Below are 72,089 nucleotides of genomic sequence, written 5' to 3'. Positions count from 1 at the left end.
ACAAGCAACAAGAGAATATTACAGTCAATTATTGGACCAGAACAAAAACAATACAATAGCAATATGGGGTATCCTAACTAGCATTATTAAAAATGGTGCTAAAAAAGATTGCCCTAATCTGTTGTTTTGTCTCTCATAATGATTGTGAAATATAGGCAAAATTCCCCCCCAAAAGTGCAGTTCCCCTTTAGATTATGCTCAATTAGATAAATAAAGGGTTTGAGTGTTCTCTATATCCAACATGATGTATCATCCTAAATGATCTTTTTTGTTACACTACTAGAGAATGAACTGTACTTTTGTAATTATTTCCCCATATTCTTACAAAATGGGCAGCACGGTGACACAGGGGTTAGTACGTGTGCTGTTTGGTAATGTTCAAGGGTGGACCCCGGGATGCAGAGAATGAAGGCAAGGTTGTAGCAAAAAATGAAAATATTTAATAAGTCCAAAATCGTAAGTAAGGGTGTGGGGCAAAAGTGCACACAGTAGGATAATTAACAAATGTTGTATCTTCAGTCGTCGGCGGAGGACAAATGGCCAGGACGAACTGAGCGCAGCAACAGGAGTCCTCTTAAAACATGGAGACTAGGAAACAAAATACAACGAGGTCAAGGTTAACATGAATAAGAAAAGGCACATAGCAGGGCAGCAGAATTGGAGTAGGCACATGTAAGTGCGGGGTACAGGAAACAATAACCGGCAGGGACTAGCTGGCGGTGACGAGCTGATATGCTACCGGGAAGTGATAAGTAGCAGGTGTGCCTCGTTGGGGACAATTCGACTGAGGAAAGAAACTGAAAAACAAAGAAAACAGGGAGAACACAAAAAACACCACATGTGCCTCACACTATGAAAGTCCTGGGTTAAAACCCCGGGCTCGGGTCTCTCTGTGTGGAGTGTGCATGTCCTCCCCATGACTGTGTGGGTTACCTCCAGACACTCCGGCTTCCTCCCACCTCCAAAGACATGCACCTGGGAAAAGTATGATTGACAACACTAAATTGGCCCGAGTGTGTGAATGTTGTCTGTCCATCTGTGTAGGCCCTGTGATAAGGTGGTGACTTGTCCAGGGTGTACCCCGCCTTCCGCCTGATTGTAGCTGAGATAGGCGCCAGCACCCCCCGCCACCCCAAAAAGGGAATAAGCGGTAGAAAATGGATGGATGGATATATATATATATATATACACACATATATATAGAAGGCCGTAAGTGTTAAACGTGTGTACAATTGTTCTAAATTACATTTTCCTCTAAGATTATTTTTCTCCTCTTTTGTTTAGAAGAATTGTTGTGTATTCTTGGGTAGCAGATTGTAGTGTGCTTTTTGCATAATTTAGTACAATTTTAGCGGTTTGTTAATTCCCTATGTCGTGGAATTTCAGTGTTTTCAATTCACTGAAGTCTTATTGATAACAACCTAAATTAATCTATTTTAAATGAATGTTCACATTATAATCTAGATAAAATGTATACAATTAAAATGAATCATGAAAACTAATTAAACACAAACACATTTTTCAAATATGTCAATGTATTTCTGTAGTTTTTTTCCCCCACTCATTTAATTTTGAAATGACGTGTACAGACTCAACAGGCCTTTTTTCTACGTTTCCATAAAAAAATATCTAGGTCAAACACCAGTAATGCATAACTTACTTGTACCAGTAGATGTCAGCACTGCGAAAGATTGGATTGTTGGAGGAGTTAAAAAAAAAAAAAAAAAAAGACAGAGGACGTGTGAGGTGTTACTTCCCCAGTCTACAGACAGATGGCGCTCACTACACATGTACAGTATGGGGAGACTCCCCCACGTAGACAGTAATTAGCATGAGACCTCATTGTTCAAATGGAGGAGAGGATTAGTGTCCCATGTTAACACCAGCGTCCTTGAATCCCCCACTACTTTGTATTGATATGCACATGCTGGTGCTTTGTTTTGACCACCATGAATTATATTATTATATTTTAATAATGGCTTATTGTTATTGCTTGGGCTTGGATGCCATATTGTCACTGGACTGGGATTGGAAAATAAGTAGAATGCTTTGGATTTGTTTGCAAATAAAATGTCAACAGTCGGTAGAAAATGGATGAATGGATGGACAAACACATATGTGGTAGAAGAGCATCTGTGGTGTTAACACACACTGAGCTTGGGGCAATACTGTACATTTCTGTATTGACTTGACACCAATTAGGTTAATACAGGGCAAGTATTGATTATACCGATACTTTTAACTGGAAACTTTTCAAGATGATTATGTCATTTTTTAATTTGTTGATTATGATTATAATCCGAAACAAAAAACATAGCCAACACATTTTTTCACAACAAACATACAATAGGAAGACGACTCATATAGAATAGAATAGAATAGAATAGAAAGTATTATTTATCCCTGTGGGAAATTCATCACCACAGTTCGCTCCGAATAGGCGACTTGTCCAATTTTAGCTGAGATAAGCACCAGCGCCCCCCACGACCCCAAAAAGGGAATAAGCGGTAGAAAATGGATGGATGGAGTTCGCTCACAATAGACAATCATAATAATAAATAACATAATTTATATCATATATTATGTATCTGATATAAATTATGTTATTTATTATTATGATTGTCCATTGTGAGCGAACTCCATCCATCCATTTTCTACCGCTTATATCATATATTATGTATCTCTCCTCTCTGAGCTGCTACCTTATCGTGGTAGAGGAGTTTGCGTGTCCCAATGATCCTAGGAGCTATGTTGTCTGGGGGCTTTCATGCCCCCTGGTAGGGTCTCCCAAGACAAACAGGTCCTAGGTGAGTGATCAGACAAAGAGCAGCTCAAAGACTTCTATGGAATTACAACAAAATGAACCCAGATTTCCCTCGCCCGGACGTGGGTCACCGGGGCCCCGCTCTGGAGCCAGGCCCGGAGTTGGGGCACGATGGCGAGCGCCTGGTGGTCGGGCCTGTCCCCATGGGGCCCGGCCGGACACAGCCCGAAGAGGCAACGTGGGTCATCCCTCCAATGGGCTCACCACTCATAGGAGGGGCCATAGAGGTCGGGTGCATTGTGAGCTGGGCGGCAGCCGAAGGCAGGGCACTTGGCGGTCCGATCCTTGGCTACAGAAGCTAGCTCTTGGGACGTGGAACGTCACCTCACTGGGGGGGAAGGAGCCTGAGCTAGTGCGCGAGGTAGAGAAGTTCCGGCTGGATATAGTCGGACTCACCTCGAAGCACAGCAAAGGCTCTGGAACCAGTTCTCTCGAGAGGGACTGGACCCTCTTCCACTCTGGCGTTGCCGGCAGTGAGAGGCGACGGGCTGGGGTGGCAATTCTCGTTGCCCCCCGGCTCAAAGCCTGCACGTTGGAGTTCAACCCAGTGGACGAGAGGGTAGCTTCCCTTCGCCTTCGGGTGGGGGGACGGGTCCTGACTGTTGTTTGTGCTTATGCACCAAACAGCAGTTCAGAATACCCACCCTTTTTGGGTACACTCGAGGGAGCACTGGAAAGTGCTCCTCCGGGTGATTCCCTTGTCCTACTGGGAGACTTCAACGCTCATGTTGGCAACGACAGTGAAACCTGGAGAGGCGTGATTGGGAAGAATGGTCGCCCGGATCTAAACCCGAGTGGTGTTTTGTTATTGGACTTTTGTGCTCGTCACGGATTGTCCATAACAAACACCATGTTCAAACATAAGGGTGTCCATATGTGCACTTGGCACCAGGACACCCTAGGCCGCAGTTCCATGATCGACTTTGTAGTTGTGTCATCGGATTTGCGGCCTTATGTTTTGGACACTCGGGTGAAGAGAGGGGCGGAGCTTTCTACCGATCACCACCTGGTGGTGAGTTGGCTGCGATGGTGGGGGAGGATGCCGGACAGACCTGGGAGGCCCAAACGCATTGTGAGGGTCTGCTGGGAACGTCTGGCAGAGTCTCCTGTCAGAGAGAGTTTCAATTCACACCTCCGGGAGAACTTTGAACATGTCACGAGGGAGGTGCGGGACATTGAGTCCGAGTGGACCATGTTCCGAACCTCTATTGTCGAGGCGGCTGATTGGAGCTGTGGCCGCAAGGTTGTTGGTGCCTGTCGTGGCGGTAATCCCAGAACCCGTTGGTGGACACCAGCAGTGAGGGATGCCGTCAAGCTGAAGAAGGAGTCCTATCGGGTTCTTTTGGCTCATAGGACTCCGGAGGCAGTGGACGGGTACCGACGGGCCAAGCGGTGTGCAGCTTTAGCGGTCGCGGAGGCAAAAACTCGGACATGGGAAGAGTTCGGGGAAGCCATGGAAAACGACTTCCGGGCGGCTTCGAAGCGATTCTGGACCACCATACGGCGCCTCAGGAAGGGGAAGCAGTGCACTATCAACACCGTATATGGTGCGGATGGTGTTCTGCTGACTTCGACTGCGGATGTTGTGGATCGGTGGAGGGAATACTTCGAAGACCTCCTCAATCCCACCAACACGTCTTTCTTTGAGGAAGCGGTGCCTGGGGAATCTGTAGTGGACTCTCCTATTTCTGGGGCTGAGGTCGCTGAGGTAGTTAAAAAGCTCCTCGGCGGCAAGGCCCCAGGGGTGGACGAGATCCGCCCGGAGTTCCTTAAGGCTCTGGATGCTGTGGGGCTGTCTTGGTTGACAAGACTCTGCAGCATCGCGTGGACATCGGGGGCGGTACCTCTGGATTGGCAGACCGGGGTGGTGGTCCCTCTCTTTAAGAAGGGGGACCGGAGGGTGTGTTCCAACTATCGTGGGATCACACTCCTCAGCCTCCCCGGTAAGGTTTATTCAGGTGTACTGGAGAGGAGGCTTCGCCGGATAATCGAACCTCGGATTCAGGAGGAACAGTGTGGTTTTCGTCCTGGTCGTGGAACTGTGGACCAGCTCTATACTCTCGGCAGGGTTCTTGAGGGTGCATGGGAGTTTGCCCAACCAGTCTACATGTGCTTTGTGGACTTGGAGAAGGCATTCGACCGTGTCCCTCGGGAAGTCCTGTGGGGAGTGCTCAGAGAGTATGGGGTACCGAACTGTCTTATTGTGGCAGTCCGCTCCTTGTATGATCAGTGCCAGAGCTTGGTCCGCATTGCTGGCAGTAAGTCGGACACGTTTCCAGTGAGGGTTGGACTCCGCCAAGGCTGTCCTTTGTCACCGATTCTGTTCATAACTTTTATGGACAGAATTTCTAGGCGCAGCCAAGGCGTTGAGGGGTTCCGGTTTGGTGGCCACGGGATTAGGTCTCTGCTTTTTGCAGATGATGTAGTCCTGATGGCTTCATCTGGCCGGGATCTTCAGCTCTCACTGGATCGGTTCGCAGCCGAGTGTGAAGCGACCGGAATGAGAATCAGCACCTCCAAGTCCGAGTCCATGGTTCTCGCCCGGAAAAGGGTGGAGTGCCATCTCCGGGTTGGGGAGGAGACCCTGCCCCAAGTGGAGGAGTTCAAGTACCTAGGAGTCTTGTTCACGAGTGGGGGAAGAGTGGATGGTGAGATCGACAGGCGGATCGGTGCGGCGTCTTCAGTAATGCGGACGTTGTATCGATCCGTTGTGGTGAAGAAGGAGCTGAGCCGGAAGGCAAAACTCTCAATTTACCGGTCGATCTACGTTCCCATCCTCACCTATGGTCATGAGCTTTGGGTCATGACCGAAAGGATGAGATCACGGGTACAAGCGGCCGAAATGAGTTTCCTCCGCCGTGTGGCGGGGCTCTCCCTTAGAGATAGGGTGAGAAGCTCTGCCATCCGGGAGGAGCTCAACGTAAAGCCGCTGCTCCTCCACATCGAGAGGAGCCAGATGAGGTGGTTCGGGCATCTGGTCAGGATGCCACCCGAACGCCTCCCTAGGGAGGTGTTTAGGGCACGTCCAGCTGGTAGGAGGCCACGGGGAAGACCCAGGAAACGTTGGGAAGACTATGTCTCCCGGCTGGCCTGGGAACGCCTCGGGATCCCCCGGGAAGAGCTAGACGAAGTGGCTGGAGATAGGGAAGTCTGGGCTTCCCTGCTTAGGCTGCTGCCCCCGCGACCCGACCTCGGATAAGCGGAAGATGATGGATGGATGGATGGATGGATATTATGTATCTATTCTATGTATGGTATAAAATATATGTGTAATATAAATATATTCTACATATATTCTATATATGTTTGTATAGAATATATTCTATATTGACACATATGTTATATGTGTCACGATGTGTTGGTGACTAACCCCAAGATGCAGAGACAGCAGGCTTGGTGCAGGAAAACATAATTTAATGTCCAAAATAAGAATAAAAAAAGCAACCAGAAACCAGGAACAGTAAAACTGAAAACAGGAACCAGCAAACAGAAAAACTGGAAAGAGCTAACTGCTAACAGGATACAGCTAACTCGAAAACAAGAAACAAGGAGCTTGGAGTCAGCAAACTGCAAATAGCATCAATCAACCGAAAGCAATGGATGTCGAACGGGTCTAACATGATATTGTGAAAGTCCAATCCATAGTGGATCTAACATAACGGTGAGAGTCCAATCCAAAGTGGATCTAATATAGCAGCGAGAGTCCCGTTCATAGTTGAGCCAGCAGGAAACCATCCCAAATGGAGGGGGATGAGCAGCGCAGAGATGTCCCCAACCAAAACACAGGCGAGCGGTCCATCCTGGGTCCCGACTCTGGACGAGCAGTCCCCCCTTCCACAAGGGAGAGGGGGGACAGATGAGAAAAAGAAAAGAAACGGCAGATCAACTGGTCTAAAAAGGGGGTCTATTTAAAGGCTAGAGTATACAAATGAGTTTTAAGACGAGATTAAATGCTTCTACTGAGGTAGCATTTCGAACTGTTACCGGGAGGGCATTCCAGAGTACTGGAGCCCGAATGGAAAACGCTCTATAGCCCGCAGACTTTTTTGGGCTCCGGGAATCACTAATAAGCCGGAGTCCTTTGAAAGTAGATTTCTTGCCGGGACATATGGTACAATACAATCGGCAAGATAGGATGGAGCTAGACCGTGGAGTATTTTATAAAAGTAAGTAGTAAAACCTTAAAGTCACATCTTAAGTGCACAGGAAGCCAGTGCAGGTGAGCCAGTATAGGCGTAATATGATCAAACTTTCTTGTTCTTGTCAAAAGTCTAGCAGCCGCATTTTGTACCACCTGTAATCGTTTAATGCTAGACATGGGGAGACCCGAAAATAATACGTTACAGTAATCGAGACGTAACAAACGCATGGATAATGATCTCAGCGTCGTTAGTGGACAAAATGGAGCAAATTTGAGCGATATTACGGAGATGAAAGAAGGCCGTTTTAGTAACGCTCTTAATGTGTGACTCCAACGAGAGAGTTGGGTCAAAGATAATACCCAGATTCTTTACCGAGTCGCCTTGTTTAATTGTTTGGTTGTCAAATGTTAAAGTTGTATTATTAAATAGAGGTCGGTGTCTAGCAAGACCGATAATCAGCATTTCCGTTTTTTTGGCATTGAGTTGCAAAAAGTTAGAGGACATCCATTGTTCAATTTCATTAAGACACGCCTCCAGCTGACTACAGTCCGGCGTGTTGGTCAGCTTTAGGGGCATGTAGAGTTGGGTGTCATCAGCATAACAGTGAAAGCTAACACCGTATTTGCGTATGATGTCAATTAGCGGCACCATATAGATGCTTAAGAGTTCAGGACCGATTCCTGGGGAACTCCACACGTTACCTTAACATAGTCCGAGATCACATTGTTATGGGAGACGCACTGCATCATGTCAGTAAGGCAAGAAGTAAACCAAGACAAGGCTAAGTCTGACATACCAATTCGTGTTTTGATACGCTCTAATAAAATATTATGATCGACGGTATCGAAAGCAGCGCTAAGATCGAGGAGCAGCAACATAGGCGACGCATCAGAATCCATCGTTAGCAATAGATCATTAGTCATTTTTGCGAAGGCTGTCTCCGTAGAGTGATTTGCCCTGAAACCGGATTGAAAGGTTTCACAGAGATTGTTAGACGCTAAGTGTTCATTTAGCTCCTCTGCAACAATTTTTTCGAGGATTTTCGAAATAAAGGTAGTTTACCATGAGGTCAGAATCGAGGTTAGGTCTTTTAAGGAGAGGATGAATAACTGCTTTTTTGAATGCTAGGGGAACAGTGCCAGAGGAAAGACATAAGTTTAGAATATTTAGCACTGATGGACCTAATAATACAAAGAGTTCCTTGATAAGTTTCCCAGGAAGTGGGTCAAGTAAACATGTTTGTTTTATTCCATTTACACGTAACAATTCTTCAAATGTTTTTTCCTTCCAAAAGAGAGAAACTATTTTGTAGGGCAGTATCCGCCGTACATACAGTCGTATCTGTGTTAGTAGAACCCAGTTGTAGCTGGGAAGTATTGTCTTTAATCTCCTTTCTAATGAGTTGAATTTTCTTGTTAAAGAAATTCATAAAGTCATCTGCCGAGTGGAAGGAGCTGCTGGAAGGAGTCCCTTGTTGGGTTAGAGATGCTACCGTACTAAACAAAAATTTAGAATCGTTTTTATTAAGGCGGATGAGATTTGAGTAATGTTTAGCTTTAGCTAAGGTAAGCATGCGTTTCTAAGTTATTAAACTATCCCTCCATGCTTGATGGAAAACCTCAAGTTTAGTCGCGCGCCATTTGCGTTCCAGCTTTCTACATGAAAACAGGAACCAGCAAACAGAAAAACTGGAAAGAGCTAACAGCTAACAGGATATAGCTAACAGGAAAACAAGAAACAAAGAGATCGGAGTCAGCAAACTGCAAATAGCAGACAGCGACAGCGACAATGACAATACTCTGGCAGTGACTGGAAGACAAAACAGGTGTAAATAGCAGCCGGCTGATTGACACCAGGTGGACAGGTGCCAATCAGCCGCAGCTGAGGGGAAACAACGCTCAGGGAGAAATGCAGGAAATAACCAAAATAAGAGCGCTGACACAAAATAAAGACAGAGGAAAAACTAAAACATAACTAAACTGTCAGTAACAAACCTGACAATATGGCCCCTTTTGTTTACCTGACGCATGAAACGTGACAAATTTGAGGCTTGCGCTATCCACTTTAGCTGCCAGATGGCAGTAGTATTTATTATTATTGTATTATTTATTAGTTTATTATTATTAGTAGTGTTTTGTAGCAGTCCCCCCCCAAATTATAACTCTGGTTTAAACTCAACTCGCCGTGTTTGGAGGAAGAAGAATACTGTGTTGCATCCCAAGAACACCATACCTAAAGTGAAGCATGGGGGTGGAAACATCATGCTTTGGGGCTGTTTTTCTGCTAAGGGGACAGGACGATTGATCCGTGTTAAGGAAAGAATGAATGGGGCCATGTATCGTGAGATTTTGAGCCAAAACCTCCTTCCATCAGTGAGAGCTTTGAATGGTTGACCAAATACTTATTTTCCACCATAATTTACAAATAAATTATTTAAAATTCCTACAATGTGAATTCCTGGATTTTTTTTCACATTCTGTCTCTCACAGTTGAAGTGTACCTATGATGAAAATTACAGACCTCTGTCATCATTTTAAGTGGGAGAACTTGCACAATCGGTGGCTGATTAAATACTTTTTTGCCCCACTGTATATTTATTGTATTATATATATAAATAAAATAAATAGTTGAATTTCAGACGGTACCTATCAAATACACAGTAATAAAAACACAGTTGTTTACTAACTGTACTGTGCTTGCTGGTTACTAAAAAAAACAACAACACTTACCTTTCACTATTTGAGTAACCTTTGTTCTGCCATTTGCATACTGGCGAGCGATCTTTGAATCCGGGAACATATCCTTCACGGATTTGTTGTAGACATCCGCAAAGGAGAACGGGATATTGCTTCCAGCTATCAGCATAGACATTTTTGTCTCAGCATAAGTTACACCATTAGGTCTTCATTTTGCGAGGTGGCCCATAATACTGGGTTGTGATCGATGCTGCGCTGCGGACGCTTTTTGCTTCGCTGACCGTTCATGACTGAGTATATTCGTTCGGCAACCGTGTTCAATGGAGACGTCTGTTCTAAAAAATTTACAGGCAACACACTCCTTCCCCTTCCAACTCTCCTGGATAAACTGAAATTCTTGTTTCCATTTGTTTTGGAACTTGCAAGCGTATTTCTTCATTTTGCTCGTCGACGGTGTATTATATTGGGTTGGAGTCAATAACCAGGCGAGGTGATGAAGTTACGTCTCTTTACTGTGGGCTTCAGAACAGACTGCCTCACTTGCCGTCAGGTGCGCGAGCGCAACACCAGGTGAATCGTTGGCCAATCAAAAAACAACCCCATAACGCTATAGCCAACATTCACCAGGAGATGGCAACAGACAACATAGATCACTCTATTACAGACGGCGTCGCCATGGCTGTAACTTCCTTGTTCTTCTGCTTCGTCTCCTTGTGTGTGCAGTTTTTTATTGAAATCCGTAGATGTTGTATTGTGATTGGGCAGGCAAGCTGTTTATATAGTGGGAAAGCGAACGTGAAAACAGGCTGTCCCCACTCATGTCCGCATGGAGATAGAGGGAACGTGGCCTCCAGCTCCGGCTGAATTTCGGGAGAAAATTTCTTCCGGGAGGTTTTCAGGAGAGTCGCTGAATTTTGGGAGTCTCCCGGAAAATCCGGGAGGGTTGGCAAGTATACCCAGACTGGCATGTCTTAAAGAACAAATTTTTGCACTTGTTACCATGGAAACCCCCGATGACCAACTTTATTGGTCTACACAAATGGTACACACACCAGTATGTAACTTTCATATTGTGTTGCTGCTAATGTTACTATTCAGACTTGTATATAGGAGTGCTTGCACAAACTTTGCCATTAGTTATTGGTGTCTGTCATACATTTTGCTTGTGGCTATGGGAGTACACATTATTCTTAAATACAAATTCAGTGTAATTTAGTGCTATTTTTGCAGCATAATGTCAGTGGTCTACCAAGAGGTAATTTTGGAATTACAGTAAGGTACATCCATCCATCTTCTTCCGCTTATCCGAGGTCGGGTCCCGGGGGCAGCAGCCTAAGTAGGGAAGCCCAGACTTCCCTATCCCCAGCCACTTCGTCTAGATCTTCCTGGGGGATCCCGAGGCGTTCCCAGGCCAGTCGGAAAACATAGTCTTCCCAACGTGTCCTGGGTCTTCCCCGTGTTACTGTAAGGTAATAATTAGTAATGGTGAAGTTGAATTACATCTTTTAAACAAAGTCTAAAACAAGAAATCCCTATTTAATAAGACATGTCATTTGATAGCTGTTTAATATCCTGCACCTATTTATAACTGCACAATGTTTCTGTCAACCTGTATTCCTTTATTTAAGTAAGTCATATTTCTCTTTATCTTTTATTTAATGCATTTAATGTTTAAATATTAAACAAGATATATTCACAAACTCTATGTATTTTACAATTACATTGCTTGTGTTTTTTTTTATTTTGCTGTTAAAATATGTAAAATGTAAAGAAAATAAAAAAAACATATATATTTATCATTAATTGCTGAGCCCCGGCTCACTAGGGAATACATGAAGAATAATCTCTGCCTTTCTATTAAGTAAAAACTACATAATATTAGATTGTTTTTTTATTCAACTCAAGCGGTTTTTCATTTTTTCTTTCCCTCTTTGATGCAGCAAAACTCTGGGATAGCAATCATGACTATTATGTTACTATATCTTTTTAATTGTTTTTTTTGGCAGAATACATACAACTTTTTATTTAGTGCACATCTGATAATGCACAATTCCACCCTCCTCCCGTGCACCATTGTTCCCTGTCTTATGCTCTATTCGTAGTGCTGTAGGCGCCCACTCACTTCTGCAAATATGCACTTCATTGAAATAAAGTTCAAATAAGAATTAAAGCTGCAAGCAGCGTTGGTCGGGTCCGCCTTTGGCTGCTGCCCCCGCGACCCAAACTCGGATCTGTGTTAGAAGATGGATGGATAGTAGCTACTATTATTATAAGGTATTGTGTGTAGAATTTTGAGGACAAAAAAGATTTAAATCCATTTCACATTGTCATTGTCTAATGTTATCCTAAGTGTCCCAATACTTTTGCCTAGTGTATGTCGTACGTGTCCCAATACTTTTGCCTAGTGTTAGTCCTAAGTGTCCCAATACTATTTTCCAGTGGTAGTCCTAAGTGTCCCAATACGTTTGCCCAGTGTTAGTCCTAAGTGTCCCAATACTTTTGTCTAGTGTACCTACCTTCTCTGCATTGTGTGGGCATGTTAGTGCTTCCTGCTTTTAAGCAGCCATCTTGAGACAACAGCAGCGCAGCAGCATCAGCGCAGTGGTTCTTTGAAGGGTCATAAAATCAAAACCGGAGCAGTAATCAAAACTTTACTGGATAGTTTTAATCAAAAGGGTTCAATCTCTCCTGTGCGAGTTTGAAGCCGAAACGACAAACGCACTCGGAGGAGTTTACGTTTGAAAAAAGGTGACGGGTTTTCACAAAACTTTTATTTTGAAGGGGTAATTGCCAACTTCCTGTTGATTTTTTCTGCAGGTTGTCAATTATTAAAATGTAGGTCTAAGTGAGACCTACAAAGAAGTTTTTGTTTCATGTCTTTCCGGCATTCCTACTGGAAGTTGCAAGCAATTTTGTTTGTGTTTTCTTCCTAGGAGCAGTTTTTGCTGTGTTTTATTCAAAAATTGCAATAGGGCGCAATTTTGAGTATTGGGATTTGTTTTTTTCATTAAATCGCAATTTTCGCCAGTCCTGATGTGTGTGCCAAGTTTGGTGAGTTTTGAAGCATTTTAAGGGGGTCAAATTACAGCTCAAAGAGGCAAAAATAGCATTTTTTGCGAACATTTTGCTTTGAATGGGTTTTTGCAAAATTTTTGACCTAGAAAGTAAAATTAAGAAATCTAGGTCTAAGTCAGTCTTACATAGAAGTTTTTGTTTCATGTCTCTACGACTTTCCTAACGGAAGTTACAAGCAGTCTGTTTTTTTTTTCTTCCGAGGGGGCGCTAGCACGCAATTTTCAATTTTGGGGTTTGGTTGCTTAATACGTTGGGAAGGCATGCCAGACCGACGTGTGTGTCAAATTTGGTGAGTTGTGAAGCATGTTAAGGGGGTCAAATTACAGCGCATAGGTGCGGAATAATAATAAAACGCACCAGTTTCAATAGGGTCCTTGGCCCATTGCAAAGGACTCCTTTGGAGTCCTTTGCAATGGCCCTGGCGGACCCTAATAATAGTAATTGCTGAGCCATGGAGGATGGTGTTGGATTAAGTAATCTCAACTTCCTCCTGCTCCTTTTCACACATATTGAATTTTGCGAGTGTAAATGTGTTTTTTGTAATGTTCCAAATACATTAAAAAGTTATCGAGTTGAAGCACAAGTGGATGGGACTGAGAAGTGAGAATCAACAAGGCCAAACAAAGCCAGAGATATTTAAGAAAAAACTTTATTTGTGACTTAACAAAACACATTTACCAGGTTGATGAACTCTTTAGAAGCACTATTATCACCTCAACAATAAGCAGGTGTACAAAAGAAGTTTATGAACATTTCTGCACTGTCACAGTCGACTAGCATGTGCCAACCATTGCCACACCCAGTGACCGACAAACATTCACTATACACAAGCAGAGAAAACATCAACTTTGTTTATTTTTTTTACTTTTTATGTATTTTGAGTTTTTGGTTTTTTATCATCTTTTTTCTTACGTTTTTGTCTCTATTAAGCATGGAATAGATATGGGGGGAAGAGGGTGTACATGAGTTCACAATAGTGTTTGTTTGATCATCATTTCAATGCGTAACACAAGTTTAAGGGTTGATTTTCTTATTTATGAAAATCATATGCGCAAATAAAAACCCCAAAAGGCAATTCATAACATTACACAAAAGCATTATTGGAATTTACAGAAGTAGAATAATGTGATACTTTTAGGTTTTTGCCACAATTTGCAGTACTGTTGGAGTTCACAGTATGCGTGGATGGAAGTGTGTCACAGGTTTGTGGTTTCAGTACACATTTACTGGTGAAATAAAACATATTTAGTTGTATATAGTATTTATATAATATCTGTTTCCTTTGCTTATAACATGCAAACAGCCACTTGGTGATCTAACAGCACAGGAGAACACATGACGGACGGACGGGGACAAAGACGTGTGAGCATGGTTGGGTTTGAGCCAGATAGGCTAGAAATAGGACGGCTCTAGAAAAAGGAACACTAACATGAGATGACAAATGTCCAGTTCCAATGCCTGCAGCTCAATATATGCTCCAACATGATTTTCTCAAATATTTGGGCAAAATAAAGTATTTGACTGTACAGTTCACAATGAGCTATATTGATTTCTTTATGGACGTCTCAAACAGTTTATAAAAACTACTGCTTGTTTGCCAAAATTCAGCAAAAGTAATGCTAGAGCAGTGCTTCTTAAACTTTTCCCACCGAGTACCACCTCAGAAGACACCTGGCTCTCCAAGTACCACCATCATGACCAACAATAAAATATTCACTAAAAACAAGGCAGAGGTTTTATTTAACAAGCGTTTTAAATATTTGTGTCCACCGTAACATTACACACAGTTCGAACAGTAACACTGTGTTTAAAGATTTAATTAAGTGATTCTTTGGCATACCGCGAGATGGAGCCCACGTACCAGTTTGAGAATCACTGTGCTAGAGAATTCTTCCAGCGCCTTAAACCAGTGTTGGTACAATTAATAAAGGCCTTCCGTCAAAAACTGCATCATCAACTACATTTGACATCATGCAATTCTTTCTATTTGTTATCATTTTCCTGATTAAGAGCCTCAGCTTGGCCAAAAACCAAACATGGATCCCGTAAATTGAAGCAACACAAACCCCCGTTTAGCGTTGTATCAAAAAAAAAAAGTACAATATCAAAGAAATCTTAGGAATTATCACAAAGGTGTGTACAGTGGTACCTCAACTCAAAAGTGTTTTTAGTTAAGCGCTCTTATACAAGCAAAAACTTGAGTTACAGTCATCCCTAATTCGTTGGCGTAGAAAATGCCTTCGTTAACCCGCCCAAAACATCTGGTCTTACCCACCAGCATTTTCCAAGCATGGGAAGGAAGAAAGGTAATTTGAAGGACAAAGCTGGGAAAAAATGGATGATATTAATTGAATTAAAGAAAGAAATCATCAAAAATATTATTAAGCACTTTGAGCATATCACTGCTTCACCATACTGAAGCAGAATGGCAGCGAAAAGTGCCATCCATCCATCCATCCATTTTCTACCGCTTATTCCCTTTTGGGGTTGCGGGGGGCGCTGGCAGTTACAATCGGGTGGAAGGCGGGGTACACCCTGGACAAGTCGCCACCTCAGCCATCGAAAAGTGATATAATAATATTTAAACAGCAGGCATTTATCCATGAAAATATAGAAAAGCTGCAGATGACGTATTTGACCTAGAAGCAGCTGGAAGGAGATGCATGTACCATCAAAGTCCACTCTCCAAGGAACTGTAAATGCTGTACATTATTATTACGATGGCCGGTATAGCTCGGTTGGTAGAGCGGCCGTGCCAGCAACTTGAGGGTTGCAGGTTCGATCCCTGCTTCCACCATCATAGTCAATGCCGTTGTGTCCTTGGGCAAGACACTTTACCCAACTGTTCCCAGTGCCACCCACACTGGTTTGAATGTAACTTAGATATTGGGTTTCACTATGTAAAGCGCTTTGAGTCACTTGAGGAAAAAGCGCTATTTAAATTTCACTTCATTTCATTTCATTACACTACTTCATAAAACTACTGTAGTTGTTTGTACTACATTCAATTGTTTTGTTGCTATACAATATTTCCTATCTATAAGTTTGTTTTTCTTTTTAAAATGTGTTTTGGGGGAGAGGGCATAGCACAGATAAATTCCATTGAATTCATTTCAATGCTAGATTTGAGATAAAAGTGTTTTGTGTTAAGAGCACCGTCACAGACCCAACTAAGATCATAAATTGAGGTACCACTGTATGTTTGATGTGTGTCCTATGTTTAGGGGTATGTTTATGTGCTATTCTTGCACAGTCCATAAGGGGAGCGACTTTCAAGTAGTAATAATATTCCCGACAGTCAATTAGCGGGAGGAGCCAAGCACGTCCTACAAGTGGTGATGGGCTAGAGAGGAACATCTACTCAACATTCAAAAAATGAAGTAGAGGTACCAGGCTTGACGTTGCCGCTATACAGCCGCGTGACGCAATCTCATCATCAAGAATGCTGTATCGTCCATCAGTACCTTTTACAGAGGGTATGGAGAGGGAAAATAGTTTGTTCATAGTTATGTGCATCTCAGATTGGGGTGGAGACGCCGTACTGCGCTATATTCCAAGAAAAGAGGCAATGGTCAGGTGGCGATTGCATCAGCTGCACATGACGTATGCTCCCCAGTTAACACTGCATCACTAGAGTACAAGCGGCGACTATAAAATAGTTAAGCGAACAACAAAGCCAGTGCAAATGATACGAAGTCACATAATTGTACTCACTTATATTAAAGTGTGTTCATCCTATTGTTTTCCCCCCATTTACAATGATTTCCTAAAGGATATTTTGAATGTTTCTACAAATCACATGTACTTTTCAAGTTCTCATTCAATTTGTTCCATGTAAAGTTTCATACCAAAAATGTCCACCATCATTCTGGCCAGAATAACCATCTCAAATTATTTTTTTCAATATATTTCTTTCAAAATGGTTTGACTTAATTAACAATTAAATTAAATGTCACATTGACTTTTATGGGGTGGACACGATTTTAAGATTTCATCATTGCCCACACCCTCCTGAGAACCAGCGCCCTCTGCAATGTACATTTATATATGCTAATCGTTTTGCCTAAAGAAGCGCACATAAAATGTCAATTAATGATTGACAGGGCGCTTCATATGACATTTTCCTGCAAACCTGCTTAGCTTAGTCACTTCCTGTTCCTTCATTGATAATAATATGATGGCAAATGACCCCTTATACTGCCTTAGTGCTAGTCTTGAAAGACTGGGTTTGAATGTTGATCGGGGTTGATTTAGGATGGCTTACGAATGTATGTTTTAATGATCACCAAAACAAATTACTATTTGTTTTAGTACATAACATGCATCAAATTCAATGTTCGATTTAAAAAAAGTATAGAAATCATTTCACATAAGTAAAAAAGTGTGAAAACCATAACAGAACCAGGTGCCCATTGCAGAGGATGCCCGCTCTCCGGACGGTGTACAATGGTGTACTTTAAAATGCGCTACCGAGTTGCAGAGGATGGAATTACAAAAATACAAAAACTCATATTAAACCTCATGGTCTCATCCTTTGAGGATCAATATTGTCAAACCAATATCCGCACAGTGGCTGGTGACCATTTCTCATTCCATATTTATCTATCGTCTTAATGCTGAACCTAACTCTAGCCATGGAATGTCCCTTAACAATTACAATACAATCAAATGTTGTAATTTTCTAACAAGCCACTAATTTAACCTGGGATCTAACCTTCACAGAGTTGGTGCAACCCAGCGTAGGCCCTTGACTAGTGTGGCTGACGGGGACAGCAACATCCAAAACACATGCAACATGGGGAAAACACTACCCATTACGTAACTTTTCAACCTTCATAAAATATCTTAATAACTTTTTCGGGTGATACATGGACTTCCAACTGGTTGAATTACACCTCTGTCATGTCCTGAGGGGGTCTGTTTCGCTTTCATTGGAATTAAGCAACTTTGAGGGGGGTGGCAGGAACCCTGCCACACAAAAAACTACAAATGTGCTGATTTGTTTTACGGCATACTTCACTCCTCTCTTCCCTATTTGTTACAAAGAGCTAAGTCGATGCGAACGCCTATGTGCAAGTACACCTATCATCGCAGAAACTGCAAAAAAAACAAATAAACAAAAAGTTTTAAGCTCAGAGACGGGGAGGGATTTCCGACCAATGCTGCCTTGGCTCTGTTACTACTTTACTAATAAATACCTTTTGTTGCTCAAGTCAAAACGATAATGCCAACATTAACCATCGGAAATTTGCATGGTAGCAATAAATAGCCATCGACATGATAGTTCATAGTTCCACACTGACACGAGCAGCCACGCAACAATCTCAAAAGTACATTATCAAGAAAAAACAATGCGATGTAAGCAAACTGCAATATAAAATTTGAGTAAAATATGTAGGTTCCTACTGTGCAAAGATCGGTCATACTGATTGACTAACCCTATCTGCTGGTCTTCATGGGAAATGTGCTATTTCTTCAGGCAAAACACTACCTCTTTGTTTCCAAAACGGAAAGTTCTTAAGTGGGGCTTTAAATTGGTAGCTCCATGGTATTGTTTAAAACAATCTAATAGAAATACATTTTCACACCAACAGCAACCTTTTTCAGGACATTCGGCTCATGTATTTGTATATCGCTCTCCTTAGGGCTAATAGATATGAAAATGTGGATGCCGCCTTTATCTTGTAAGGGAAAGGCAACACGGCCGCTATCTTGAGCAGGGGTTTTGTCAGACTGCTTAGACCGATGTGGATCTGACTGGCGCCAACATTTTACTTGAAACACTATATTGCCAAAAGTACTTGGCCAACCATACAAATGATGAGAAACAGGTGTCCTAATCACTTGGCCCACAGGTGTAGAAAATCAAGCACTTAGGCATGGAGACTGTTTCTACAAACATTTGTGAAAGAATGGGCCGCTCTCAGGAGCTCAGGGATTTCCAGCGTGGAACTGTCAGAGGCTGCCACCTGTGTAACAAATCTAGTCGTGAAATTTCCTCTCGTCTAAATATTCAAAAATCAATTGTCGGCTTTATTATAAAAAAATGGAAGAGTTTGGGAACATCAGTAACTCGGCTACCAAGTGGTAGGAGTTTGTAATTTGGAGGAGGAAATAAGGTGTGGGGTTGTTTTTCAGGAGTTGGGCTTAGCCCCTTATTTCCAGTGAAAGGAACTTTGAATGCTCCACGATACCAAAACATTTTGGACAATTCCATGCTCCCAACCTTGTGGGAACAGTTTGGACCGGGCCCCTTCCTCTTCCAACACGACTGTGCACCAGTGCACAAAGCAAGGCCCATAAAGACATGGATGACAGAGTCGGGTGCGAATTAACTTGACTGGCCTGCACAGAGTCTGACCTGAACCTGATAGAACATCTTTGGGATTAATTAGAACGGAGACTGAGAGCCAGGCCTTTTCGACCAACATCAGTGCGTGACCTCACCAATGCGCTCTTGGAAGAATGGTCAAGATTCCTAGAAACACACTCCGCAACCTTGTGGACAGTCTTCCCAGAAGAGTTGAAGCTGTAATAGCTGCAAAAGGTGGACAGACATCATATTGAACCCTATGGGTTAGGAAGGGGATGGCACTTCAAGTTCATATGAGTCAAGGCAGGTGGCCAAATACTTTTGGCAATATAGTCTATACCTCTGTCTAAGTTGGCTAATATGGTAAACAGCTCTGACCTCCCCCTGTTCGAGATGGCGGTCGCGTTGACGCTTTGTTCCAATAGACAGCATCTATAGCGCTTACTTCCTAGTAGGATGCTAACTTCTGGTTTAATCGTACTTCTGTTGTGTTTTCCCAATATTGCACGTGTTTTGGGGGGTTTGCGTGTTTTGGACGCCGCTGCGCGTTTATGTGCTGTTACACCGAAAGAAAGCTGTACGGTCAACTTGCGTGCCTCAGCCACCTTATTCTGTATAAGGTGCTCATTTTACGGTCCACATATCACGTGTTTCTTGTTCGTTTTTTTTCCCTTTTATACAAAATACTACATTTGCAGAATTTGTATGTGTTACTGAAGACAAAAAAAAAAAAAGGTCACATTTTTCAGTTTGTCTTTCACTTAGCACCCAGCATGATGTGCTAGCAATAATCAAATACAAACTGCTCTTTTTTTTGGCTGTTTTGGTTTTCATTATACAAACTCGGGGGTTGAATAAATTCACAGCGTATACTGATCGCATAAAATGCATTTGAATAGAATGAACTTCTACTGTTTAAAGTCGAAGGCCGAATGAGCCAAACGAGAGAAAAAGCATTTGATTCGCAGTTTTGCTTTCCGCAGAGAGCCTAAAGCCTGAATGGCAACAATACTGTGTAAATATGGTATTTAATGCATATTCTGCAATTATACGATATCGATTTGGCTTTTTTTCTGGCTCTGTAATCAGGTTGGCTTCAATTCAACTCTCCTTATTCTTCTTCATCTTTTCCTTTCTCTTTCTTTTCCTTCTTATCCTTCTTTTTCTTTTTCTTCTTCTTGGCTTCGTCCTTCTTGCCGAAGCTTATGAAGTCACCTTTATCGTCAACAGGGCCGGGGTCATGGCGGATAGAAATGATGGCGGGGGATCCGGGAATGATGAAGGCTTCTGGAGGGATCTCGCCGGGCTTCAGCGCCTGCGGTGGGCCGTAGCTTTGTCCCGCTCCGTAACGGAAGTGCCAGCTGTTGCTGTTGACACCGGCGCCTACTGGTGGTGAAAGCTCGCCGCCACCCTCTCCATCTGGTCAAAAAAAGACAAGTCAAATGTCAAAACTGCACTTGCGTTTGTCACATTGCTTCCTGTTGTGTAAAAAAAAAAAAAATCATGACTTAGAATCTCTTTCATTGCCTCTATCACGTACTGTAATCTTAGTGGATCTGCCCACTTAACACTAACCTTTTTAACCTTTGCATCCATTCTAACAGGATCCTATATTAAATAGGATATCTGCACAATGTTTTAAAATCGAAGATTAATATTGATGTTTATCAGGTGACTTGTGAAAACCTTAAGACACTTGTGATTAACGGCTATATTAAAAAACTTTGATTGCTTGATTGATTGAGTTTGCATTGTAACGTTGATCAATAATCAAGTAAGTAAGTAAGTACATTTTATTTATAAAGTGTTTTTCACGGATAAACTCACAAAGTGCTGTACAAAACACAGGTGAAGTAAGACAACAATTCAATTAAAACAACAGGGGCAATATCATAAAAATGATACAAAGTGGTTTAAAAATGATTGTTAAAAGGTGCATTAACTAAAAGCTTTACTAAAAAAAGAAGTTTTTAAATGTTTCTTAAAAGTTTCAATCAGATTATTATATGTGAGTTTTGGGGCTTTGCTTCGTCATACTTCTTTTTGGACATACAATACATTTTTTTTTTAATATATATATATAAATGATGATATTGTATTGAAGAAGCTATTTTTCTTCTTTGAGTTTTGTAGATCACGCCAGATCATTTTAGATCGCGCCAGATCATTTTAGATCGCCTGCGGAAGGACGGTAATAATAAGTGTCTATAAAGTACCTTATTTTTCTCACCAAATGATTTTTTTCCCCCATTTTGACATAAAAAATATATAGTGTAACCTGCCTTACGCCCGAATGCAGCTGAAATAGGCTCAAGCAACCCCCGCAAAGAGACAAGCGGTACAAAATGGATAGACACAGATAGACAGACAACATTCACACTCACATTCACACACTAGGGAGAAAAATAAAATTAAAATTAAATTGCATACCTTGTAAACTTTAATGTATTCAATATCGCAACAAATATATAGCGTTGGAAAATGGATGGATGGATTGACTTAAATATCTGTATGACTTATGATTTCAAAACAAGTTTTCCATCAAATTGTACACTGTATAAATTACAATAAAGTTTTTACGGTAAAATTCATGGTGGTTTTTTTACTGTACAATTGAAAAACTATTCTGTCATTTGAGCTGCCAGTGTTTTACCGTCAAATCTACAGTTGATGTTATTACAGGGTTTTACTGTAAATGGAAAAACAGTACCACTGTTTTTAATGGTAAAAAAATGGCTTTTGCGGGACTAAAAAAAACAGTGGTCCGGTTTTTCATTTAAAGTAATATGTTGTAGAGACTACCATACATTTTTCAGAAAAATTCTGGCATCTAAGCTGTCAATTTTTTTCCATACAAAAACATGTGTACTCTTTTTCCATTTACCGTAAAATTTTATAAAAGAAAACAAACAAAAAAAAAAACACTGTACATATGACAGTAAAATTATGGTGACTGAGTCGCCAATTTTTATTGTAAAATCTACAGATTTTTATTTTACATTGTACGTAGGAAAGTTAATATAGTGTCTGCTGATACAAGGGGGGCCCTCTGATGGCAGTCGTACCTGTAATTTGGCTCTCACTAAAAAAACAGTTTTACACCACTAGTGTAGATGAAAAGTATTTTTGGTTTGTTGCGTCCAAACCCCAACGACCCGCCCCCCCCTCCAAAAAAACCCCAAACAAACAAAAAAATAAACATTTCATATTTTTTTAAGACCTCTAAATGGAAAAAAAGGGAGACTACATGTCAGCAGAAAAAGAACAAATATGGCAAGTTACTGTAAAATTGAGGTGTAACTTCAAGGATTTAAGGAACTTAGTAAAATGCACAGACTGTAATTTCACAACATCAAAATGTAAATATCAAAGTATTAAAACGAACAAAACAAAATAGGGCAAATGTTTTTTGACAGCACAAACAAATGCAGCGCAAACATTTTGGGACATGTTCGGTGAGATTTGTACAAGCTGGAGAGGCTGAGTGTCAATTATAAAATGTCACTTGACAGAAAATGTATTTATTTTAGAAAAAATGGCAGTGTTGTGTAAATATTTGCAATGACAAAGTGGGACAGACTCTCACAGGTGAAGAAACCTACAAACAAAATATTTGAAATGCTAATATAAGGGAAATACGGCTTTGATTGGTCGAGGCAAATTCAAAGTTGTTAACTAATTAGCCAAATACTTGTTTATTTTCTAGTGGAGGTAACTTTGATTGATGTATGACATGATTGTGATAATAAAGTTAAGAAGTGGCTAAATTTAGCTCATTAATATGTGTTTTGTGGCAGTAAAATCCATGTCAGTCAGCCTCATCGCAAATAATAGTGGACAGACATTCCTATTTTTTAGTCTAGCTTTTTTTATATTTTATATTGCACCTTTAATTTTATATTTATTTTAAAAAGTGTGTGTGAAGGACAGTGTTGAGAGGAAGAAGTGGAGGATCCATCCATCCATCTTCTTCTGCTTATCTGAAGTCTGGGCTCGCAGGGGCAGCAGCCTAAGCAGGGAAGCCAAGACTTCCATCTCCCCAGTTACTTCGTCCAGCTCTAAGCTCCATGGCGTTCCCAGGCCAGCCGAGAGACATAGTGTCTCTTCCGTATGCTGGGTCTTCCCATTTGTCTCCTAAGGGTCGGACGTGCCCTTAACATCTCTCCAGGGAAGAGTTTGCGAGGCATTCTGACCAGATGTTCGAACCACCTCATCTGGCTCCTCTCTCTAGGCTGAGTTTCTGCCAAATGACAGAAATTCTTACCCTATCCCTAAGGGAGAGTTCTCCAACTGACAGAGAAAACTCATTTTGGCCGCTTGTACCCGTGATAACCCGAAGCTCATGACCATAAGTGAAGATAGAGACGTAGACTGACCGGTAAATTAAGAGCTTTGCCTTCCGGCTTAGCTTAATTTCAATTATTTATAGTCAAAACCATGACAGTGTGTTGGCAAATTGGCGAAGCAATTTGAACATATCACTGCAAGTCTGCACCACACTGAAGCAGAATGAGTCTAATGCCCGCCAAGAATGCTAAAATAATATCTAAACGGCAGACAGTAATCCATGAAAATATAGAAAGGCTGTTGATGGGGTGTTTGACTGATTGCATCGAAGTTCACTCTCCAAGGTAAACACTGCACATTATTACTACATTACTTCATACAACTACTGCAGTTGTTCATAGTACATTCTGTTGTTCTACCACATTTGTTATATAACAACTTGTTTTTATATATACAACAAATTTTACATGTCAACATTTTCACGTTTTAGCACTGATTGATTTCAATTAATTTCAATCGTTGACAAAGTGTTTAGAGCAAGGGTGCCAAACTCATTTTCATTGAGGGCCACATCGCAGTCATGGCTGCTTTCAGAGGGCCGATTTTATACAGCTAATTTACATTATGCATGCGGCTAATAACCTGTGATTAATCATGATTAATCAAAATGCATATGCATTTGATTGTTAAATAAATGTGACAAGGAGATATTTAATTATTTGTTTTTATCTCACAAAAATGGTTTTGCAATACAGTACATATTATAATCGGCATGATAAGATAATAATAAAGTTTAAAATACGCATTTTTTTATGTCAAGATTGAAAGAATTAATGCATTTAGTAAAAAAAATAAAAAATAAGCATTTCATTGAAATACATTTTTTCCAGGCTTTCACAGAAAAACATAAACTGATGTAGCGGGCTAGAACTGGCCCCCGGGACTTGAGTTTGACAACTGTGGTAAATTGATGATTTACTGTACTTTTATTCAGAGAAGCGAAAACTAAGGAAGCAGTAAAAAATGGGTGTATATTTACAAATATGCCTGACATTTTAATCTTGGAGTTTGGGTATAGATGATTTCAGCAATCTGATCTTGCTCGTACTAACTACTCAGCTGGAATAGAAACACATAGCAAAACTAAATAAGAAATTGTCAGGAAATGATCTGATATAGGATAATGTACAAGCAACAACAGATAGTGAGGTGAAAAGGTTAGAGAGGCACACATGAAATAGGAAAGAGAATGTTAGATGAGATCCAGAGAGAAGTAGACAGCGAGAGGCGTAGCAGTAAGGAAGATGGGGGTGGGGGGCGGGCTCTGCAGACACGGTGCTCTCAGGCCCACACCAGCTCTCTCTCTGTGCTGACCTACTTTCAGACAGGATTTTATTTAGATCAAACACAGCCTTGCCAAAAGATTCTTTTTGATTTTTCTTTGTAGGCTATTTATGACATTACTGGAATGCTGAAATGGTTTCAACTACAGTCCCTCTGGGATGTACGCTGTTACACTCGGTCTGGTACAAATCTCCTTTTTAACGAGTTCATCAAGTCAATTACATGCATGGACATGTACCGGCGGCCAAAACAATGGCTAGCACGGCATTGTTGGCATGGCAAAACATTCTTACGAAAAGCATTCTAACAACACTGGACACCAATTTGGTTATTTGAGCCAGAACTCACTACGCTTGTAAACATGTTGGTCCACTTGATAAATGTATTGAAACAGGATATGACCATCATAGTGACTTTGTGACAGGGGCATAAGAACACAGATGTAAATAAAAGTTGTGATGTTATCAAAAATATAAGTACAGTGGCACCTACCGTGGGGCAAAAAGTATTTAGTCAGCCACCGATTGTGCAAGTTCTCCCACCTAAAATGATGACAGAGATCTGTAATTTTCATCATAGGTACACTTCAACTGTGAGAGACAGAAAGTGAAAAAAAATCCAGGAATTCACATTGTAGGAATTTTAAAGAATTTGTTTGTAAATTATGGTGGAAAGTATTTGGTCAACCATTCAAAGCTCTCACTGATGGAAGGAAGTTTTGGCTCAAAATCTCACGATACATGGCCCCATTCATTCTTTCCTTAACACGGATCAATCGTCCTGTCCCCTTAGCAGAAAAACAGCCCCAAAGCATGATGTTCCCACCCCAATGCTTCACAGTAGGTGTGGTGTTCTTGGGATGCAACTCAGTATTCTTCTTCTTCCAAACACGACAAGTTGAGTTTATACCAAAAAGTTATATTTTGGTTTCATCTGACCACATGACATCCTCCCAATCCCCTGCTGTATCATCCGTGTATCCATTTTGGTATAAACTCAATTTGTCGTGTTTGGAGGAAGAAGAATACTGAGTTGCATCCAAGGAACACCATACCTACTAGGGGGCATGGGGGTGGAAACACCATGCTTTGGGGCTGTTTTTCTGCTAAGGGGACAGGACGATTGATCCGTGTTAAGGAAAGAATGAATGGGGCCATGTACAGTATCGTGAGATTTTGAGCCAAAACCTCCTTCCATCAGTGAGAGCTTTGAATGGTTGACTAAATACTTGTTTTCCACCATAATTTACAAATAAATTATTTAAAATTCCTACAATGTGAATTCCTAGATTTTTTTTTCACATTCTGTCTTTCACAGTTGAAGTGTACCTATGATGAAAATTACAGACCTCTGTCATCATTTTAAGTGGGAGAACTTATACAACCGGTGGCTGACTAAATACTTTTTTGCCCCACTGTATTTGGTTTGTGTTATTGATCTGTTACAATGGGTCAGTCAAAAACCGAATCAGATGGAACCTGAAACAATTTTTTGGATAAGTAACAAAGTAAATACAATAGAATAAATCCACTCCAGACACCCAAAAGTGTTAACCAAAACACTTTTTATGGAGAAATTTCACAATTTTACACACAGAAACCAATGTAAAACTTGACTCGTGATCCAAGAATGCGTGGACACCAACTGATACAATCACACAGGTGCGCGACAGCTTTAAGGCACAACACGTCACACTGTCGTGACTTCAGAGACTTACGTGCTAACGTACATGTTTGAGTTATAAGGCAAACTGCCTGGTTGCCCCTCATCCCTTTTAGTCTGCAGAAAATACAAGGTGGAACTAATCAATATTAGCACCACATTGCCCTTTTTTGTTAGGGTGGACCACACATATCAAACTCAAAGCCTGGGGACCACATCTGGCCCGACATATCCATCCATCCATCCATCCATTTTCTACAGCTTATTCCTTTTTGGGTCGCGGGGGGCACTGGTGCCTATCTCAACAACAAATGGGCGGAAGGCGGCGTACACCCTGGACAAGGCACCACCTCATCGCAGGGCCAACACAGATAGACAGACAACATTCACACACTAGGGCCAATCTAGTGTTGCCAATCAACCTATCCCCAGGTGCATGTCTTTGGGAGTGGGAGGAAGCCGAAGTACCCGGAGGGAACCCACACAGTCACAGGGAGGACATGCAAACTCCAAACAGAAAGATCCCGAGCCCGGGATTGAACCCAGGAATACTCAGGACCTTCGTATTGCGAAGGCAGACGCACTAACCCCTCTCCCATTGTGCTGCCCGGCCCGCCATATCATTTCATGTAAAAGCTTGGACTGTAGTCAAATTTTTGAGTGAAAAAAAATACATTTACTACATGCAATTTCATATCTTTTCAACTTCATCTAATATTGCAACACATATTATCCATCCGCTTGTCCCTTTCAGGGTTGCGGGGGGTGCAGGAGCCTAAAAAGTCCAAAGTTCAATCTCGGGCTTGGGATCTTTCTGTGTGGAGTTTGCATGTTCTCCCCTTGACTGCGTGGTTTCCCTCCGGGTACTCCGGCTTCCTCCCACCTCCAAAGACATGCACCTGGGGATAGGTTGATTGGCAACACTAAATTGGCCCTAGTGTGTGAATGTGAGTGTGAATGTTGTCTGTCTATCTGTATTGGCCCTGCGATGAGTTGGCGACTTGTCCAGGGTGTACACCGCCTTCCGCCCGAATGCAGCTGAGATAGGCAAAAAAAAAAAAAATACATCATTTTAAAAAAGTTAAAAAAAAAAAAAGTAAAAAATTGAAATACCACTACATGAATCAACCTGTTACACAAAAATGGATAATAAATTGTAACAAATAATCAGGTAGACCACAAATAATATTATCATATATTCCAAACATTTGTTGGGGTCAAAATAAAAATAAATACTTGAAATAACGGCTTGACTCATGATTTCTAATCAATTTATCCATCAATGTGTGCCGTAAAAAGAAAACAGCCGCTCGGTCACCAAAATGTTCAATAAAAAAATAAAAAAGCTGGGGTCATGTTTCCATTTACAGTAATACACCGTAAAAACAACAGCTGTAAATTTTACAGCAAAACAATCTGAAAACCAGGGGTTTCCAAATTGTTACCATATTTTTTTACATTAATGTAAAAAATATATTCATCCATCCATCCATTTCCTACCGCTTGTCCCTTTTAGGGTGGTGGGGGGTGCTGGAGCCTATCTCAGCTGCATTCGGGCGGGAGGCGCCATACACCCTGGACAAGTCGCCACCTCCTCGCAGGGCCAACACAGATAGACAGACATCACATTCATCCATCCATCCATCCATTTTCTACCGCTAAATCCCTTTGGGGTCGCGGGGGGCGATGGTGCCTATCTCAGCTACAATCAGGCGGAAGGCGGTGTACACCCTGGACAAGTCGCCACCTCATCGCAGACATCACATTCAAATATATATAATTAATAAATTCTAATTAATAATTGCGTAATAATATAATGAGGCAATTTGTATCTATATATATTAATCAATGTTATAAGCGGTCCTCTGACGGCAGCTATAACTGCAATGTGGCCCTCAATAAAAAAGAAGCTTGACAGCCCTTACTGTAGCAGTATGGTGCGTTCAGTGACACTTGGGAAACACAGAGTCAAAGGTTCTTATTGACTAAAGGCTGGGATATACGCTCTGGATTTATAGTTCTTCCGTGCGGGTTAGTGCCAGACTTGTAATTATCTTTCAAAACACTAGGAAGGCGGTATGCCCTGAAGGAGCAACCCGAGTTGTTGTTGACTAGATATTTCCCTTCTTGTGAAGAGTGATGACCATAGACATCTTATAAGTAGACGCAGAATCGACCACTGTTGCCTACTGGTGCTGACGAGACGCGGGGTCGCCATTTTGGAGTGGTGATCCGCTCCACTCAATGAACTGTGCATATAATTCATCTTACCTCACTAAATATACCACAGATTTTCACGCATTTTTTTGTCATATGTGTAGCTATGATAAAGAACACATGATTTGGCATGTTTTATTATTCATAGTTTTCTTAACCGTAATAGAATATTCTTATATTCTAGAACCAACCTCGTCACGTCCGTTGTGTCCTGAGCAAGACACTTCACCCATGCTCCTGATGGGTGCTGGTTGGCGCCTTGCATGGCAGCTCCCTCCATCAGTGTGTGAATGTGTGTGTGAATGGGTAAATGTGGAAGTAGTGTCAAAGCGCTTTGAGTACCTTGAAGGTAGAAAAGCGCTATACAAGTACAACCCATTTATCATTTATTATTTTATATGCTATAAGTGACCAGACGTCAGAGATCAAAACTTGAAATATAATCCCAGAGAAGGGGGAAAAAAAGGTCAGCTATTTTTACGTTGAAGAAACGATATGATGGTTATATATACACATGCGTATATCCTACACAAACATTATGTGAATACATTAGATATCTATACATCTTAGGGACCTATAGACTGTATCTCTGTTGCTGCAGCAGCAGAGAGTTTATTCTGTCTTGACACTTTATATTGATATTTTCTATTACATTATTCCCTTAAATGATTATGTTTACAGTGATTGTTTTATATGTATGTTTTTATGTATGTTGCTTTGGATAAAAGTGTCTGCCAAATACTTAAACATAAACATTTATAAACACCTGAAAGTCTATATATCAGCTAAAACCACCAATCTGTTTCACTGGATTCAGAATGAAACCAAGTTCTGTCTTACCCAACAACGATAGTATTTGTATATTTTTACTTGAAGCTACACTAAATTACTGTAAAGCCACTGCACTCCCCCCCTCCCACACACCCCCCCACCCCACACACACACAAAAACATACACAACCTGGACTGTGGTCCAAACCTTTAACCCTATTGAGTTTTAAAATCTTTATCTTCATCATTTATTTTAACTTAATGTTATTCAAGTGTGACATTATTAAATTTCATTAATATCATTGACAAGCAATTCTATTATGGCCATACACTTGTTTGCTAGCGGCTACGATTTCAGCACTATTGAATATCTTTGCTCCTTCTCAACTCTGAGGTAATATTCTGTGGAAGAGGTATGTGATTGGTGCGCTGCTGGAGGAAAGGTCAGCTCCTTTGTCCAGGGTGCTGATAACAGAACGCCATCAGACAGAGGCGTGGCGTATGCTGATGGAGAGACACAGCTGACAAATGATTAGTTTGCGCAGGTGCTACATGTTAAACTAATCATCAGTTGTCATTAACAGTGAGCGGCCGGGTGCAGGAGGAGCAGGAAAGATCGGATAGACTGAAAAGTAAACAAAAGTACCTATTTTGAAACTACACAAAAACATATTAAACCCTGTCAACTCTGTGAAACTGGCTTCCAGTGTGAATCTGTGGGACTAAGTAAAACAAGCTTACATATTCTTTTCACAAAATACAACCAATAGTAAGTTAATGTTAAATCTTGAAGTTGTATTTATTAATTTAAAACATTTAACATCAAACATGTAAAGCTTGGTGTGACATGACGAACCAATTTGTGCTAAAATACGAGACTTCGACAATCGTAATTTTGAGCGACATTGAGTTTTTCTTCCTCTTGTTCCCCGAGAGGGAGCCTCATATCCATGCACGGAACTTTTTTCAATGTTTGGAAGTAAAACTTACATCTATCGGATCTATCTTTTTCTTTCAACATTAACTCCTGAATAGGTGGACTCATGTCTTATTCTATTGTCAAGTGTGACTTACTTGTATACACAATGTGCTGAAAATACCGCTATTGTGATTAATTTCCTGCCTTAATTGCAAATGATACATCCATCCCATCCATTTTCTACCGCTTATTCCCTTTGGGGTCGCGGGGGGCGCCGGTGCCTATCTGAACTACAATCGGGTGGAAGGCGGGCTACACCCTGGACAAGTCAACAACCTCATTGAGGGGGGCAAATAAAAGATAAGACAGACAACATTCACACTCACATTCACACACTAGGGCCAATTTAGTGATGACAATCAACCTATCCCCAGGTGCATGCCTTTGGAGGTGGGAGGAAGCCGGAGTACCGGGAGGGGACCCACACAGTCACGGGGAGGACATGCAAACTCCACACAGAAAGATCCCGAGCACGGGATTGAACCCAGGACTACTCAGAACCTTTGTATTGTGAGGCAGACACACTAACCCCTCTTCCACCGTGAAACCCGCAAATAAATACAAATTAGGGAAATGCATTCAGATTACCTAAATGATATTCCACATAATATTTATATGTACATTTGTAAGTACAAACTATAACATGTTTAAATCATCAACTGCTATAATGTTCAGCTGAGGGATTATTAAATTAATAAAAAAAATAGGCAGGGCTTTTAAAGATGACATTTCTATTGACAATTACATTAAAACATCAAAGTTCTACGCAGATATTATTTTTAAAGATGTTACTGTATTTAATTCACCAAGAAAGACAAAGATCTCTGCTTTGGTGGCTAATCAGTACTTCCTTCAGGTGTGTTTCTGAGAGGATATCCAACTACAGAACATCAAGTGAGCAAAGCTGATGCTTGACTGTGATTTGATTTTATTTAAAAAATAAAGCAATCATATAATAAATCCTCCATAAACTGTATCATAACTAATTAATGAGTACATGCTTTAAAGTTATTGTATTTGTTTTGTAAAGAGAATGTATGCATATTAATAAATCAAACATTTAATAAATAACATAAATATATCCTAATAACACGTCTGAAATTAACTGCTGATACAAAACCAATTGTGAAAGTAAAGAAGTTGACCAGAGTGCTTTACAAAGTAGTCAAAGAATAATAAAGTAGGTCACTGTATCATGTTTACAAATACAAGATTTCTGCCGACAGCAACACATGCAGGCTTACTCGAGATAAATGTAAAAAAATACTTTTGCTTCATAATCTAATGTTAAGAAGCTTTTTTAAACTTAAGTCAGACGCCCTCGGTCCTCCTTTCTTCTACGATGATTTACTTGCATGCCCAAGTCTAGTAAGACTGCTTCTGGGTAAACGTGCTGTAAGCCCCGCTCCTCACGCTAAAACATGCCCTTTAGTTTGAAACTGTACAAAAAAAAATCCAAAAAGAAACAAAACCGTAAAAAGAGAAGCCAATTTAAAAAAAAAGTTGATCATATTTGTGTACACTTTTGTTTGTGTGTTTTTAAAAGATTTTTATGAATACTGGCATCGGAATCATGTCATGATTTAAAAAAAATATCCATCAAAACATTTTTATTTCAGTGTTTGTATTTATTTGTTGCCAAAACTTGTTTCGGTGCCAATACAACATTTGCTACAATGTCTTTTCTTTTTCTATACAAAATCTTGCTGGCAGTGTTCTGGCACCGTAGCGATCATGTAATTGTAAATAAACAAAACTGTTAGGTAACAATTTTAATGACTGGTGTTAATGTGCATGGTTATGCGTCATTGATGTTTGGCATAAAAGTTAAAGAGTCTTGTACTTTGTGACTTTCTTCTGGACGCAACAACACAATAGCTGGTAAACAACACTTTCAGTGATTAGTATGGCCCACCGAGATATTGAGTGCACAATATCCGTTTTCATGTAAATGTTTAATCATTGTTGCTTTAATTCTTACAATAATGTGTGCATTTCGAACTCAAAGTCTGCTCTCCTGGGGCCGGGCACCCTCCTCTGCAAAAACTGACCAATCACAGCTCTGCGATCTGTGCTGCCGCGAACCTAGGAATTTTGGGAGGTGCACGCAACGCAATGAGAAAGTACGCAAGTTACGTGACGCGAGAGTATACACCAAGTTTTAGATTGGACTATTACTGTACGGTGGATTAGTTTGTACTTATTAATAAAAGCACGCAGACTGAGTCACCGTTGTGTGTTTAGTCGTACTAAAACCTTGCAGTTGTATGAAAACCGAGATATGTATCGTGTGAGAACGAACCATATAAAACCGGGGCATACCGTACAACATGACATGGTTATAGGACTTAGACATCCTGAACGTCTAACCGGAAAAGTATATCGCATTCTTTTACATAATTTAGAAAATCTGCAAAAAAAAAAGAGGGCAGGGAAGTTAATTACCCGCATGTAAATGAGCTGGTGTAACGAAGCATCAGTGTCAGATTAGATGATTTTATCTCAACATAAATCGAGTAAATCCTGTAATGCAGTAATGATGGTCTTTTTTTGAGGATTATGATATTTGACGGTATGTATTTAATCCAGTTTTTAATCCGTGGAAAGAGTTCCAGCTTTTAAACTAGGTCTTGTTTTTTGGCCCAATAGTCAGTGGAGGATCTTACTTTGCTTGTGAAGAGAACGACAAGGACAGGAAGTAAGTTAAATATAAAGGAGAAGACAATTTTTTCTTAAGCACAGGTTGTAATAAAAATAAGAAATACACATTTTTTAATCATCCCAAAAACATGTCAAATGTAACTTTATTTTTTTTTCTCCTACAAGTTGTAGGGTTACGTGATATAGACAATATACGTTATAAGTGATATAAAATGGAGCTTTTAATATTATCACGATAATGCATGTTGTTGACACATCTAGCTGTGCCGGGCAAATTTAACAGCGACAAGCAAATGAGTTCAACACAATGTAGCGGATAACAGGTAACTAATCCTCGCCTCCATGGCAGCAAATAAACTGTTTCTTACACGTAACATTATCACTAGAGGACAATTAATAGCTAAACATGGGGGATAATAAACGTTAAAAGCATATCAAACAAACACTTAACCGAGTGACCACTGCAAACTCGTGCATTCTTCGACTTTGCTTCCTTGGACTGGAGTGTGAGCTGTTTTTCTCGTTGCTGTTTCGTTAAATCTTGTACTTTTCCGCCTTTTTTAATTATCTCTCGAGGAACTCTGAAGAAAAGTTGATCCTCATTGTGATTTGAATGGTTCGTACAGCCGAAAACAACGCAAGCATAGGGCATTTTTTCTTCGAGAAAAGCCTAATGGCGCCTTGTACCCATTAGGAACAGAGTTAGCTTGACCACCATGCATATTTAAAGGACGGGACGCAAATCATACACGACGTCAGTAAAATGTTTTGAATCTCCGCTAAGGAAGTAAGGGCGAGAGCGAGGGCTAACGAAGCTCATGGGGGCCAAAAGAATGCTGGAGCAACAAGAGAAAAAAATATACATTACTTTTTTAGATCGTCTGCAAGAAACAACTCATATTTATCGATAGAATTGATACATTACCCAGTTACAACAGAAAGTAATCAAATATTACAAGTAAATTAATAAGTAAATTAAAAATAGTTTTGAAAAAAATAGCGGAAATGACCCAATATGAAACTGCAAACGTCAGCAGCTAAATGAAGAACCTTTGTAACTCGTTATTAAGGGTTTTTGGTATTTATTTTCATTTCCTATCCAGCGTTTTTATTTTTGTTCCATTTCCTATTTGTATCATTTTACTACCACTTCTGTCTGAGAGCTAGGTCCCTCACCGGCCCCTGATTGGCAATCAGGAAACACTTGTGCTGAGTGGCAATCAGTGTAGAGGACAGCGCTAGCATAATAAAAAACACTTGCATTACTTTTTGTAAGGACTTAAAGGAACAATAACTTTTTTGCCCAAAAAAAAAAAAAAAAATCCCAATGTTAATTTTACTCAAACAATGTTATATAGTCAAAACCATTGATTCATGTGTTTTAGAGTTCTTGAAAGAATTTTTGTAGGATTTTTGTAACCCTTTCCACAGCATAACACTGCAGTTATTTAGCAACTTTAATGCAATATTCATAGGTGCATTTGATGATGTTGCAGCAACTTCTTAGTCAAATAAGGCAAATTATCAGTCCAATGGCGACTTTAATAACGTGCATATTTTCTAAGTGTAGGTATGCAAAAGATATGTTACTGTGTGTGTGTGTGTATGTGTATGTGCTTAGCTTGTGAAACTGGGTAGCCTAATTGTGATTCAGCGACTGCCTCACTCTAGCCTATATTTCACAGTAAAAACATGCATCAGAAATGGATTATAGGAGTAGCTGCAGCTAAACCGGGCTGGATGGCTCCTTGAGGTGGTTGCAATGACACCTGCTGTAGATAAGGGGCTGTATAGTAACCTGTTGAAGCACATTTCATGTTATCTCCCTCCTCATTTCTGATGGTTTCCGTAATAATTATATAAAGCTTGCATAATATATGTGTCGTTTTTTTTTCCTTTTCTCCAGGTTATTTTCCACCTGTCCTTGACACGGTTCCGTCCTCCTTTCGGTGTCTAATTCTTCCATTGAGAGATATGACCGGTTGCCATGGGAACTGCCTTCGCCCACTCCCCGCTGATGGAGGGTGCGGCTGCTGCAGCAATCGCTCAGTTAGACAGTGTTGCCAGGCAACAAGTCACATGGTGTTCCCTAGCAACAACACCACTGCAGAAACTTGCCAATCCTCTTAACCTTTTCTCATTGTCCAACCCCCTCCCACCTTGCTCCCCCACCACCCCCGCCATCACCCCTCTTTTGTACCCTCTTCCAAATGACTTTCAGTGTTAAGGAGTTTGCTACTTTTTCTTATTACTGATAAGAGCTTCTGCCACTCTCTGGCATTAGATAAATAGCGATAACACTTCACTGCAGACTTTTCTCCAAAAAAAAAAAAGGGAAGAGAAAAAAAGCTTCTCCTCTTCATGCATATTAAAAAGGATGAACCTGCAACTGCGTGTCCGCACTGATCCACGTCCAACAAAATATTATCCTCATGCAACGATGCACTTCTGATAGCGCAAATGCACGCTTCTTGAAGACAGTATTTGAAGACATGCATGGCCAAGGAGGCAGATTTCCATCTGCTCTAACAACTGTCAACAAGTACAGATTGTATGTCTAACCCACCATTCAGGAATGAAATTATATATACATAAATATGCCTCCAGTGCCAGACAGCAGCACATATTTTACCACTGAGTGAATGTGATAAAATGTCTCACAGAGGAGTCTGTACCTACGCTCTAATTTCTAATGCCCTGGCAAAAAAAAAAAAAAAATCAATGATAGGATAAAGGAAGGAGGGAAGGGATGAAGAAGTGCACCGAAAATGCTCTTTGGAAGCAACCACTGTGAAGCTATTTCTCAGTCATTAGTCAGTGTGTGTAAATAATGAAGCGAGGGGTCATGTTTGAGGTCGGCAGTATTTACACTGCTTGTGTTGCCACAGATGTTCAACTTTGCCACCCACACTGCGCAAATCATTCCCTGTTTGGATTTAAAAAAGTGAACAAAAACATCTGTTTCAGTTTGCAAATCTCAGCACAGCAGTTGTTTATCTGTGTTTCAGTACTCATCCCTCAGGATTGTAAGTTGCTCAGCTTAGCTCTGAACACAATTTACTGCCAAATGTAATATAATGAAGCTAATCAGTGGCTCTTTTTTTTCCCTAATTCACACCATTTTTGCATATTTCTGAGACATAAGAAAATAGGTCAACATTGTTCTTTCTGGTAAAAGTAGTATTCAAATATGTCGGAGCACTCAGGAATGAAATTACTTGCCCTGTTGCACAACTAAATACAACATTCCTGTTAACAGAATGCATGAAGGTAGCTATTGTGGAAATGTGTGTTTTTTGTTTAAAAACTTACATTGGTTTTTCTTTAACTGTTTATGACATTTGTGTGCCATATGTAGATGTGCATTCTGAGCTACGTATCATGATCTTGCATGACAGTTTGGACTGTATTATTCGGTTCCTTTAGTTTCTGTATTTATTTTCTGTCCAGTGCTTTTCTTTTCTTTTCCACTTCCTGTTTGCCTCCATCACTTCTGTTGTTTGAACACTGGCTCCCTCATCCATCCCTGATTGGCAATCAAGACACACGTGTCCCTGGTTGCCAAACAGGATGCTTTTTATGCCCGGATTACTTTCTTTGATTGATTGATTGATTGATTGATTGATTGATTGAAACTTTTATTAGTAGATTGCACAGTTCAGTACATATTCTGTACAATTGACCACTAAATGGTAACACCCGAATACGTTTTTCAACTTGTTTAAGTCGGGGTCCACGTTAATCAATTCATGGTTTGTTTGTTTGCTTTTATCTGCATTGCTTTTACTATGCTTCCTGTGAACTTCCCGATGCACTATTTAGGTGTGTTAATGAGTTAATTTTACCTGGACTTCCCTGCCGTCTCTGCATCTAGGGGTCCAGACAAGCAACAACCAAGCCAGATCGTATTGTCCTTGTTGTTGTCTTAAATATGTAAGAAATCCAATGTGTTGCAATATGCATAAATTAACTTAATGGGGGTGGTGCTCATGTTATTATTTGATAATCTGTGAGAAATATGTTTGTTATTATAGATTAACTTTGTTTAACAGTCACACAACTGCAAAAACAACAACACACAATTGTGATCCTTTAAACCAGGGGTGTCCATTTTCAGCCCACAGCTGGTTTATTATTAGCTATTGACCTATTGTAAATATACAATTAATTGATTGTCATTGAAAAAGTGTTTTTAAAGCGTACATTTTTTTAAATCAGATGATTCCAACTTAACATTAGGTATTACTCGCTTGCAAGATTTCAATTAACCCTTATGTGGTGTTAAAAAAACACCTCAATATTTGGAAACAAACACAAGATTATTGTTGGAATAGATAAGAAGTTACAAAAACACAATAAATTATGTGATTAACATGTACATATCCATGATTAATGCAATATTGTTTGTCATTAATAGCATGCATAAAGTTGTTATTTATGACAGCCTTAATTATTAGCTATCTCACTATATATATATATAATCTCCTGATGATTGAGGGAACCCCTCATGAAACAGTTCTGTAGAGATGAAGTAGTCTTGTGATTTTTCCCCACACATACATATATACATATATATATATATATATATATATATATATATATATATATATATATATCTCCACCGTCTACCGTTTGTCCCTTTCAGGGTCGCTGGAGCCTACATTGTATAACAAAAAGTAGTGAGTATTCTAATAACAACTTTATGCAAAATAATAATTAAAATATATACATGTATATTTTTTTATGTATATATGTATATATATATATATTTTTTTTGTTTTGTTTTGTTTTGTTTATATTTGTTTGTTTTTTGACAGCCTTAGTTATGAGACTTTCCACTAGTTTTATGTATACATATAAACACGCTTACTGCGATTTAACAAAAACATAATGCTAACATGTTCTAACTTTTAATCATATTTTTTTTTTTTTACTACAAACAAGTATTCTTAAGTGCAAATACTTGTGCAGAATAATCGACTGTTTGAAGAATATACTGTATATAAAACAATAACTTACAGTTGATGTCTTTAAAGTAACAATGCAAATGCAATTCAGTGTAAAACAATAATGTACAGTTAAGTGCCTTTCAACTTTTACATGGGAACCAGTGTCCTCAGTGACCAGTGGTCATTTTTTATATTATTTTGGAAATTGTTGTTTCTCAGAAAAGTAAACTAAGAATTTAACTTTTAATAATGTAAATACCTCACACCCCCTGTTAGACATACAGTATTATCACTCACCTGCAGCACTAGACACAGTGGGCCAATTCTGGACCAGCATTCCTTGGGCACCCTGCATCACAGAGGCCTCCTCCATGTGGACCGAACTAAAAAGGAGAAAACATTAAGTTAGAGACAATTCAAATTAACTGAGATTTAACCTCTGAATAGTCTTATTAATATTTTTCAGTTATATTTGGGGGGTTAGACAGGCTGCCATATGCAAATAACGTGCACGATATTTTGTTATAGCCCGGTATATATTCAACAGTCATAAAACAAGGCAGAGCTACACAATCGATCGAAAACCAATACAAGAGCTTTAATAAAAAATGGTTGCATATGTAAAGATCAATTAAAATTGAGCAGTTTTGACTGACAATGTCAGAGAAGAGTTAAGAATATTTAAAAAAAATTGTTAAACTGTATTGATAGTTTAACAATTCCTAAACTAGTTCCTTTTTCTATTTTATTAAATACAATTGTTCATAGTCGATACTAAACAATACCTAAACAAACGCAAAAACAACTATTTACTACTCCCTTTAAATCCTTAGATTTTCCCCCTCAAAGTCCTCCTATGTCGAAGGCATGATTCCGAGTTTGTAAACGTTAACAAAAACAAAGAGAAAAAGAGATTTTGATAAATTCAAAATATCGACTTAATCCCCCTGATATCGGTCATACACTGATGCTAACCTTGGTATTGACATCACCAATTTATGGATCGATCCGTCCTCCTCTTAAGTGTTGTGTACTGACAATGTTGATACACAAACAGTTGATACATCAACAAAATCTATTCCCACGAGGGCCGGACGGGTAAAATCATGGCATAATAACTTAAAAATATCCAACTGCAACAACTTCGGATTGATATAGAACAAGCCCGTTCTGAAAATAGTCCTTTTGACAAAACGCTTTTGTCAAAAGTATTAAGTTTCGGTGGAAAAAAACGGTGCCGTTTCAAAAACACCATGAAGAACACAATGAACATAGACTTTGTATCAGTGTACAGTATATAGAAAGCAAATTAACTTTAAGTCACAGCCCATCTAGGATTGAACAAAAAACTAAATAAAGCATAAATAAAAGCTATTCCATGTATGAAATGTATTTTGTAATTTCCACATAGTTTACAAACTGAGGTACAAACTATTCAAGAGGGTTGAGTTACTCCTTGCCTTCCAGGCATCACTGTGTATTGATAGAAAAATAACAGCTGTGGATTTCAACAAACCAAAAATAAAAACTTAAAAGACTGACAGTATTGGAGTAAATCACACACTGTTAAATTTCTTTCAATTTGCACAAAAAAAAAAAAATTCACAGAACTGATAGGTTAATTGGCAACACTAAATTGGCCCTAGTGTGTGAATGTGAGTGTGAATGTTGTCTGTCTATCTGTGTTGGCCCTGCGATGAGGTGGCGACTTGTCCCTGCCTTCCGCCCGATTGTAGCTGAGATAGGCGCCAGCGCCCCCCGCAACCCCGAAAGGGAATAAGCGGTAGAAAATGGATGGATGGATATATCAATCCAATCCAATACACTTTATTTATATAGCACATTTGAACAACAAAATATTCCAAAGTGCTGCACAACAATATTAAAAACAATATTCAAATACTATCCTGAGCTCCACCAATGCCCGAATAAAATCAAAAAATAAAAATATATATATATAAAACCCATAAAAAACAACATAAAATAAATATGATTAAAAACGATTTTAAGGGTGGAACCAATTAAAACAGTAAATAAAAAAACACATTTTAAAACACAGAGGGCAACAGAGGACCAGTAGAAGCATTTAAGTCTCATCTTAAAACTCATCTGTATACTCTAGCCTTTAAATAGACCTCCTTTTTAGACCAGTTGATCTGCCGCTTCTTTTCTTTCTCCTATGTCCCCCCCTCCCTTGTGGAGGGGGTCCGGTCCGATGACCATGGATGAAGTACTGACTGTCCAGAGTCGAGACCCAGGATGGACCGCTCGTCGGGACCCAGGATGGACCGCTCGCCTGTATCGGTTGGGGACATCTCTACGCTGCTGATCCGCTTGAGATGGTTTCCTGTGGACGGGACTCTCACTGCTGTCTTGGAGCCACTATGGATTGAACTTTCACAGTATCATGTTAGACCCGCTCGACATCCATTGCTTTCGGTCCCCTAGAGGGGGGGGGTTGCCCACATCTGAGGTCCTCTCCAAGGTTTCTCATAGTCAGCATTGTCGCTGGCGTCCCACTGAATGTGAATTCTCCCTGCCCACTGGGTGTGAGTTTTCCTTGCCCTTTTGTGGGTTCTTCCGAGGATGTTGTAGTCGTAATGATTTGTGCAGTCCTTTGAGACATTTGTGATTTGGGGCTATATAAATAAACATTGATTGATCATTGATTGATTGACCACACAACTCACGTAGTGTTAAAAGCCAGAGAATAAAAATGGGTCTTAAGACGAGACTTAAAACATTCCACTGTGGGAGCAGTCCAATAATGGAGGGGCAGAGTGTTCCAGAGCTTAGGGCCGACCGCAGAGAAGGCCCTGTAGGCTCCCCTGGTTTTAAGTCTCGTCTTGGGCACCACGAGCTGGAGCTGGCTCTCGGACCTCAGAGCGTTAGAGCACGATTGTAAGTTTGGATGAGGTCTGAGATATACTGAGGTGCCAGTCCATGTACAGCTTTAAAAACAAAGAGCAAGGTTTTAAAATCAAATCTAAAATGAACAGGGAGCCAGTGCAAACTCTCAAGGATTGGGGTTATATGCTGGCGTTTCCTGGCCCCTGTTAAAAGTCGTGCTGATGCGCTCTGGACTAACTGCAACCAGGAGAGAGCTTTTTGGCTAATGCCAGCATAAAGTGCATTGGAGTAGTCCAGGCGACTTGAAATAAAAGCATGCACGACTTGTTCAAAAAGGTTAAAAGATAAAAACGGTTTTACCTTTGTTAAAAGACGAAGATGATAAAAACAGGATTTTAAAACGCCGTTGACTTGTTTGTCAAGTTTAAAATCGCTATGTATAGTGACGCCAAGGCTTGTGACCTTGGGACGCACATATTTTTGTAATGGTCCCAAGTCAGTGAGGGCCGGACCAAAAACTAAAATTTCAGATTTTCCCTCATTCATTATTAAAAAATTCTGGGCTAACCAAGCCTTGAAGTCGCATAGACAGTTGAGAAGGCGTTTGAGGGGGTCGTGGCCTTTTGAAATCGGCATATAAATTTGGCAGTCCTCCGCATAAAAGTGATAGGACACTCCATCCATTCATCCATCCATTTTCTACTGCTTATTCCCTTTGGGGTCGCGGGGAGAGCTGGTGCCTATCTCAGCTAAAATCGGGCGGAAGGCGGCGTACACCCTGGACAAGTCACCACCTCATCGCAGGATAAGACACTCCATGCCTCCTAAAAATCTCTCCAAGAGGGAGGAGATATAGAATGAACAGGATGGGGCCTAGAATAGATCCCTGGGGGACACCACAATAAAGCCGAACAGAAAAAGAGGTGGCGTCCCCCAGCCTGACAGCGAAGGACCTTTCTGACAGGTAGGATCTGAACCATTGTAATGCAGTCAATGTGCAGAGTCTCATCCAGCATTTTAAGAGGGGTTACCAATTGTTTAATTTTCTCCTGTTTGTTTTACGGTGGGTCGAGGGGGAGGAATCGCAGCACCGTGTACCTCTTGCTTGGTATACTTTCTCCCCCTGGTATTAACTATTTGCTTGCCTAACATAATTACTATTGCGACATCCAGTGGACACATTTGGAACAGCAATTTTTTAATTAAAAAAATGCAGCTCTATTTTACACTTAAACTTGTCTCACGGGTCGCATTGAACCTGTTTGCGCACCTGATGTGGCCCGCGGGCCGCATATTTGACATCCCTGCTCTAGACCTTTAACTAATCTTCTTGTTTGAAGCTATCTTAGTGATTAGCTTAACTCAAACATGCCTGCTCCTAGCCTGCTCTCGGTGTGTAAGATGTTTAGCCTTGTCTTTCAGTGATAATGGAGTTTATTATTATTAATAATACGGGAGTGGCTCCACACTGTGTATGGAGACACATAATTAGCTGCTAGCCACTTGTCAATCGGGGGAAAAAAAAAAAATGGTGTCAGCATTAAAAAGCATTAATAGACGATGGCGATCACATACTTTTTACAAGAAAAAAAGCCTGATACTGTAGATTGTTAGCTGATTGATCGACGCCCTGTGCATTTTATAACGAACCTAAACAAGTGTAACATTTCTATAACTGTGTGTTGTGTGTGTCTGGTAGCATCTAGTGCATGGCCATCCCTCCCCTATATACAGATCACAAGCTGTGCATAGGACCCCATTATTCGTGGGTGTTGAACTAGAACAACTTTACCAGGAACAGACACTTTATTGAATAAAATAGGAAGTAGTGCTATTCCGAGTTTGTCTCCTATTTGGGGTCAATAGCATAAACCAACAAACAACAAGTGTAATTACATTAATTATGGTGGCATTCTTGTCAGGTTCGTCCCTGACAGTTTGGTTATGTTTTAGTTTGTTCCTCTACATTTGTCTTTGTTTCCTCTTTGTGTGTATAATTTCCTGTCAGCGCTCTTATTTAGTCTGTTTCCTGTCTTTCTCCCTGAGCGCTGTTTCCCCTTATCTGTGGCTGATTGGCACCTGGCCACACCTGGTGCCAATCAGCCCGCTCATATTTTAACCTGCCTTACCATTCAGGCTGTGCTGGATTATTGTTGTCGCTCCTGTCGCGTCATGTCGTTTCGTGTCTTGTCATTGCAGCGTAGCGGTAAACTATATTTCGGTAGCTGTTTGTAGCTTACTGTCATTTGTTCCCTGCTTACGTTTTGTTTTCATACTACAAGTAACAACTTCTGTTTCCTGCTAGCTTCAATGCTAGCTCTTTTAGGTTGTTATCCGCCTCGAGCGCGCTTTTTGTTAGTACCCTTTTGTTTGTTCTTGAACTCCTACTAGCTTCCACGCTATGCTCGTTATCTTCCAGCTCCCATGCTAGCTCTTTTGGTTTGTTATCCGCCTCGTGCGCGCTTTTTGTTAGTATCCTTTTTTTTGTTCTTGTTCTCGTATTTTAATTAAATCATGTTTCCCTATTCAATGCCTGCCTCCTTTTCTGCATCTTGGGGTTCGTCAACAACAAACTCTGACAGAATATTCCAGCCAAATTCGAACCCCGCACAGATGTCTATGGCAGAGAGGCTTAATTCAGCATTAAAACTAATGGGTAATTTAAAGAAAAGTTTGCCCGCTTTTCAAGCCCTCTCCCACCCACCCCTGTTGTCTGTGGGCCTATCTGGGAACGTCTTGGAACCGTCCCTTGAGGGGGGGGCTATCAGTAGCTGTGCAGATGGGGAGGCACAGCTACTTCTCGTCCCAGTTGGTCTGCAACAGACGGCGCCATCATGTCCGGTGGGCCGGCAAACGCCACCATTATCTCCGGTGGGCCGGCAGACGCCACCTTCACCTCTGGTGGGTCTGAAACCTACGGCGTCATCACCGCCGGTGGGTCTGAAACCTACAGCCCCATCATCTCCGGTGGGTATGCAACCTATGGCGCCACCACGCACTCCGGTGGGCCAGCAGACGCCACCACTCACTCTGTTGGGCCAGCAGACGCCACCATGCACTCCGGTGGGCCAGCAGACTCCACCACGCACTTCGGTGGGCCAGCAGAAGCTACCATCTTCTCCGGTAGGCCAGCAGCAGGGGGTGCCAACATCTTCTCTGGTGGGCCAGCAGCAGGGGGCGCCACCATTTTCTCTGGTGGGCCAGCAGCAGGGGGCGCCACCATCTTCTCCGGTAGACCAGCAGCAGGGGGCGCCACCATCCTCTCCTGTGGGCCAGCAGAAGGAGGCGCCACCATACTCTTGTCGGCCACAGATGTGGTTGTTTCATGGGCGACCGCCTCGCAAATTGCAGCGGCGTTCTATTCGCCGTCGTTACCTGACTCTTCCCCGCTAGGTGTGGGGACACTTGGCATGGCGACCCACCGCCTTGTCCTCCCTCCACCCTCACTTGATTTTGGACTGTTTTTTTGGGGGGGAGGGGTTCTAAAACGTCTGTTATCCGTTATGGGAAGGGGGGTACTGTCAGGTTTGTCCCTTACAGTTTGGTTAAGTTTCAGTTTTTTCCTCTGTATTTGTCTTTGTTTCCTCTGTGTGTGTAGTATTTCCTGTCAGCGCTCTTATTTAGTCGGTTTCCTGTGTTTCTCCCTGAGCGCTGTTTCCCCTCAGCTGTGGCTGATTGGCACCTGGCCACACCTGGTGTCAATCAGCCCACTCCTATCTTAACCTGCCTTCCCATCCAGTCTGTGCTGGATTATTGTTGTCGCTCCTGTCGTGTTGTGTCTTGTCATTGCAGCGTAGCGGTAAGCTATATTTCGGTAGATGTTTGTAGCTTACTGTCTTTTGTTCCCTGCTTCCCTTTTTGTTTTCATACTACCAGTAACGACTTCTGTTTCCTGCTAGCTCCCATTCTAGCTCTTTTAGTTTGTTATCCGCCTCGTGTGCGCTTTTTGTTAGTACCCTTTTGTTTGTTCTTATTCTCCTGCTAGCTTCCACGCTAGGCTCATTATCTTCCAGCTCTCATGTTAGCTCTTTTAGTTTGTTATCCGCCTCATGCGCGCTTTTTGTTAGTACCCTATTTTTTTGTTCTTGTTCTCGTATTTTAATCAAATCATGTTTCCCTATTCAATGCCTGCCTCCTTCTCTGCATCTTGGGGTTCGTCAACAACAAACTCTGACAATTCTTTCTATTACGTGAATGTTTCAGGGCACTTTTGTTGCCGTAATTAGCACCACTGGTGAATATCACGGTCCAACAACTGAAAAGGCCAAATGCCTTCATATGGTGGCACATGTTCCAAGCGCTAAGACACACCGGGACAGGAATAAATGTCATGCTAGTGATGGCACAGCCTAGGGCAAGCTTTGTTTTTTTCTTGAAGTGAGCTCATGGGGTATGGTTTCACTAATGCACCTGCTTCACAGTGAAAGCTTTCTAGTAACACATACATGTTGTTAGGTACATTAGCATCCCTATGTAAGCTTTTAAGTACATTAGTATTTTCACGTTTTTGACAGGGAATTTGCTTTAAGTATCGTAGAATGCATGTTTGTTTAGAAGATACCACATAAAAGTCATAATTAAGAATGTGTTTTGCAAATGAGAATGCTTGTATTTTAAATACCTTATCAATGTGGTTATTGGAACACCGGTTTGACATTTGTGAAGAGCCACATATACATTTTGTGCTAAGCTAAGATTCTGACTGTTATACACTCACATATAATCACATTATCATGGGACTGCCTTTGAATGGAGTTTGTCGTACAATACGCATCTGGTCTGCCAGAGAATAAGAAGATATTGCAGAAGGGATCGTTGTTTTCAACTTAGTGAGGGAGTCATTTTTATTATTATTACATTTAGCGAATATTCAGACTCCTCATAACAGTCTTTTTAAACACTAAAAAATGCTGGGTTATTTTGATAACCCAATTTATGAGTTGCGAGTGTTGGGTTAATTTTTCAGTTATTTTTATTATCTTAAAAGTGGCTTTGCACTGTGGATTGACGTTGATGCAGCTGGCTCTCAAACTCAAGCCAGTGTTCTGGCAAGACACGCCCCCTCCTGGAGTTCTTATGAATATGGAATTCTGTCTCCCTGAGCATGCATCTGTTTTAAAGAAAATGTTCAGTTGAGTACAACCTTCAGCCACGTAAACACCGGGATACAAATGTGGGAAAGATCAGATTGGATCAGGTAAAAAAGGCAGATATCACATGCTCAGGATGAGGACAGCTCTAATTTTGGTCGCACATGCTACGTGAATAGTCGTTATACAGTCAGTGATCCGGTCAATGCATACGATAAGACAAGGGAGGAGTCTAAGACTGGTGTGCTCATTGGTAAAATTTGCTTAAAAATACTCCTCAATGTTAATTTAGATAAAACTGTTACTAACTTTTGAGCAAAGTAATGACATACATTGAAGTAAAATATTGTATGACATTCTGACGACAAATCTGGATTTGTGTCAACATTTTGAGGCCTTTTTTTAAAGTAAATTTAAATCATGCAAGCAATTTACTGGAATTCATTGCAAATAATCACAATTCAAAAGTGTGAATAATCTGATCAATGTTAAAACTGGTAGTGACAAATATAGCAAAGCTATCCGGTTTCAATGGACTCTTTTGGAGAGACTGGCATGTAAGCGCGGATCGCTCTTCTGTCCTGTCCTGCTATGCACACTCTCCCCCTTCCCCACCATATAAAAGCACTCACTGGCTTGGGACATTAAAAAAAAAAAAACGAGAAAGGATTGACTGAAGTCAGTTCATTTATATCTTTACACATATTTTTTTTTGCTCCTTATGTTTTTTTGTGCACGTCTGGTCACGTCACATGGTTGGTCGAGCAGCTGTGCCAGGAACTTGAGGGTTCCAGGTTCGCGTCCCACCTCTTGCCATCCAAATGACTGCGGTTGTGTCCTTCGGCAAGACATTTTTTTAAAAATAATAAAGAGACTAGTGTACGATACGTAAACAAAAGAAAAAAAAAAATTCACTCTCATTAAAATTATTTGAATTCACCCTTGTCCACAGTGCCGCTCACACTGGTGAATGAAGAATGATAGGTGGTGGTCGGAGGTCGAAAATTGGCAGCCAGGGTTCCGTCAGTCTACCCCAGGGCAGCTGTGGCTACAAATGTAGCTTACCACCACGGTGTGAATGTGAGCGCTTTGAGTATCTAGTTGATAGAAAAACGCTATATAAATCTAATCTAAGAATATATAAAGATATATATAAATAATACAAATAAATCTAAGAATGATTGATATATATATATATATATATATATATATATATATATATATACACACATATATATATATATACATATATACATATATATATATATATATATTGTGGAGAATGCATATATTTTTAAGAGTTCTTTATTTATTCATAGTCATGTTTAAAGCAGCTAATATTTTCCTAAGTGTCCTCTTCAAGCTTGTATGTTATGTCCACAAGTAAACTCTGTGTTTTACCTTGAAGGGGTTGGAATGTGGAAGACTTTTACCTTATCAGTATTAGAACAAAGAGGCTGTATTCCTTTCTGGACAGGGTGGGGGCTGTTTTCGTATTCAATAAATTGTCTCTTTCTGTTTGGCTTTCAGACCGCTTCTAGATGCCGATATTAATGGACTGTAGGACTGGTCTCCTAAAGCTTTAGTAAAACTTGATAATATTCTTATTATGTCTTGATGGTCCTTCTTACTCAACATATACTGTACGTCATCTGAAAGAATTTGGGATTGACCAGTGATTTTAATTTCCTGAGAGGAAGACTGGTCAGACACAACACTATCTATCTATCTATCTATCTATCTATCTATCCATCCATCCATCTATCTATCTATCTACAAACCCCATTTCCATATGAATTGGGAAATTCTGTTAAATGTAAATATAAACAGAATACAACAATATGCAAATCCTTTTCAACCCATATTCATTTGAATGCACTACAAAGACAACATATTTGATGTTCAAACTCATGAACTTTATTTTTTTTCTGCAAATAATAATTAACTTAGAATTTCATGGCTGCAACACGTGCCAAAGTAGTTGGGAAAGGGCATGTTCACCACTTTTAACAACACTCAAAAAATGTGGACTCGTCAGACCACAGAACACTTTTTCACTTTGCATCAGTCCATCTTAGGTGATCTCGGGCCCAGAGAAGCCGGTGGCGTTTCTGGATGTTGTTGATAAATGGCTTTCGCTTTGCATAGTAGAGCTTTAACTTGCAGTGACTGATGTAGTGACGAACTGTATTTAGTGACAGTGGTTTTCTGAAGTGTTCCGGAGCCCATGTGGTGATGTCCTTTAGAGATTGATGTCGGTTTTTGATACAGTGCCGTCTGACGGATCGAAGGTCACGGTCATTCAATGTTGGTTTCTGGCTATGCCGCTTACGTGGAGTGATTTCTCCAGATTTTCTGAACCTTTTGATGATATTATGGACCGTAGATGTTGAAATTCCTAAATTTCTTGCAAATGCACTTTGACAAACGTTGTTCTTAAACTGTTTGACCATTTGCTCACATAGTTGTGGACAAAGGGGTGTACCTCGCCCCATCCTTTCTTGAGAAAGACTGAGCATTTTTTTGGGAAGTGGTTTTTATACCCTAGCATGGCACCTACCGTTTCCCAATTAGCCTGCACACCTGTGGGATGTTCCAAATAAGTGTTTGATGAACATTCCTCAACTTTATCAGTATTTATTGCCACCTTTCCCAACTTCTTTGTCACGTGTTGCTGGCATCAAATTTTAAAGTTAATGATTATTTGCAAAAATATGTTGTCTTTGTAGCATATTACACTGAATATGGGTTGAAAATGATTTGTAAATAATTGTATATATTTACATCCAACACAATTTCCCAACTCATATGAAAATGGAGTTTGCATCTATCTATCTATCTATCTATCTATCTATCTATCTATCTATCTATCTATCTATCTATCTATCTATCTATCCATCTATCCATCCATCCATCCATCCATCCATCCATCCATCCATCCATCCATCCATGCATCCATCCATCCATCCATCCATCCATCCATCTATGATATTAATTTAACATTAGACAATAGAAGTAAGGGAACTTGACACACTTAAAAACAAACAGGCCACCCTAAGAGTGCTCTGGAGCAAATATCAGCTAAGAAAACATTGGTGAATACAAAAATATCCTTAAAAACTTCGTAAGTGGGCCTAAGAACAAATTGTGTTCTTTAGAATTGTTGCTGAATGGGGCCCACTGTCCTGAGATGTTTCTCATGTTAAAATTGGGAACAAAGATATTAGAAACAGCTGCATGTAGCTGTAAAAACAGACCTTCCAGATCACAATTATTAGTGAAGTTACAGTAAAAGTGGACCTTCTCCTGCAGGGCCCTCTGCAATGCAGTACATCCAGAAAGTCTTAAGTCTAACACTTGTTATGCTGGGCCAGGACGCGGCTTGAATACAAAATGGCTATGTTCACTCCAAAGAGTGTGAATGTTCTGCTTTTACTTAAAATGATTATTTCATGTGTCAGGTTATGGTGCCAATAGGACTGGTGTCTTTTTTTTTTCTGAGCTTACTGACTACTCCAGGAATGTGGGTCAACGAATTTAGTGCAACATGCAAAGTGTGTGAGTAGTAGAACATTACAGAATGCCTGTGTTTGGGGTTAAGTGTTAATGAGAGCGTCTCCTCTGTCCATGGACATTACAGGCTCTGACATTCGAGACGGCGGCGGCAAATTGCAGTGATGATTTATGTTAATCCACATCATGTTGCAGTCACTTGATGACATGATGCACATTAGGATACTTCCACACCATAGAAATGAACACTAATTTCCAGTTAAAGCTTACATGGGCAGCGAAGAAGGCTGCACAAATGAGCAGTCAGCATCATTGGTATGAAATTATAAAGGTTTCTGCACAACAAAATAATTACTCGGGGAAGTTTCAGCTGTCCTCATATGAAATTATCTGAGCATTTCCTTGCATATGCTAATGCAACCTTTTGTAACCTGATCATCACAAACTTAAGGGCCAAACATTGTTATTCAAAATGCTTTGGTTGGCTACTAATGAGAATGTTTCCATGAAAAAAATACTTCATTATCAAACAACGATGAGAATACCCGAATGTTGTGTCCTATATTCCGACCTCTCATTATCTCAAAATCTAAATCTTAGAAATTGTTTTTGTTGAAAACCCTAGCTGGAGCTGGCACAGCAGTCCTATATTATAACCCATTCTGAACCTCCGAATTGAAATGTTATGTTTCAGTGTTGTATTTTGTGCTGCAGATTACGCTGAAACTTCTTTGGATGCACTTTGATCAAGAAATTGTTTCCAAAGCTTAAATAAGACACGCCAAAATGTATACAGTAAGGAAGGTATTCATACAGCCCATAATACTTGGGGGATCTCTATTGGAAGGGGGTGAGTTAATCATTTTGCAATGCAGTCTGCTGAAAATGATGGAAAGCGCCACTCTACATAGCAACTGACGGTGCGGTCAAAGTTGAAATCGCCACAAAACACATTCTCTACTGCCAACTAGTGGCTATTGTGGATAGTGCACCCTCCCAATTCGTCACGTTTTATGTGTCAGGCAAACCGCGACAAATTGGGCCTTGTGAATCCCTTTCCTAGTGTACTACAATTGGACATCAACTAATGCAGGGGTCACCAACCTTTTTGAAACCAAGAGCTACTTCTTGGGTACTGATTAATGCGAAGGGCTACCAGTTTGATTCACACCTAAATAAATTGCCAGAAATAACCAATTTGCTCAATTTACCTTTAATAAATAAATCGAAATAAATAAAAAAAAATGGGTATTTCTGTCCGTCATTCCGCCGTACCTTTTTTTTCCTTTTACGGGAGGTTTTTTGTAGAGAATAAATGATGAAAAAAAAAACACTTAATTGAACGGTTTAAAAGAGGAGAACACACAAAAAAAAATTAAAATTCAATTTTGAAACAGAGTTTATCTTCAATTTCTCCTATTTAAAATTCAAAATTCAACCGAAAAAATTAAAAGAAAAACTAGCTAATTCGAATCTTTTTGAAAAAAATGTAAAGAAATCAATTATGGAACATCATTAGTAATTTTTTCCTGATTAAGATTAATTTTAACATTTTGATGACATGTTTTAAATAGGTTAAAATCCAATTTGCACTTTGTTATAATATATAACAAATTGGACCAAGTTATATTTCTAACAAAGACAAATCATTATTTTTTCTACATTTTCCAGAACAAAAAATTTAAAAGAAATTCAAAAGACTTTGAAATAAGATTTCAATTTGATTCTAAGGATTTTCTAGATTTGCCAGAATATATATATTTTTTTATTTTAATCGTAGTAAGTGAAGAAATATTTCAGAAATATTCTTCGTCGAAAAAACAGAAGCTAGGATGAAGAATTAAATAAAAATGTATTTATTATTCTTTACAATAAAAAAAAAAAATGTACTTCAACATTGATTTAAATTGTCAGGAAAGAAGAGGAAGGAATTTAAAAGGTAAAAAGGTATATGTGTTTAGAAATCCTAAAATCATTTTTAAGGTTGTATTTTTTCTCTAACATGGTCTTTCTGAGAGTTATAAAAAGCAAAGTAAAAAAAATAAATGAATTTATTTAAACAAGTGAAGACCAAGTCTTTAAAATATTTTCTTGGATTTTCAAATTCTATTTGTGTTTTGTCTCTCTTAGAATTAAAAATGTCGAGCAAAGCGAGACCAGCTTGCTAGTAAATAAATACAATTTTAAAAATAGAGGCAGCTCATTGGTAAGTACTGCTGTTTGAGCTATTTTTAGAACAGGCCAGCGGGCGACTCATCTGGTCCTTACGGGCGACCTGGTGCTCGCGGGCACCGCGTTGGTGACCCCTGAACTAATGAGTGCCTCTACTTAGGAGTGTTTTGAGATGGGAGCTGTCCCTCAGTTAGTTGTTATGTTTAAAATTGTAAGCAAAACTACCTCAAGATCGACATAACTTTGTTTTCCAAGCATGGGAAGGAAGAAAACGAATGTGAAGGACACTGCTGAGAAACAGTGTCGGATATTCATTGAATTAAAGAAAGAAATCATCAAAATCATGACTGAGCGTTTCGCCAACATGGCAAAACAATTGAAGCGAGTCTTCACCATACTGAAGCAGAATGAGTCTAACGCTAGCAAAGGATGGCAAAATGATATCTACAGTAAATGCAGACATTTATCCTTGAAAATTTGGAGAAACTGCAGATGGTGTGTTTGACAGAGAAGCAGCTGGAAGAAGATACCGTAAAGGTCCACTCTTCAGTACAATATTACTACATTACTTCAAAAAACTACTGTACTTGTTAATATTGCATTCTATTGTATTACAAACTGTATTTTCTACAATATTTGTGTTCTAAAAATAGTCTTTTTCTTTTCCAAAGCCATGATACATGTTAAAAGTGTGCAGTTTGGTGGGGACCAAACACCAAACAAATTGATTTCAATTAATTTCAAAAGGAGACGGTGATTTAAGATGCAAGTGTGAGCTAAGAGCTCCATCACTGAGCCAATTTAGTTTGTAAGTTGAGGTACTACTGTTTGAATGCATACTACTCATAATGATAAAGACTTTTGCTTGTTTGGCCCTCAAGGACAAAGGCTAACTTTTTTGTCCTTTCAGTATTTTTTTGCTGTATTTTTGCCATTATTTTTGTTGTATTACTCCATTGTACAAACATTTTTCCGAAGACATTTCTTTATTTTTTTATTTCAAATGTTTAAATTTTAATGTCCAATTCTTTCACAGGTGTACAATGCAATGACAGTTATTCGACAATACACAGGTCATAAAAGTTTTAAACGTTTTGGATTTTTTAAACATGTTTAGTTTTTTTGCTCAAATTTTTCAACTAACAATCCTGAACAAAAATATTAAACATGTATTTTTTTATTTTAACCCGTTGAAGGCTTTTTAATCAATTATGTCACAATTTACAATAAGTATACATTTGCATAAAATTAGTTATTTGACCAATTTAAACCAGTACCAGACCAAAGACCCTCTCAAGGGGTCATATAAACATTACATATTGATATTTTTGTTGAGGACTGAAGTTTATGGAGAAATTCGGGCAAAATAAGTTAAGAAAAACAAAATGTTTATGTCCTTTTTGGCATTAATGATAATTACAATTTAAAGTCCCCAGGGCGTTGAAGTTCAATTGAATTAAATCGCTGTTGTCCTGTTTAACTATTATGGCTGCAAAGCTGAGACCAATTTCATATAAGAGGTATAATAAAATGTCCCGATACTTATGTCCATGAAGTGCGTCAGCAAGTATAAGCAAAATGTCCTTTGTTGTCTGTGTTAACAGCTTCACACCTCCAGACAAAACATGTATAAATACGCACAGAGTGCGTGCAGGGCAGTTGTACGCGCAGACACTGATGCGTACGTACATCAGCTAATCTGAGAAAGGTCATAACTCATTCGTCCTTCATGCTTCCTGCTTAAAGACTGCAACGAGAGGGGGTTGTGACGCTCAGAATGTAAATGGTCTATATAGTGTTACACTGCAGAGGAGACAGGCTGCAAATTGCCCTAAAGGAGAAAAAGGGGTTAGAGGTACAAAGGGGAGGGTCAAATATTTAATCCTGACAGAGGCAGATGCTCATATGTAGTATGACATATGAAGCTCTGAGGGGAGTCTGTGTTTTTAAATGAGTTTATTTGGCAATGTTGTGCATTTGGAGACTTTTGGTTGACAATATCCGGGTATGGTATAGTTCAACATGGCACACAAAACAAAAACGGGTGCAGCTGGTGTCAGATGAAAGTTTCCTAAGAGTTTCTTACCTCTGCATCCCGGCCCTCAAAGATGCAGAATATCGCCAGTCAGCATTTGGGGCTTTTGGCTGAGCGTGCAAGAGGTGAGCGGAAAAGCAGATGAGAAAGAGAGACGGAGGGGTGGAGAGAGAGAGAGAGAGAGAGAGAGAGAGCGAGAGAGAGAGAGAGAGAGAGGGTTTAGTTCAATCTCATACAGGCTGAGCTACAGTCTCATCAATTAATCATAATACACATTCAAGCTCTGGACGTGATAGGAGCACTGCAGTTGTGCCCCTCATTGCAAACACACAACATGCACAGTGATATCCTTGCACAGACACCGATATTTAAGCACAGACATGCAGCAGCAGTCCTGCATAAGGTTGGTGATGAACTCAAAGCCATGTTGATGACTTTTGAGGGTTTCGTCTTCTCCATAAAAGAGGATGGATGTCATGGCCTTTCAGGGTATGTGAGGATGCAATACTCCCTGCAGACCTGTGGTAAATTATCGGCCATAAACCAATAAGCCAGCAACGACCTTCATTCCCACGGCAACCACACACCCTTTGCCTCTCATCTGAAGAGAAAGCCTCATATTGTATAAGTAAGGCTTTACACTACAAATGCAATGTTTTATTTTACAACTTGTGTTACATATTACAGTCCTGAAGATTTTGCTGGCTTTCTTAGGGAGGATGGTTGCAGCCGAAAATGGCTGCATTCGTGGAAATTGATATATATATTTTTTTTAGTTCTCCTGCTGATACGATAGCAGTTAATTGTGTGGAAATATGGGGAAGATCTGGAGAAATAACAGCAAAAGTACACTTCATTCACTAACAGTGTTACAAACAAGATCAGTTAGAATATTACATAATGTTGGCTATAGAGAGCATACAAACCTTTATTTATTGAATCAAAAATACTGAATTTGCCAACAGCTAAAATTATACACAAAGCAAACGATAATCTGCTATTGAAGAATATACAAAAATTATTCTCAACAAAAGAGGAGAAATATAATCTTTGCGAAAAATGTAATTTAAAACAACTGTGCGGACGTACAACACTTAACACCTTCAGTACGGTATATCTGTATGTGGAATTAAAATATGGAGTGGATTAAGGAAATAAATCAAACAATGTACTAATATGATCCACTTCTAGAAACACTTTAAACTTAAAAGTGTTTACAAAGTACAAAGAAGAACCATGATTCACATTCTGAATTTATCTCATCCATCCATTAATTTTCAAGATAATCTTACTCATCTCACCGTATGAAATATACCTTACTTCATTAATAATTTTGTATGTATTTATTTATTTTTATTGTTCTTACTTATGGAGTATATTGTGAATAAATTTAGAACAGGAAGTGAAAAAAAGCTTTGGCAACTGCTTTGTAAAGGAAAAGGAGTAGGATTACATAAACTCTGCTTCTTTCTACTCCTTTTCGAACATGTTGAATAGAGAAACTGGGGCTGGAGGTCGAAATAAACTCAAACTCAACTCAATTGTGTGTTTCCAAACACAGTGTGGAGCCGCTCCCCAAAAACAGTAATAACCTCCCTTACTGCAAATAATCTGCATTTCTTAGTATCTTAAGTATCAATATGAAGTATTATCCTTACTGGAGGACAATGCTAAACATGTTACACACAGAGTAAGCAAAGAGCAGGTATGTTAATGTTAAGCTACCTGCTAAACTAGCTTGAAAAAACAGAATAAATAAGCTCTTAGTAAAGTTTAAGAAGTGTAAATTAAGCTGTGTGGCAGCCTAATGTAAACAGAAATTAACAGGAAAATGAACAAGTAGAATAATACGTGTTAAAGAGAGGATAATATAACAGCAAGTGTTTTTTAGTCATTTTTAAATTTAATTAGTCGAGTTTTATCTAACAAAATTGCACAAGATTTTATTCAAATTACAGTACATTTAGTCAATTAAAACATTAAGCAAAAAATATAAGGCCTGTATTTAGTAAAGCGATTGTTTAGCACCAAAGTACCACAATCTTATGTTCAGGAATGTTGTAGGTATTTTTTTGTTCAATAGCCAATAAAAACATTTCGGGCAGTTTTTAAATGTATTTTATATGCTATGCCTCTGGTTAGGCCGGTATATACAGCATGTGTGTTGTGAAACGTAGTTACGATGCATGCCCTCCTTATAATTTGTTTATGAGCGCGGGAGAACCGGAAGTAGCAAGGGAACATACAGTAGCTTTAACCTAAATATGACTGGATGCCACCAGGACTCGCCTGCTGATGTCATCATTTAGAATTAAAAATAAAATGCGTCCTCTTCACTTTCTCCTCGGTGTATACATATTGCAATGTGGAACATGTTAAATCCGCACATTTTCATTTTCCCGGTAAAAAAAATAAACTTCCTCATCTAACAAAAAAAAAATGCATCCGATTTGCTCCCCTTCATACTAACTTTCTTTCATAAGTGCAGTGTTAAAGAGCTGTGTTTGGATATATTTTGAACTTGTCCTACACATTCAAAATACAAAATTAAATATGATTGGATTGCGTTTCTGTCAACATTTTTGTCTTGTTTTTATTCGTCGACGACCGTGTGTTTGTGTTGTTATCGTCTTAGTTAACGTCCATTCTGTTTTGATTCGTTATCGTCTTAATTTTGTCACGGGAAAATAGGTTGTTGACGATAACTCAGACAAAAGTTATTGGTCAACAAAATTAACAATGACACTGTCATAGTCTGTACATTGTTGATGTCGACACCAGGGGTAATATCAGTATATGATCAATACTTGAGTGATTACATCTACCTGCACTTCGCCTACTGTCTCTGCATCCTTGGGTTCCAGACACAACCAAAACAGATTGCAGTAAAATTATTTACACAAAGCTCATTGTGAAGTGAAGTGAAGTGAATTATATTTATATAGCGCTTTTCTCAAGTGACTCAAAGCGCTTTACATAGTGACACCCAATATCTAAGTTACATTTAAACCAGTGTGTGTGGCACTGGGAGCAGGTGGGTAAAGTGTCTTGCCCAAGGACACAACGGCAGTAACTAGGATGGCACAAGCGGGAATCGAACCTGCAACCCTCAAGTTGCTGGCACAGCCACTCTACCAACCGAGCTATAAATAAGTGTACTGTATTAATTAATTATGATAAAAACAGTAATAATTCATTTTGATTACATAAAGAAACACCACCAAAGGCTTTCGCATTCTCCGCTGCCTCCTTTGTTGTCCACAAGTTGCAGATATTCTCTCTGTTTTATGCTTGGAAAGCATAACATTTCCAACACATTTATCCCCACAGGTTTAGAGCATTTGTAAAATGTTGATAGTTAACTATAGCGCTATTTTTTATTTTATTTTTATTTTTAATTTGAAAGACAATGAGAGATTATCACTTAAATGTCTCTGTCATGTAAATGCTGCATCCTGGCTTGGCCAGCGTTGCAAATAAAAATGTTTTTTTCTTAATTGTCCTACCCTGGATGAATTTAATAATTATTTTCTACAAACTTTGTATGTAAGCAACTACTGTACAATTCCTTGCCTGAATCAGCCACAACTGGTCTGGTTGAATCCGACCCTTCGTGCATCTTTGCACGGGCTTATTGTAAATATGTTGTGATTAAAAAGGGATTTAGTTATGGGCCTCAACAGATTTAGCTATTTACAACTTCTCAGGATGTGTGTCCCAGAAAAAGATGGCACATAATATTCCATCAATTCATCAGGGAGTATTTTCTGCTGGTCGACCCAGCCTCTTTGACAAAATCTAATTTGCAGAGCTGAGCAGCAAGGGCTAAAGGAAGGTTAATCTAATTTATTTCGCTACGCATTTCCTCAACATGTGACAAATTTACAAGGGACTGCTTTGTGGACAGTACAAACCTTAATATGAAAATATTTATATTGGTTGATTGTTTCAACAGAGAATCATGAAACAGTCAATTTCTAAACATTAAAAGGTGGGTCCATCAGTACTGAATATGTTCTATCTGATCAACAAAGATATATGTTGTGCAAGTTCGCAATGGAGTAGCAACCAGCAGAGGGTGCAGCTCACACAAAGACTACTGGTAGTTTTTTGCCAAAAATGTACATACTAAATCAAATAAATAGGAACAATGTGGGCATAATAAATAAATAAAGAAGCAAACAAAAATATAGCAAAGTTATGTGCTGTGCTTTTGTGATCTTAAAAACTAGTGAATTTTCAGCGACTGAAAATGTTCGGCCCAAAAGTTGATTTTTCGAGAAATCCAACTCATTCACTATTTGGCCTGTTCATAATTATTTTATGTTGCATTGGAATACCAATGGTAAATTAATATTTTCGAAAACGGGGAATAAACGTGCATTTTTAAAGCCCTGATTTTATTGAGGTTAGTACAGTCATATAGTCATGAATGTAATAATAATGCAACATATAGGTATATACATATACATATACATATATATATGTATATACCTATATGTATATACATATATATATATATATATATATATATATACACACACACATAGGTATATACATACATACATACATACATACATATACATATATATATATATATATATATATATATATATATATATATATATATATATATATATATATATATGGGGTGTAACGGTACGTGTATTTGTATTGAACCGTTTCGGTATGGGGGTTCCGGTTCGGTGCGGAGGAGTACCGAACGAGTTCAACACAAACATATGAAGTAGCCGCCTATCCTTAAGTCTTGACAAGCTGCTCCGCTCCGTTCTGCCTCTGTCTCCTGCACAGCACCCAGCATTGTCCCTCCCACACAACCATCTGATTGGTTACAACAGTAGCGATAACAAGCTAATCAGCAGTGCGTATTCAGAGCGCATCTAGTCCGCGCTTCAGCGTCGAGCAGATAGGCGTTTAGCAGGGGAGCAGCGGACTCTCCCCAAGTTATACTAAACACTTCCAAGTCAACTACTTTCTAAACATCACTATGAGCCCGTTGACCTTCTAGAAACAAACTGCAAATCAGCTCACTCGCAGTCCTGGCTTTAGGTGAAGGCTAGTTAGCTTTTAGCGTAACGTTAGCTCATTTTGCGGTGTGTGCGTGTGGGTGTGTGTGTGTGTGTTACGGACAGTGTTGATTGAGGTATGTTGAAGCAGCAAAAAAGGGCATTATGTTAAATGAAGAGTTTCTGTCTCTGATAGTGTATATAATAATGTAAGTGCATCATAAAGCCTACATGAACTCCTATTGCTATTGTACTATTTTTCAGCTATAGTTACATGAATCATTAGCAATGTAGCAGCTTAGTTTTGAATGGTAGGGGTCCCTACTATCACATGTTGATACAAATATAACATTTACATAATAAAAAATCAACTACAGGCTTCCCAAATGCTTTAATAAATTAAGCATGATGAGTTGACTTGAAACTGTTGAATGTTGCACTTTTGAATGTAGAAGAATATTTGTGTCATTTTATTTCATCTAAGCAACAACTTGAGGCAGTTTAATGTGGATTAACGTGGGCAGGATTATTATAGTGTTCCCAATGTTAAAAGGATCAAGCCATTGTTTACAAATTTGGTAAATAAATAACCAAAAAATGTATAGTTTGTTGTTTTCTTACTGCACCGAAAATGAACCGAACCGTTACCTCTAAACCGAGGTAAGTACCGAACCGAAATTTTTGTGTACGTTACACCCCTGATATATATATATGCACATATATATATACATATACATATATACATATATATACATATGTATATATATATATATATATATATATATATATATATATATATATATACATATATATATATATATACACACACATGTATATATATATATATATATATCACCACCCTACAGAGGCACTATAGAGAGCCTGCTGACCAACAGCATCTCTGTCTGGACTGGAGCCTGAAATGCCTCAGACTGGAAGTTTCTCCAGAGAGTGGGGAGGACGGCGGAAAAGATCATCAGGACTCCTCTTCCTCCTATCCAGGCGATCGCGAAAAGCCGCTGCCTGACCAGGACTCAGAAAACCTGCAAAGACTCGTCCCACCCTCATCAAGGACTGTTTTCACTGCTGGACTCTAGAAAGAAGTTCCGCAGCCTCCGAAGCAGAACCTCCAGGTTCTGTAACAGCTTCCTCCCTCAGGCCGTCAGACTCTTGAACGGATCATAATTAAATTATCCCCTCAACTCCCCCCAAAATGGATTAATTCGCTGGAATAAAAAAGACAATATATTCAAATAGATCCATAAACGTGGACTCATGTGAAAAAATGCAATATATTTATCCGTACAATAATCTATTTATATATATGTATTTAATTTATATATATATTTACAAATCATTTATATATATATTTATTAAATTATATATGCATCTTATTGTTTTGTTTTTTTTATCTTGCACTACCATGAGTTTATGTAACACAATTTCATTTGTATCTGTGCTGTAAAGTTCAAATTTGAATGACAAGAAAAAGGAAGTCTAAAAGTCTAGTCTAAAATATTTCAATGTTTCAGTTTTAAGCCTTGTCTTCTTTTTTGCGTGTTTTGACCAATAATTTTCGTTTCGACGTATCCCTCCTAAAACACGGACAAAGTTGAATGTCTATTGCAGTAGTTCTCAAACTCTTTTCACCAAGTACCACCTCAGAAAAGACTTTGCTCTACCATTATGTGCAACATTAAAATACAGTCATGTAGTAGGCCCAAGTATTCATTAAAAACAAGGCAGAGGTTTTACTTAACAAACATATTTGTTATTTTTGGCTGCTGTAGAATTACACACAGTTTGAACAGTAACATCGTTTTGGAGCATAGGAAAATAAAACACTTATCAATCAATTGAGTGATTTTTTCGGCATGCCACAAGATGGAGCTTGCATACCACTACACAGTTTGAGAACCACTGGTCCATTGTTTATCTAATCAAATCAACTTTATTTACAACATAGACTGGTTGTAAAAGTGAAAGTGAAAAGAATGAGGTTCCCCAGGCTGGTGAAGTTAACACATCAATACTGCTGCATAGCCCTCAACTTTAGGGTCTTCAGATGAGGTTTTTGTCTGCTTTTAGGCTGTTTTTACACTTCATTGCTTGCTCATGTTTGGAAAAAAAAACAGTGAGCTTTAATTAATTTGCCTGTCCATTTCATAAATTTAAATAACTTGGACAACCAAAATATGGATTAAAAAATCGATTTGATGACATTCGTCCCTCGTTAATTGCGGCCAAAAGTTTCCATGTCTGACCATTGTAAACAAAATCTCCTCAAAGTAGGATTACTATTAATAAATCAAACATGTTCATTGTTGGACTATAACTATTCACAACTTTCTAAATACGTTTTTAACATAATTAGAGCCCTATAAATATGAAATAACACTCAGTCACTTTTACACTCGTTTCACCCAAATAGCAATGAGTGCATTCTACTGTAGATTACAGATCCTCTAAGCGTCACCCGACATTCAAAACATGGTGACGACATAAATACCTTGTCACATCCAAGGTAATTCCTCTAAATTATAAATGTAGTTCTATGTGCTGAAACCATGGGTGTGTGTTGTTCCGCAAAAACGTGGTAAACTTGACAGTCGGAGCAACAATCATTAGTTTTGCTGTTAGGGTTATATGTTGTTAAAGGCCTACTGAAACCCACTACTACCGACCACGCAGTCTGATAGTTTATATATCGATGATTAAATATTAACATTGCAACACATGCCAATACGGGCGGTTTAGTTTACTAAATTACAATTTTAAATTTCCCACGGAGTTTCTTGTTGAAAACGTCGCGGAATGATGACGCGTGCGCGTGACGTCCCGGGTTGCAGGGGGACATATTAGCGCACCACCATTTGCTAATTGTCGTCTCTTCTCATCGCGCAATCACACAGTATTGTGGACATCTGTGTTGCTGAATCTTTTGCAATTTGTTCAATTAATAATAGAGAAGTCAAAGTAGAAAGATGGAGCTGGGAAGCTTTAGCCTTTAGCCACACAAACACGGGGTTTCCTTGTTTAAAATTCCCGGAGGTGAAGCTTTACTATGGATCAGAGCGGTCAAGCGAACATGGTTCCCGACCACTTGTCAACCGGCAGGTTTCAATGAGAAAATTGTGGTAAAAAGTGGCCTCTAACCAGAGATCAGCTGAGCTTGCGCCGTCCATGCAGCTGCCGTCGACTTCCCTCAGAGACTGGCGTCAAGACTCCCGTGGACAAACCCCTCCGACTATCAGGTACTATTTAATCTCACTAAAACACTAGCAACACAATAGAAAAATAACGGCTTTCCCAGAATTATCTTAGTAAATGTGTCTAAAAACATCTGAATCCATCCCAATGCAATCGCTTTTTTTTAAACTTTATTTATTTTATTTATTTATTTTTTTTCTAGTCCTTTACTATCAATATCATCATCCACAAATCTTTCATCCTCTCTCAAATTAATGGTGAAATTGTCGTTTTCTCGGTCCGAATAGCTCTTGCTGCTGGAGGCTCCCATTAAAAACAATGTGAGGACGTGAGGAGCCCTCACCCTTGTGACGTCATCGTCTGCGACTTCCGGTAAAGGCAAGGCTTTTTTATTAGAGACTAAAAGTTGCAAACTTTATTGTCGATGTTCTCTACTAAATCCTTTCAGCAAAAATATGGCAATATCGCGAAATGATCAAGTATGAAACATAGAATGGACCTGTTATCCCCGTTTAAATAAGAACATCTCATTTCAGTAGGCCTTTAACATCACGTGTCCTTTTTTGTCATTCCACATTGCTCAAGCTAAAGCTGTGTTGTTAATATCAAAGATAAAGAGTTCATCTCCATTTTGCCCAGACCGATGCTGATAGCTGATATCTCATAGCAGACAAGGCCGATGCAACATTCCGCTGTTGTCTTTTAAAATCGCTCGCATCACGGTCTAAGTCTCGCTGATGTAAAGATGTGTTATTGCTGAGACAAGCGCTGAAAAAGAAGTTAATCAAACAGTTGTTATGCTAAAAGTTGGTCGATTTGATTGTCGCTGTGAAAATAAAGCAGCGCCAACATTAGGTCATTGTGCTTTTGTTGGCTTGGTGCATATCTTTATCGATCGCCACAACATAGTACTAGAAAATAAGACAAATACTGCACTGCAATACATATAACACATAAATAAATCTCAATATTTAAAGCGCTGGATAACGACCATACACAGTAAAATTTGAGATTACATTATTTGAATCATACCTTTACAATGTAAGGCCCATTTAATGTACAAAACCAAAAAACCAGTGAAGTTGGCACGTTGTGTAAATCGTAAATAAAAAAAGAATACAATATTTTGCAAATCCTTTTAAACTTATATTTAATTGAATAGACTGCAAAAACTAGGTATTTAATGTTCGAACTGAGAAAATTAATTTTGTTTTGCAAATAATCATTAACTTAGAATTTAATGGCAGCAAATCATTGCATAAAAATTGGCACAAGGGTATTTTTACCACGCTGTTACATGGCCTTTTATTTTCACAACACTTAGTGAACGTTTGGGAACTGAGGAGACCAATTTTTAAGCTTTACAGGTGGATTTATTTCCCATTCTTGCTTGATGAACAGCTTGAGTTGTTCAGTTATTATTTTCCTCTTTGTTCCGGAGGACACAACGTCTACAGTTTCCAAAACCAATTGAAAATGTGGACTCGTTAGACCACTGAACACTTTTACACTTTGCATCAGTCCAAGAGAAGTCGGCAGCGTTTCTGGGTGTTGTTGATAAATGGCTTTCACTTTGCATAACTTGCACTTACACATGTACCGACAAACTATAGTTACTGACAGTGGTTTTCGGAAGTGTTCCTGAGCCCATGTGGTGATATCGCTTACACACTGATGTCGCTTTTTGATGCAGTACCGCCTAAGGGATCAAAGATATGTAATATCATTGCTTACGTGCAGTGATTATTCCAGATTCTCTGAACCTTTTGATGATATTCCTTGCAATAGTTCGTTGAGAAATGTTGTTCTTAAACTGTGAGACAATTTGCTCATGCATTTGTTCAGAAAGTGGTGACCCTCGCCTTATCCTTGTTTGTGAATGACTTAGCATTTCATGGAAGCTGCTTTTATACCCAATCATGGCATCCACCTGTTCCCAATTAGCCTGTTCCCCTGTGGGATTTTCCAAATAAGTGTTTGATGAGCATTCCTCAATTTTCTCAGTATTGTTTGCCACTTGAACCATGTTGCAGCCATCAAATTCCAAATGAGCTAATATTTGCAAAAAACAACAAAGTTTACCAGTTCGAATGTTAAGTATCTTGTCTTTACAGTGTATTCAATTGAATATAGGTTAAAAATTTTTTGAAAATCATTGTATTCTGTTTTTTGTTTATGATTTACACAACGTGCCAACTTCACTGGTTTTAGGTTGTGTACAATAGAACAATTACAGTGATCACAATTACTACTCAGTGGCCTAGTGGTTAGAGTGTCCGCCCTGAGATCGGTAGGATGTGAGTTCAAACCCCGGCCGAGTCATACCAAAGACTATATAAATGGGACCCATTACCTCCCTGCTTGGCACTCAGCATCAAGGGTTGGAATTGAGGGTTAAATCACCAAAAATGATTCCCGGGCATGGCACCGCTGCTGCCCACTGCTCCCCTCACCTCCCAGGGGGTGATCAAGGGTGATGGGTCAAATGCAGAGAATAATTTTGCCACACCAAGAGTGTGTGTGTGTGACAATCATTGGTACTTTAACTTTAACTGTAACTTTAGTTCAAAATTTAAGAGTAGAAATGAAAAAGCTGATATTTTTATTGAAAATATTTGCATGTCGGCAAACATTAGTAGCTTTACTTTTTGGATGTGTAGCAATTAGCCAAATGAGAATGCCTCATATATTTTTTCCCTGGACAACAAGTCTTACAGTTGCTTCTATTGAGTCAATCAACTGTAAGAGCCAACTGTAGTCTCATTCAGACACACCATTTAGTTCAAGCTTACTTGCTCAGATTGAGCAAAGAGGTGAAGACTATATGACCCACTCTGAAGGCGGATGTGATGACAACCTCAAATGGAGACACAAATCTCTGAATCATCAGAAAATCACACAGGGCTGTAGAAAAGCATCAGGACTGACGTTAATGCAGTGTGAGTGCTGAGCTGGGCTAGGCTCAGCGACTTCACGGGATAAGGGCGAAGTGAACCAAAGAGAATAAAACCCAGCACTGATTCGGTTGCTGGCTTCGATGCCGGAGGGAGGCAATATTTAAGTGTCTCAAAAGGGAAAATAATAGTAAAATAATAATAAACATTTTAGCTTTCAGTAGGACTAAAGTTGAGTCGGTACTTTGAAGTTTGCATTAAAGTAACACATCATTAACTACATTGCAGTCATGAAAGCAAAGATACTTTTAAGTATTAAAACATACCTCTGGGCAGATTTGCAGCGAGGCATCAGGCATGCTCAGTCTGCGTACAAATCCACTTCCACTTGTGAAGAAACGGTCAGCGCCACTGCCCCAGGTGCCACTGATGGGTCGTCCTGTGTTGTAGAACATGAAGGTGTCACTGCCGGAGGTGGCCGTCAAGCAGGTCTTGTAGCAGTAAGTCTTTGTTAGCGAGCCATTTCCGCGCACTTCGATGTAGTGAGGCTCAACTTTAAGGTCCCTCCGGAGTACCACATTATTATTAGGTTGCCCTGCGGCTCCACCACCACCGCCGGGGCCACCAGCACTCACGCTACTGTTGCCGCCATCAGGAGGTGGCTTCTGTGACCCACAGCAAGGGGAGCAGGACCCCGGTTGGGTGCAATAGGCATGGCAGCGGACAATTGCCAGCACCACCACAGTGACCAGGAAAACAAAGGTGGTGGCGCTCAAAGCGACGATCAAGTATAGGGTCACGTTTGAGAAAAGCAGTGTGCTGTGAGGTCGGATGATCCTCTTGGGGTCAGGGACAACTTTAGGGGGCACCTCCATGACAGCCACATTGATGGTGGCGGTGGAGGACAGCGCAGGCTGTCCGTGGTCCTTCACCAAAACCGTTAGTGCAAACGAGGTTGAGTTATCTTCCAGGATCCTACGAGTGGTCCTGATCTCACCTGTGTGTTCGTGCACCTTAAACAAGTCCAGGTCAGTGGCGGTTTCGAGCATGTACACCAGCCAGGCGTTTGGACCGGCATCCGCATCATATGCCACCACTTTGGTCACCAAGGCACCAGAATCCGCGTTCTTTTGAACAGTCTCTAAGGAGCGTGTGCCATTACCCGGAGGGTTGACGATGAGTGGTGCGTGGTCATTCTGATCCATTATGTAGATGTAGACGGTGGCGACGCGACTAAGCGGAGGAATGCCCCCATCTTGGGCTTTGACCTGGAAGTGAAACTCTCTCAGTGATTCATAGTCGAAGGCTCGCAGGGCATAAGCCTCGCCAGTATCGGCCTTTACAGACACATAGGAGGTGACAGGGATGCCGTGGTTATTGTCATTGAGAACTGTGTAGGTGATGCGTGCATTCTCCTTGATGTCTGCGTCTTGAGCCTTTACAGTACACAAAGAGGCCCCGTGGCTATTGTTCTCGGTCACGTACACCGTGTATGACGTCTGCTCGAATCGAGGTGGGTTGTCATTGACATCGGCCACGTCCACCTGGATGGTCTTCTGAGAGGAAAGCGGAGGGTTTCCTCCGTCTGTGGCACTCAGCGTGACATTGTAGGCATCAATGGTCTCACGGTCCAAGAAGGCTGAGGATACTAGGGTGTAGTAGTTTCTGAAGGACTTGATTTTGAAAGGGAGGCCTGCCGGGATCTCTAAAGACACCTGCTTGTTGGCGCCGGAGTCTCGATCAGTGACACTGATCAGGGCCACGACCGTGTCGGCGCGGGCGTCCTCCCTCACAGGGCTCGACAGGGATGACAGCACGATCTGAGGGACGTTGTCGTTCACGTCCACCACTTCTACCACCACCTTACAGTGTGCCGCCACCGCCCCTGGACCTTTGTCCATTGCTTGGATGTACATCTCATACGAGTTGGTCTCCTCGTAGTCAACATTTCTCCTTACTCTTATTTCTCCTGTATTAGTGTCCATGCTGAACATCTGCCTGACTCGCTCAGGAGTGTAGCTGCTAAACGAGTAGTACACTTCACCATTCGTGCCTTCATCCAGGTCGGTGGCATTCAGTTTGATCACCAGGGTGTCTTTGGGCGAATTCTCCAACAGTTTCACCTTGTATACGGAGTTGTCAAACATAGGGACGTTGTCATTCGAATCCAGGACTCGCACGTTGATTTTTGCAGTGCCTGTTTTCTCAGGTGTCCCGCCATCAACAGCACTCAAAATGATCTGGTGGTAAGCAGTCTGTTCCCGATCGAGAGGCTTTTTGAGCACGAGCTCAATGTTCTTTGTGTTCAGGGAAGGTTTGTTGGATACCAGGGCAAAATGGTCATTTGTGCTCAGCTGATACAAACGAACTGAATTTGACCCTATGTCGGAATCCTGGGCATTTTCAATCGGGTACCTCGACCCCGGCAGAGCGGATTCTGTGATTTCAACTTGGTACTCCTCCCGAGGGAACTGTGGCGCATTATCGTTGGCGTCCACAATTTCCACCTCAACATGGTGCACCTCGGTGGGATTTTCCACCAGAACCTCCAGATTGATGAGGCAGCTGCTGGACGCATCGCACAGCGCCTCCCTGTCGATCCTCTCATTAACAAGCAATTTGCCATTTTTAGGGTTGACAATCACGTAGCGCTTGCTGCTGCTGCTGGAGGTTACCTTGATTTTCCGGCTGGCCAGCCTTCGAATATCCAGCCCCAAGTCTTGCGCAAGATCAGCCACCAGTGCCCCATTGTCCAGTTCTTCTGTAATGGAATAGCGCAATTGTCCGAACGAAAGGCCACAAAATAAGGAGAATATCACAAAATAACAAAAAGGCACATTGCTCCCTCGCAGGTTGCATATCCCCGCAACATCCATTGCAAACTCATAGGATCCGCAGACGGTTTCAAACGCAGCCTTCCGCCTTTTTAGCTTGCAGTACCTCGCGTCCCAGCGCCTCATTAAGGTGGGCTAAATGCATTCCGGCTGAATGGAACAGAAGCGGCTCAGCCATTGTCGGTACCGGCGGTGGTGAATCCTCTCCAGCGCGCCCATATTTTCTTTGTCCGTGATACGCTTTTTTTTTTTTCCAGTCTCCAATGCGCGCTGCTGACGGGTGTGTTTCCTTGCCGCTGGAGCTGTGAGAGCAGTAAAACCACACAAAATATCCGTGGCGTACTTCCGGAACACCAGTGCACCTTCAAAATACAACACACATTGGTGTAAAATGAACGTGTGTGCGTTCAAATCACCCGAGTGTCGCGTGATTATTTTATAAAAAATATATTTTTTGTCATAGATTCAACAGGAATTTTGTTATTATGTGTATAATCTAAAATATTTTCCAGCTATTATAATTACTTTGAAAATCCTTACCGGAAGTTACTGAAACAAAACTACCAACTTAGCAGTATCCCACGCTACCGCGCGCAGTCTCTTCCTTTTCCCCTCCTCCCTTTTTGCGATCTAAGGATTATAAATATTAAAAACAATACAAATATTAAAGCTTCTATAAAATAACGTCTTAACAATAACAACAAGTGTTTTGTTGGCGTTTCCTTGATCATGTGTAACATTACACAAATGTGTGACTCTAATGATGCATTTGGGGTGTTGCCCGTGCAACGAGATGAATGAAGATGCGGTTTTAAGCCCCTGAACATGCTTAGGGACTATTCGTCCTCCGCTGTCTGCATGCAATGCAGTCGCAAGGATCTGCTTAATTTTGCCGGTAGCCATTCTGTGGTGCAGCCTACCGCATGACGATCATTTGGGCAAGGCGCAGCAGGGAGAAAACATTGCACTGACAATCACAACCTTCCCTCCACATGGATCACTGTCAGTGGTAGACCCCAGACTGTCAGGTCAAATCATGGCATTGAAGGCGCCTGCAGTGGTGGACCCCCAGAAAGCAGAAGTATCATATTCCCTCTGGTCCATTTCACAGGGAGAACCATGATATAGGGCTTTACATGCACTGGGATGGATGTTCATTTCTTTAAACAGCTTAATTAAGCAGTGGTGCAATTATTACATGAGTTTCTTTGTGTACAATGCAAATATTTATATATATATATATATATATATATATATATATATATATATATATATATATATATATATATATATATACATATATATTAGGAGTGTGGGGGGAAATCGATTCGAATATGAATGCAATCGTTTACGTCGTGCGATTTAGAATCGATTCTCATTTTTAAAAAATTGATTTTTATTTTGTATTTTTTTTTTTTATTTTATTTATTTTTTTTTTATCAATCCAACAAACCACTACACAGCAATACCATAACAATGCAATCCAATTTCAAAACCAAACCTGACCCAGCAACACTCAGAACTGCAATAAACAGAGCAATTGAGAGGAGACACAAACACGACACAGAACAAACCAAAAGTAATGAAACAAAAATGAATATTATCAAAAACAGTATCAATATTAATTATAATTTCAGCATAGCAGTAATTAAAAAACCCTCACTGACATTATCATTAGACATTTATAAAAATAATAAAAAAAGAACAATAGTGTCACAGTGGCCTACACTTGCATCGCATCTCATAAGCTTGACAACACACTGTGTCCAATGTTTTCACAAAGATAAAATAAGTCATATTTTTGGTTCGTTTAGTAGTTAAAACACATTTTAATTATTGCGATCAGTTGATAAAACATTGTCCTTTGCAATTATAAAAGCTTTTTTTTTTTATTTAAATCTACTACTCTGCTAGCATGTCAGCAGACTGGGGTAGATCCTGCTGAAATCCTATGTATTGAATGAATAAAGAATCATTTTGAATCGGAAAAATATTGTTTTTGAATCGGGAATCGAATCGAATCGAAAAAATCCATTTGTTATTGAATCGTGACCCCAAGAATCGATATTGAATCGAATCGTGGGACACCCAAAGATTCACAGCCCTAATATATATATATATATATATATATATATATATATATATATATATATACATACACATAAATATATACATATATATATATATATATATATATGTATATATACACATAAATATATACATACATATATATATATATATATAAATATATATATATTTATATATATATATATATATATATATATATATATATATATATATATATATATATATATATATATATATATATAAATATATATATATATATATATAAATATATATATATATATATATATATATATATATATATATATATATTTGGTGCATTAGACCACATGCTTACAGGTGTGTTACATCTATATATATTATTTTTTTCTTGGTGCATTAGACCAGTGTTTTTCAACCACTGTGCCGCGACACACTATTGTGCCGTGAGATACAGTCTGGTGTGCTGTGGGAGATGATGTAATTTCACCTATTTGGGTTTAAAATATTTTTTGCAAACAGGTAATTATAGTCTGCAAAATATGTGTTGTGGTTTAGTGATCGGTGCTGTCTAGAGCTCGGCAAAGTAACCGTTTAATATTACTCTTCCATATCAGTAGGTGGCAGCAGGTAGATAATTGTTTTGTAGATGTCGGAAACAGCGGGAGGCAGGGTGCAGGTAAAAAGGTGTCTAATGCTTAAACCAAAAATAAACAAAAGGTGAGTGCTCCTAAGAAAAGGCATTAAAGCTTAGGGAATGAAACTAAAACTGAACTGGCTACAAAGTAAACAGAAACAGAATGCTGGACGACAGCAAAGACTTACTGTGGAGCAAACACGGCGTCCACGATGTACATCCGAACATGACATGGCAATCAACAATGTCTCCACAAAGAAGGATAAAAGCAACTGAAATATTCTTGATAGCTAAAACAAAGTAGATGCGGGAAATATCGCTCAAAGGAAGACACTAACTGCTACAGGAAAATACCAAAAAAAGAGAAAAAGTCACTAAAATAGGAGCGCAATACAAGAAATAAAACACTACACAGAGTAAAACAGCAAAAAACTCAAAATAAGTCACGACATGATGTGACAAGTGGTGTAAGTACACCTACTTTGAGACAAGAGCCATATTGATGCATGCTTGGTTATGGTTTAAAGTCATATCCAACAATTGTGACAACAACTTTTTACTGTCAACTGAGCTTTGTTTTTTTTTAATGATTTCAGCTGGTGGTGTGCCTTGGGGTTTTTTCAACGGAAAAAATGTGCCTTGGCTACAAAAAAGGTTAAAAAACACTGCATTAGACCACATGCTTACAGGTGTGTTACGTAAAGTATACCTCGGAGAGAAGAGTTTATTTTTCTGGTGCTCTGCTGCAAAATGATTATATAAGGTTACCTGCACAGTAACCAACACATTCAAATAAACCAAGCTATCAATCATGTAATATAATATTAGAGAATGGGAATTGAACCTATTGATATTTATGTACGCTGCATTTTATATATTACCTTTTTTTTAATTGTATTCACATTTAGAACAAAGAACCCCTCATGACTTAAACATCTCCATAAAAGGAGTGTAGTATAGGGCAATTCAGCACCAGGGACAGCTCTCTGCCGGGAACCATGAAACAGAGTCGTCGTTCAGTCCACCTAATTGTATTAATTAAAGAGAAATTACACACTGTCACGCCAGGTAATAAATAGGGTTGTCACCCTCATTTTATGATTCTCTTGATCTGTGACGAGTGCTTGTTTACATCAAGGCGGCACTTGAAAAGATGTTACCATTAATCACTGCCACTCAGACAACCGTCCAATATTAGACCTTTAAGTAGAACCTGAATAACTCAGGTTAATGGACGACATCATATAATACTTAAATCAGTTGGGTAGTCATTTGTTGAGATAGCAGAGCCTCATTTACTTAACAAAATGTGTTTGCTTGCTATATTTACTTTCCCACAAGGGGTTCACAAGCTGTTCAGAGGGCTGTCACATAAGGAGACACGGTTTGTCCTGGGCAGCAGCTATAGCTTCAATGGTGCCCTGGGCGAGACCCTCCCTCTGCGCCCCCCTCCCAACATGCATGTGTGAATTGCATGAGGACTATCTCCCTCAAATAGAGAGCCCTTCCTTAAACAAGCTAAAGTTAGCTTCACAATATGCTTACTACATCATTGTTATATCTATTTTCCTCATTCATTCTCTGCTCCCCTCAGAGAATGAATGTTGCCCTGGGCTATTACCCATGTTGCACAATTCTAAAACCTCTAACTGCAACAAGAAGAGTTGACTGGATGCATTGAACAGAGCAGTGATTCCCAACCACTGTACCGCGGATCATTGAGCATTGAGAAATCACCAGGTGTTTTAATTTCAGAAGAAATTATGGAATTTCGCTTAAATGGTTCCAAAGATTTTTTTTCAGAGAGTCTAAACATAGAATCCTACGAGCTGGTGACTCTGTCT

At 39.8% G+C, this 72,089-nt stretch overlaps 1 protein-coding gene across 2 annotated transcripts; it reads right to left on the bottom strand.

Annotated features, from left to right (window-relative positions):
* Positions 1-13,368: 13,368 nt before the first annotated feature.
* On the bottom strand, positions 13,369-67,843 carry LOC133551279 (protocadherin alpha-C2-like). Of its 2 annotated transcripts, XM_061897831.1 has the most exons (4): positions 65,037-67,843; positions 53,631-53,689; positions 38,217-38,302; positions 13,369-20,469 (listed from the first exon to the last, which is right to left on the bottom strand). In XM_061897831.1, exons 1-4 carry the CDS (start codon positions 67,668-67,670, stop codon positions 20,162-20,164), a joined length of 3,087 nt encoding a protein of 1,028 aa, XP_061753815.1. In that variant the 5' UTR covers positions 67,671-67,843; the 3' UTR covers positions 13,369-20,161. The 2 variants fall into 2 exon arrangements, with proteins under 2 accessions (XP_061753815.1, XP_061753816.1); XM_061897832.1 differs by lacking the exon at positions 53,631-53,689 and having other exon boundaries at positions 20,324-20,469.
* Between the last annotated feature and the right edge of the window lie 4,246 nt (positions 67,844-72,089).

This window comes from Nerophis ophidion, linkage group LG04 (assembly GCF_033978795.1).
Source record: "Nerophis ophidion isolate RoL-2023_Sa linkage group LG04, RoL_Noph_v1.0, whole genome shotgun sequence".
Classification (NCBI taxonomy): Eukaryota; Metazoa; Chordata; class Actinopteri; order Syngnathiformes; family Syngnathidae; genus Nerophis; species Nerophis ophidion.
The sequence above is the reverse complement of the archived record's forward strand: the minus strand, read 5'-3'. Positions and strand labels throughout refer to the sequence as shown.

Excerpts from the sequence above, each read along its gene's own strand:
- LOC133551279 (XM_061897831.1), bottom strand. The coding sequence starts at position 67,670 with ATGAGGCGCTGGGACGCGAGGTACTGCAAGCTAAAAAGGCGGAAGGCT. Across the intron at positions 53,690-65,036 it reads CGCTGCAAATCTGCCCAGAG|CCAAAAGCCCCAAATGCTGA; the intron begins GTATGTTTTAAT and ends TTGCACGCTCAG. Across the intron at positions 38,303-53,630 it reads TTGAGGGCCGGGATGCAGAG|TTCGGTCCACATGGAGGAGG; the intron begins GTAAGAAACTCT and ends TCTCCTTTTTAG.